The 72,089-nt window shown below is 38.4% G+C and overlaps 2 protein-coding genes across 6 annotated transcripts; one reads left to right on the plus strand and one right to left on the minus strand.

Annotated features, from left to right (window-relative positions):
* Positions 1-10,773: 10,773 nt before the first annotated feature.
* LOC145164986 (ATP synthase subunit O, mitochondrial-like) lies at positions 10,774-13,615 on the plus strand. Of its 2 annotated transcripts, none has more exons than XM_079083629.1 (6): positions 10,774-11,011; positions 12,000-12,050; positions 12,134-12,377; positions 12,452-12,564; positions 12,732-12,818; positions 13,248-13,615. In XM_079083629.1, exons 1-6 carry the CDS (start codon positions 10,883-10,885, stop codon positions 13,371-13,373), a joined length of 750 nt encoding a protein of 249 aa, XP_078939755.1. In that variant the 5' UTR covers positions 10,774-10,882; the 3' UTR covers positions 13,374-13,615. The 2 variants fall into 2 exon arrangements, with proteins under 2 accessions (XP_078939755.1, XP_078939758.1); XM_079083632.1 differs by having other exon boundaries at positions 12,003-12,050.
* Positions 13,616-44,005: 30,390 nt separating this feature from the next.
* Positions 44,006-46,630, minus strand: LOC145164995 (ATP synthase subunit O, mitochondrial-like). Of its 4 annotated transcripts, none has more exons than XM_079083643.1 (6): positions 46,342-46,630; positions 45,814-45,861; positions 45,487-45,730; positions 45,300-45,412; positions 45,046-45,132; positions 44,006-44,465 (listed from the first exon to the last, which is right to left on the minus strand). In XM_079083643.1, exons 1-6 carry the CDS (start codon positions 46,468-46,470, stop codon positions 44,340-44,342), a joined length of 747 nt encoding a protein of 248 aa, XP_078939769.1. In that variant the 5' UTR covers positions 46,471-46,630; the 3' UTR covers positions 44,006-44,339. The 4 variants fall into 4 exon arrangements, with proteins under 4 accessions (XP_078939769.1, XP_078939765.1, XP_078939762.1 ...); XM_079083639.1 differs by having other exon boundaries at positions 45,814-45,864; XM_079083636.1 differs by having other exon boundaries at positions 46,336-46,630.
* Positions 46,631-72,089: the final 25,459 nt, after the last annotated feature.

The following is a 72,089-nucleotide window of genomic DNA, read 5'->3' on the forward strand; positions in this document are numbered from 1 at the left end:
TTATATCCTTACCAGCATAACACTTATGCTCCCACTAGCTTTGACATGTATTCAGAAATCAGTTGGACTTCTATAAATCAATACTTATTCACTTTCTTACCAAAGTTCACATTTCTGATACGTGATGCTTCGATAAGACTTTATCTAAGCTCATACACCTTTTATTAGAAAGCTCATATGTGTGTCTAAACTATTTCAGAACTTATATCAATAAGTCCCAAATGTTCAGACTAATTACCAAATCTCACAATTCAAACTATGAAGAGGGATGTCGTAATCATAATCGATTTGAGAATGCAATTTACACAATCGCTATCTCCTTAAAATCTTCCTAGTGAAAGCGTTTCCTCACAATCATTTTCATGAATTGGAGAGAAACATTGTCACTTTGATTTTATGGTGTATATGTTCCTATCCACATGAATTTTTCATAACCATAATCATAAGGTTGTGACAAATCCAAAACCATATGGACCGAACTTGTCCAATCTTAATTTCTTGCCACCTGGCAGCACAAGGGCTTACCATGTCTTCCAAGTAGTCAAGCAGCTCACCCATATAGATCAATGAACTTTCACCAATCAAGGTGATATGCCTTATGCAATCAATTGACAACTCTTAGGACTCACATGCATAGTTAACTTAACTGGAATGGCACAGAAACAAGAATATGTCAACACAATATGTTATAAACCTCAAGTCGTGTGCTAATGATAGACAATAGGTTTATTCTTGATTAGTTCCTGAAGCTATTTAAGACCATTAAGACTCCCACTGACTTCTTGACATATAAGATTCCCATGTCAAGAAACATTCCTCGAGAAACAAATATTCAAGAATTAGTGCAGATTCTTATCAAGACTAACACTTCACACTATTGGTCATGGTTGGTCTTTGTCTTATCCAAGACATCACAACTTACCAATTTCAAATGTGCAAGAGTAAGAAACACATTTTTTTCTATTCCATATTTGATGAGTGTTATAAACCTTCTTAAGTTATGTCACTCAAGTCACAATCTTGGAGTATGACTCTAAGACTCGATTTTGGAACGAAGTATGATTCACCCTTTGATTTAACCATTTCAACAATTCCCGATTTCTCTTCTTAGCCATACTAGTGCACTAAGGTGTCCTTAGAGGATCAATCCTGATATGGTTTCATAATCATTAAGACGATCATAAAACATGATACTCAAGTACTCTCCCTTCTTTTCAGATTGGAGAAACTTTTATCTTTCTGCCTAATTGATTCTTCTTATCCGTTCTGCTATACATTGAAACTTTTACAAATGATTCAGAATTACACTTAATCTTGTAAGTATAACCATGTTTACTAAACTTTTAGCAAATCATGACGAATATTCTTATCGTTCTTTGTGGTGGACTTGACCAGTGCACAACAATGCGTACTAGAACCTTTAGTCCTTCACTTAACTCACACACTTATGTGAACAAGGAATTAGTCTTAATTTCCCAAATATGAAGGTTCCCATTCATCACACAATGCAAGTTGTATGATTCCAAGTTTCTGTCCAATTGAAACTTGGGTGATGAGAATCATTCCTTATTTGGTAAATTTTCGACACTACCACAAATAACATAACTAAGAATCACATCATGTTCAATATTGCTAACAATAGAAACATACAAACATCAATTTTTCACAAAAGTCATTGCAAGGATATATATAAATAAGACAAAAATCAAAATTTATTTTATTTATAAAAACGTGGAAAAACTTGTCCTTACAACGCAATTACAAATGAAAACTATGTTACTAAATATTCCTAAGAAATCTATCATAACTCCTAAGTAGCAGCTCAAAAATATGATCATCGAACCATGCGATCGAAATCCATCTCCTCGCGATCAGACTCAGCATACTTTTCCTTTAATCTTCCTTTCTTTTCTTCGATCCTACAAAACATCAAAATGCAATCTTATCATATTATGTATTAAGAATCTACAAATAGGAACTTAATAGAGTTAGATAGTGGAAGCAGAGTCATACATCTTGACTCTCCCATCCTTGTGATCTTTCAGGTAGATACGGCAACTTCGTAACCAATGCCCCTTCTCTTGGCAGTAGAAGCAAACAGACTCCTTTGGAATAGCACATGGGACAATCTCAGATTCAGCCTTTCTCTTTACCATCCGGTCAAATGGTTTGACCATGCCCAATCCCTTTCCATTGGGAAGAGTAAGTTTTTTTGGACTTCCAATGTTTCCATTTTCAATGTCCATGGAAGTTTGGGAGGTTGATCTACCAGTCAAATTTGCTTGACCAATGTGCCAAATCATTGACGATTCAGCAGCAATAAGCAAATAGGTGAGATCAATGAGGGTCACGTCGTGGTTCATCGTATAGTAATCTTTAATGAACTCATTATATGATTCAGGAAGTGATTGAAGAACCAAGTCAACAGCCAGCTTCCTTGAGACATCCACACCCAACATTCCCAGCTTGTCAATGTGTGACTTCATCTCCAAGATGTGTTCATACACAGACCTTCCATCTTCATGTCTGCTTGCCAATAGGGCTTGAGTGACCTTGAACTTTTCAAGTCTTCGAATATGTGGGTCAGGGAGAATTATTGGAGGAGGTGGAGGAAGTGAAGCATGATTTCCATTTCCACGATCCAATCGTGGAACATCATCTTCATGTGGAAAGCTTTTCCCAAAAGATTCGGGAAGACCATAGTTGTAAGAATTTGACATCTACAAAACGGGAGAAATTCAAGTTAGTTGATTTAGGTCCTTAATATATCACCCAAATGAAAATATCAAGGCTAGGACTCACCACAATATTCTACAACTCGGAAGAGGGATGTCGTAATCCAGTTGCAAAATATTTAAAGGTAGGTAAATGACGATTTACCACTTTCCACCATGAAAAACAAAAAAGAAAATTAGGTTTTAAATGAATTGAAATTCCTAGATCTTTTGAGATTCATTAAACTTTTCAATGGCAATGTTTAATCTCGATTATGCCCTTTAAGTTTGTGACTGGGATACCGAGGATCACAAACAAGGTGTGAATAACCATGCAAATTAGCTTGGTACTCTCGAAGACGTTTCTTACCTAATCAATGTGCCGGTTAACCACACATGCTCCATTGATCTATGATAATCTACGAGCTACTCATTGCCATCCTTCATTAGTCCCATATTAGTGTGTTGGTTAACCACACACGCTCCACTAACGACCAACAAGGTGAAATGTGCAATTTCATGGATTAGCACCAAATTCACATTTTTCCTAAAGTAACTAAGATTTGGGAATTTATAAAAGTGTTTAGTTACTTCGTATTTCATTATACTTATAATGGAAGGTTGTGTCCTATCATACCCGTTCGGCTAACGACCCTCCACTAGTCAAGGGCGCGGTGGGTAAGAGTGGATACCCAATGGCGGTCATTTTACAAGCCGCTTCCTTAAACACCCCTTATAGACCAACTTCGTGAATGAGGCCTACTAACGGTAAGACTGACCTTTTACTTATACATATAATATATTAACCTTTTAATTTTATATAGTATAAGGGTATATTTTATACATTTAAAATACTAAGTGATTTAATCTATTATAAATTATACTTTTAATTTAACTAAACTTAAACCATAATATTATGGACTTATTAATTCTCTCTTTTAGTTAAACACTTAATTAATTTAATAAAATCCATAAGGGTGTAATTTGAACTTTTCAAAATATTAGGGTTTTAGAATTTAATATTTCAAAATTAATACCTTTCAATTAAATTTTAAATTCCAAAACTTTAGGACAAATTTTGAAACCTTTCAAAATATTAGGGTTTAACTATTTAAATTTCAAAAACTAAACTTTTAATTTCGAATTTAAACTATAAAACCTAAAGGGTGTAATTTAAAACTTTTTTCAAAATTACTAGGTTAAATATTTGAATCAAAATAATCTGATATTATCCATATTTAACCAAATTCATCAATTTTGATAAGGATATCTCCTACCAATCATAAAAATCGATTTTAGGCAAGAAAAACGAGTTTTGGTAATTACCCTAATCAAAAACTGGTCAAAAAATCGAAAATCCTGGCAACAGACCTCTGGACTCGTCGAGTCCAGTATGGAACTCGTCGATTTCATGCAACTCGTCGAGTCCATACATGGACTTGTCTAGTAGACCTATCAGACAGCAAAATTTTTGACTTTTTGATCTTTTGGCAGTTCACTTTTGCATCTATTCAATAGAAAAACAACTTAGGCTCTGATACCACTGTTGGGTTATGAGCATAACATCATTCCTATGGTGTACATGCAACCCTAATTTCTTTGGATCTAGGTTTTTCTAATTTGAACATACAACTATGAATACCAAAGCCATAACCCTATGACTAGCATACATATATCGAAAATCACATATGATTAGGGTTAGAATCTTTACCTCTCTTGTTATGTAGCAATAAAAAGTTTAATCCTTCTTGATCTTGACTTCTGAAAGCCTAGTGCCCCAAGTGTTGCACCTCTAATGGAGTCACAAACACCCAATGCAAGGAGGATGACTTAGGATAGAAGGATTTCGGCTAGGGTTTCTTTCTTGAAAGCTTAGCCGAAAATCCCCTTGTATAGGGTCCTATATATAGTTTTGGCTGCTAGGGTTTTCAGGTGGAAACCCTAATACCTAACTTAGGCAACAAGTAGCCCATGAACTCCTTCCTTAGAGCCCATAGACGAAATCTATAGGGCTTCCCTATAGGATTTCGTCCATTCCACTCTATGGAGTCCATCAGCCCATTTATGCAACTATCAATGATTTGCATAACAGTCCTCCAATTATTTAATCAGTCTCTTTTGACCACTAAATTAATTCCAAATTAATTTCTGATCAATACTAATTAAATAATATGATTTCCAAATAATATATTAATAAAACCATTTTGAGTACCAATTTATTATTCATATAATAAATTCTACTCTTTCTCCTTTTGTCATCCTATCAAGTTGCATGAGTGAAGGCAGCCCAAAAGGATCATGCTCATAATCAAATCAAGTACATACCAAAAATAGTTATGGAATTAGACACCTAATCCAACAAAGGTATCACCTTGGAAAGGTGTCATCCGGTTCCGGAAGCGGGGCAAGCTGGGCCCCAGGTACATTGGCCCTTTCAGGGTTGTAGCCCGGGTGGGCAAGGTAGCATATCGATTGGATCTACCAGCAGAGCTCAGTCAGATCCACAGCACTTTCCATGTTTCCCCGTTGCGGAAGTGCTTGGTGGATGATTCAACAATTGTGTCCTTGGAGGATATAGAGGTTGACGACATCCTGAATTATATAGAGAGACCGATGGCAATTCTGGATCGCAAGACGGAGACCTTGAGGAATAAGGATGTTTAGTTAGTGAAGGTGTAGTGGCAGCGCCGCAAGGGGTCAGAGTGGACGTGGGAGCCCGAGGAGGAAATGAGGGAGCACTACCTAGAGTTATTCGAGACAGCAGACTTCGAGGATGAAGTCTAAGACAAGCGGGGGAGAAATGTAACGCCTAGATCCCTGGTATGCATTAAATATTTATTTACTCATTTTTACAAGGCAACTCGACGAGTTGGTAGCCGCAAACTCGTCGAATAAAGATCGAGAGGGACGCGGGTTTTGATGTTTACTCGCCGAGTTGGGAAGCCCCGACTCGACGAGTAGGACTGCTAAAATGAAACCCAAATTTTAAGGGTTTGGCCCCCTATTTAAAGAACATAACACCCCTTGTGGCCTCCCTCATCGTCCTCCATTTTCCATAAAACCCTAATCAGTGAGCTTGAGCTTTGTGTGAGTGTGTGAACCATTTTTGAGTGTTTTAGTGTGATTTGAAGCTTGTGAGAAGAAGAAGAAGCTAAAGGACTCCAAGAGAAGGTTGTAGATCCAGGAACAACATCACTTTTCCTTCACTTTCTGGTAATCAAGTCTATACCTTGGCCATTTGTTTTCTAGATCTTCTTATGGGGTAGTTTAAGGCTTTTTGGAGTGCATTTTGGAACCATTCATGGATGCAAGCGTGATTTGGTGTATCAACTGCAGATCTAGAGTCTTTGAGGGACTCCATGGCATAAAGGTGCCAACTTTATAGCCATGGGAGTCCCATGCACCTTATGAGCCACCTTTTTGGACCTTGTGAACTAAAAACCCCATATATGCACGTAAAGTTGGAAACTTTACGTGACATAAGGACCTTAGGCGTCCAGATCTATGTTTTGGAGGCAATGAACCCAACTGAAATCGACTGAATAGATTAAGATCATGGGGGACTCGAAGAGTTGTTCATGCAACTCGGCGAGTCGGGTCATGGTTCCCCAACTCTTTTGTTAATCAGTGAACTCGTTGAGTCTAGGAGATGACTCGGTGAGCTGGACATAGTTTTGGATTTGAGGGTTTAGGAACTCGACGAGTCTAAGGAGGAACTCGACGAGTTAAGTAGGGTTGTCCCGATTTTATGACAAACAGAACTCGACGAGTTTGTGAAGGGAATCGTCGAGTTGACTCGGTTGACCACAAGTCTGAGTAGTACAGGAACTCGCCGAGTTGGTAGATAACTCGACGAGTTGAGTTGAGTGGGAGTCGACCTTGACTTTGACTTTGACCAGGACGTTGACTTTGACCAGGGGTAAAATGGTCATTATACCCTAAGAAGAGTTAGCAGATTTTGATTAAGTGTTGTTGTGAAATTGATAGTCTGGGAGTCGTTGGAGCATCCATCAGAGATTCCTCACACGAGATTTCAGCAGTCAGCCTTGCGAAGAGAGTTTCCTTCAGTAGGAACGGATCTACGGCACCAAGGCCGACCCGTAGTATGATATGTTAGTAGCTGAGTGTGGGCGGGGCCCGTATCTCATAGCTTAGTTTGATTATGGATATATGCCTGATTGATAGAATTAGTTATACTTGTTGTCTGTGTGATACTTGTATGTATGTTTAGTAGCTGAGTGTGGGCGGGGCCCATATCTCATAGTAGCCGAGTGTGGGCGGGGCCCGTATCTCGTAGTAGCTGAGTGTAGGCGGGGCCCGTATCTCAGAGTCAACGGAGTGTGGGAGGGGCATGTATCTCCTAGTTTCATGTTATGTGTGTGGTATGTGGTAGTTTGGGGAGACTTACTAAGCTTCGTGCTTACAGTTTTCAGTTTTGGTTTCAGGTACTTCCGGTAGCAAGGGGAAGGGCTCAAGATGATTGCAGTGCACACACCATTTCTTCAGCCTGGGATGTTTATACTCTGATGTTTGATATACATTGATAGGATGTTTGGGATATTATGACATGTGTTTTTGATAACTATGGTTTTATTAATAATTAAAAACGAAAATTTTGGTCTGTATTTTTAGGATGTTTCACTATTCTTCAAACCTAGATACATGTGGAGTTTTGCTCTATGATTCTGTTATCCATTGGTCTACTCTAACGTTATCCGTAACTGGTAGTTATAAAGGGTATGTCCATGTGTGACATGATGAAGTAGACAAAACTATGTAGTCGAAGTTTATTGTTCCTTCTACCTTAACATGAGAAGCGATATATATATGGGCCCCTCGATGATTTGGTGCTGACATCTAAAGTGCTTGGCCGAGCCCTGACAAAAATTGATGTGTTGAATTTAGTAGTCAGATGCAGTCATCACAAATATATATTGGGAAACATAATCTTGAATTCTAAGATTGACCATTATCTATATCTCGAGTCCATCCAGATATCATAGAACGAAGGAATATATGATCACTTCTCTAAGGGTTGAATCTTGATTAGATCAAGAGTTCGGTAGTTGCATTGGATGGCTAACTCTTTGTTGATTATTGGAGAAGTATTGGTCCTCGTATAGTTGATGACTTGTCCAAGTGGGAGACTGTGTGGAAATAGTGTCAAAGGTCATTAACTATTGGTAATATTTCTAATAATAACATGGTCCTTTTGGGTTGCCCTCAAGACCCAAATTGAGTAGAATAAATAAATGAGAAATTGGTTTATTAATTATTATGGTTAATAATTAATTAGAAACTAATTAGAAATATATTTTGGGAATTAATTAACAGTTTAATTAATTAAAGGGTTGAATATTCATTAATCGATAGTTGGTTAATCAGGAATGTTCCAGAACCCTTATGGAATTAGGGTTGGACGAAAATCACTCCATCCCACATGGGAAAAGGAGTGAATTTCGTGGTTTGGCTCCTATCCCACATGGGAATGAGTACAAAACCTAGGAAGACATCCAAGGTTATAAATAGGTCCTTAGGGATTTCATTATTCCTTGCACCTTGGCTTGAAGTTTCGCCAACCTTTCTTCCGCCCCCTCTTAGGGACGATTTCTAACCCTCTTAGGGTTTGTGAAATTGACCCTTCTCCTAGTTATTTTTATTCCACTATTTGGTGTCATTGGGTGTGATACCATTAGAGGGATTCTGGTTTGGGTCCTCTCGTCCAAGCAACTTCATGGAGGATCAAGATCTCAAGCATGGAGATCAAGGGCTACGTAAGAGGTATGTTTTTCTTCTTTATGTTTTGTTTTCTAGGGTAAATCGTAGTTTCATTTTTTCTGCTACCTAGTTTAGAGTGTATTTGATGCGTAGAAAACCCAACACAAACATCAAACAAACATCTGATAAGATTCCAACCACCAACACCATCCGATCACCAGCCACCTAAAGACAGTAGTCGAACGGAGAAGATGAAGGGTTTATAGATCTGAGAACATGAAGACTGTAGTCGAATGGAGAACATGAACGGTTTACAGATCTGAGAAGAAGAGGTGCATACCTGAGAAAAAAAGGTGCAGATCAGAGACGTTGTCCGTTTAGTGGTGATACCGAAGACGATGGTGTAGATTTGAGATTTTTTTTTCCGGAGTGTAGATCTACATCGATGGTGGTGCACATGTGGGAAGCTTGGAGTAAGAGAGAGATTGCGACGATGGTGTGACGAGGACGGTGTGCAGGTAATGATAGAGGTGGCGACGCCCCTCTATCTCTCTATATTTAGCTCCGACGGTCGGAAAAGAGAAGGAAGAGGAAAGCTGGTGATCTAGGTTAGCGGGTTTGGTGTTGAATCGCGATGTGGAGAAAGATAACGATGGCAGAGGACGGTGGTTTCCGGGAGAAGGGGTGGCAGCCGGCTGATGCAGTTGTTTTCCGACAGAAGTGGTGGCACTGGTGATCTCGCCGAGGATGGAGAAGATGTTATGAGTGAGTGACTGTACCTGGAAGACTTATAGGTCATTTCATTTTCTAAAATACTTATAATTAATAAAAAAAATTAATATATAAATTATAAACAAATTAAAAATAAAAGAAAAAGAAACAGAAAAAGGTATTATACTCATTTTATGTTTGGTAGGAACAAAACGCACAACTTTTAACGATATACGAGAAAATCCGAGTTAATTTTTGAAAATATAGACTAAAGTTATGATTTGAACTCTACAATGGACGAATCATGTAATTTACTCCTTTTTTTTAAGGGAAATCTCCAGAATAGCCCTAAAATTTTAGTCTAATTTATGAAAAAGTCTCAAAGTAAATTTTGTTTACAGAAAAGCACAAAATACCGGTTAAAACTTCGAAAAAACTCTTTTCGGCCGGTTTCACAGATTTTGCCGGTATTCTGTCCTTTTTCGTTAGTATAACTAAAATTTTGGGACTTTTCCAAAAATTACATAATAACCAAAATATTTGGACATTTTTGAAAATTACCATGAAATTAAAGGATATTATTATTAATAAATCATTTATAAACATAAAAAATATTTTTATTATAAAAAAGGAAATACATTTGTTGTTAATTTCTAGGAATAAATTGGTAGTCTAAGTACTTATCTATTGCTTCCTGACCACTCAAACTCTCTACGTTCTTCCTATGCATTGTTGTGGGTATGATGGTGAGATGTACTTAGTTAGCATTCTTCTAATGTTGGTGTTCCTCTTATGTTGTTTAACCTAACTACCAACCAACATTCATACCTCACATGTTAACAACCATCGGCTAACACACATCTATAAAATGTGAAAAGTGAACCGTGAATGATAATTTATATTGAAACAAGTGAATGGTGATTATCTATTTAAATTGTCGTTCAAATTTTACTTTTCACTCTCGATAGATGTGTGTAATTTTATGGTTGTTATCAGGTAATGTTTGGAGGTTAGGTGGTAGTTAGGTTAAAGAACATAATGAAAGATCTATATGTTCGTGTAATGATATTTTCTAATAACATGTAATCATAGTGCATCATGCCTAATAGTAAGTAGACACGTGTATTAATAAATATTATCAACTATTGTATTGGTCACGCCTAACAGAGTATTTCTCACTATGACACCCACAATGATACATAGGAAGAACAAAGAGACTTTGAAGTGGTCAACAAACAATAGAGAAGTACATAGTCGACCATTCTATTCCTAAAAATTAGCAACAAATGTATTTCCTTTGTTTATAATAAAAAATATTTTTTATGTTTATAAATGATTTGTTAATAATAATATCCATTAATTTCATAGTAATTTTCAAAAAAGTCCCAATATTTTGGTTATCGGGTAATTTTCAGAAAAGTCATAATATTTTGAGCAAACTAACGAAAAAGGACAAAATACCGGCTAAATCTACGAAACCGGCCAAAAAGGATTTTTTCGAAGTTTTAACCGGTATTCTGTGTTTTTCTGTAAACAAAAATAAGTTCGGGACTTTTTCATAAATTAAACTAAAATTTTAGGACTTTTAACGGTGTAAAATTGTCAACGGTACGCCGTGAAAGCCCTTTTGCCCGAAACACAAACCCTCCGCTTCTTCGATAAACGACCCCCACAGTTTCAATTCCCCATCTCCTTCTCTTTTCTTCTCTCTGTGTGGATTCGTTTAGGCCTCGATCCAAATGGCAATGGCTGGGAGAATCAGATCAAGCGTCCCTCGCCTTACTAAGGCTCTGATGTCCGATTCTGTATCAACTCAGAGATTGAATGTCGAACGAGCTTTGATCTGCCCTAATTTCACCGATCCCCAGGTGGTGATAATTTATTTCACTATCTTGAAATTTAGAATTAGTAAATGTTCTTTTCTTCTTGGTTTCTTTTCAAGATAGGCTTTTGCTTTGTTATTAGATTCTTTTGTTTAAGATGTATGTAGCTGATTTACTAACTTTTCTAATGAATAAGTATTGGTAAAATGGGACGAGGGTGGTAGTTTGTATAACGCGGATTATTTTATTTTAGAAACAGACTACTGTATGGATATAAAGAAATGATTCAAATTCATTTCGTTTTTCATAGAACACAAAAAGAACACAATTACTTGAATATGTAACATGGGTAGTGTTTGAATCCATTGACTCATTGAGTGCTGTGTAATGTTGATTGTTTTCATGTAAATTACCTTGTTGTTGCCTCTCTCCCTTGCCATCACATCTTTTTACCACCCTATTAATGTTGTTCTATCTTATTCTTACGTCTTAATGTCTTATTGCTATAACTATCTGTCATTTATCCCAACTTAAATCAATGCGTTTTCTTCAAGTATAATACTTAAATTACAATCTCATCCATCTTTGAGCCCGAATCAACCTATCCTTGATCAATCTCCATACATTTAATTGTTGGGCATTACGATCTTGTTCAGCTAATATATATTACTAAAGATAAAGATGTTTAATTTAGCACTGATTATACTAGTTAGGAATTATATATTACTAAACATGTAATACTTCTTCACTTCCAAAACCATACAAATGCAATGTTTTTTGTCGCTCAATAATCTCAATTCAAATGTCCTATTTGCCCATTAGTAGTTATTATAAAATTTTAGTGATATTGATCTAAGAAATTATTTTGTATTTGTCTTGGTAAAGGGCATTTCTTTTAGAAAGCCCAAGGAGGCCCAAACCAAATCATATATACTTTTCATTGAAGTCACAAAGTTTACACAATGCCATTGCACAATGTAACTGCAATGATTGAAATGCAAGTTTGCTAATTTAGGGATCGTTTTATTTGCAGCAGTCAAGGAACTTCGCCTCTGCTTCTTCAACAAAGGAACCAAAGATTAAGGTAATTGTGTTATTGTGTACTACTTTATTTAAATAGTTTTTTGTTAATTGTAAGTAAGTAAACATATAATGTAAGTGGTTCAGGTTCCAGTGGCTATGTTTGGTGGGTCTGGAAACTATGCATCTGCATTATATATTGCAGCTGCAAAAGCCAAAACATTGGAAAAGGTTGAAGCAGAGCTTCTTGATCTTGTGGCTGCTTCTCAGAAATCTCCAACTTTCTCACAGTTCATGAAGGATTTGGCAGTGCCAGCAGATACCCGAGTCAAGGCTATGACTCAGATCTGTGATCAAGCTAAATTTTCAGAAATCACAAAGAACTTTTTAGGTATCATGTCATGCAAAATATACCAACATTCATTTCTTGAATTTTGTTGTGATTTCTAAATTCTAATCCATCAGTGGTTCTGGCTGATAACGGGAGGCTCCGCCATGTGGACACCATTGCAAAGAGATTTTCAGACTTGACCATGGCACACAGGGGAGAAGTCAAAGCCATTGTTACCACTGTCATTGTAAGCTGCTTACTTTTCAAACATCATTCAAAATAACAAAATACATTTATAGCAGAGAAAATTGGACAACATTGGTTTAATTGGGTAGATTTTTTTATTTTTTTTTTTAAAATTTAGAATGCCATAATAAGAAATACTTAGTTTGGTCTTCAATTGATTTCATTCAGCCACTTCCTGCTGAAGAGGAGAAAGAACTGAAAGACACTTTACAGGAAATTCTTGGGAAAGGAAAGAAGGTTAAGCTTGAACAGAAGGTAATAATGTCATGTCCTACGCTTTTGAGTTTTAAGGGTCCAACGGGTCATTTCAAGATGTGAAAAATCTATAGAAAGGGTAAATTACTAATTTGGTCCCTATGCTTTACACAAAATTGTAACTTCTATCCAAACTTTGCAATTGCCCCAATGTCGTATTTTGTTGCGGATATGGTTCCTGTGTTTCACTCCAAATTGCAAGTTTACTCCAATTTTTGAAGTCATTTTATATACACAAGGACTATATCCGCTACAAAATGCAAATTGAAAGACAACATTGGGATGATCTCAAATTTTGGACTGAACTTGTGATTTTTATTAAAGCTTAGGGACCAAAGTTGTAGTTTACTCAAGAATAATTAATTGGGGAAAAATTGTAATAAGGTTAGCACATAATGAGACGCTGACTCATCTTCTTATATCAATCAGATTGATCCAAGTATTCTTGGTGGGCTTGTGGTGGAATTTGGTCAGAAGGTGTTTGACATGTCTATAAAGACACGTGCCAAACAAATGGAGAGGTTCTTGCGAGACCCCATCAACTTTGATGCCTAAACAACTTGTGTTTGTTGTTCTTTAATCATTTACACTCCAGGCTTTTTGAAATTACCATCTTGCCCTCATGACAGCTTTTTTTTTTCATTTCTTTTCCCCATGTTTTTTTTTTGCAAATAAGAAAAACCGTTGAGGTATTGTTAATGTATACATGATTAAATGCTGGGGGGTATTTTTCATGATAAAGATGATGGTATGCATGTCTTCTGCACAAAGGAGAGAATGAAAGCGAGTTTATGTTCTATATTGTTCCAAGTTTTTAGGTGTGTTTGTCAAAAATAGCTACTAATTAGAAGCTTAGAGCTATAACTTTCGTTAATGTAGAAATGTTTAGCTAAATAGCCGTAAACCTTTGAAATATGTTGATATATATAAAACATAAAAGTTAAAAGCTAAAATATTTCAAACACTTTCTGAAGCTATTTCAGGAAGCTTGAGGTAAGAATTATTTGTTCTAAAGTAAAAGTTTACTGTTGGTATTTCTAAATGAACTTTTTTCTTTATTTCAAAATTTTCTTTTCAAAAATTAGTAAAGCTAAAATTTTCTAAATGTGTCATTTCCGAACACGCTTGTAACCTAAAGTATATCATAGTATGTTCAAACATGACAACTACTTTTTTTAGAACATTGTCAATTACCTTTTCGAGGGATAGGTGATGATGTATGCTCCTTCTATAATGGTTATAAAGATAATGATGTATGCCTTGCAGTAGCCACCATGGTAAGCCTATGAGGCTGGCAAAATAACGGTTGGAATTGAATAGAACCGAACCAAAATGGATTGAGAACCGAATATATAAATTCGGTTTGGCTCTCAGTTCCGAAACCGAGTTACCCCTCGTAGCTACGGTGCAATGTGATAAACATCTTCCTTAAATTTCTATATGTAACACTTGCTATTCATTTCACACCCACAAATTCTTGAGGGCCGTGGAAGGGCAATTTTGAAAGCTTTTTAGCTAAGATTGAAGTTAAATCCAAAGGAGTTCCATGGGAATCAAACATTCAACTCCATAACTTGGATTATAGTTAATCCCATCAAGCTTATTGGTGTTTTCATGGTGGATGTGGAAAGGTGATGAAACCCTAGTTCTTGTATGACTTTAATGGAAGGAGAATCTTAGTGATGGTGTTGTAGTAAGCTTGATAATCATGTTTTCATGTGTTATATCGCAAAATCATGAATTATTACTTGAAATGGGAAAGATGATCATAAATCCTAGTTTGGATGATTTGATAGATAAGTGAAATTAAACCTATATCTTAATGGGATTAAGATATATAAACGAGTTATTTGTGAAGTATAATCAGTTTTAACCATGGGTCAAGTCCTACGAACATGATGTATGTGTTGAATTAAGTTTATGCAAAAATGGTTTTACCGTGGAGTGTGGCATTCAAGTTAATATATTGATTTGATAGTTTCTAAAATGAAAATAGATACGAGGCTTCAAGAGCTAGAATCTCATACAAGATTGTCAAGATCGGGATCTTACGTAGGATTGTTTTAAAGTTTGCAAGATCGGAATCAGAATCCTAAGATCCCACAAAAAATGATATAAAAAGGTAATTGATTGTATATAAAACATTTTTCCTCATTTCATGGTTAAAACTTAAATAGCTCAAAAAGATAACATATAATGTAGTAGTTAATGACATGGTTAAATAGCTTATAAGAGTATTAAGATTGGCCATTTAACATACAATAGTAGCAACTCGCAACCTTCATGTTATTTCCTTTAAATCTTTAATACATTATTTGCTTTAACTACAAGGAATAAATTGGTAACAACTTTAACTTTTGAAGCTCAATTAAAAACTGCAATTCTCAAGCTTCCAAGGAAAAGGGCTTGAGCAGTAAAAGAAAAGAATCTGGAAAAAGACCCACCTCTAGTGTTAAGCTTGAATTGTTGAATGAATAAATTAATAACAATTTGAAGCTAAATCTCAAATTCTACCATCAATGAGGGTAAAACGTAAATGGAGAAAGGGAATTATTGGGTTGCTGGTCATTTACGATTCACAAAACAGTACAAGAATGAGGCTATTCTCAATTAACCTTTGTGTAAGGAGTCCAGGTCAACCAGTAAATGAGTAAAGATAATAAAAAAACATTTTACAATTTGATAATTTTCATGGAGTAGTAGGATCGGATCCCGATCTTACGATCCCGATCCCTACGATCTTCTCTGCGATCTTACATACAAAACAATCCTATTTCGCTTCAGCAAGGTTTTCATAGGTATGATAATAGGATCTTACAATCCTACGATCAAAAGTCCGATCTTGACAACCTTGATTCTATATGCATAAAACATCTCAAGGTGAATAACCATACTTTCCTTCTAGATAATTAATATCTAGGTATGTTGTTATTATTATATACTGTAAAAGACATTGTTATTAATAAATATTGAGTAATGTAGTATGTGACTATGTGTACATAGCTGGTTATTGATGATGTTAGTGCAAGGAAGTGACCCTCAACAACTAAGTGTTTATGGTGAAGTGAAGAAGGTTTACGATGTTGTTTTGGATGATGTCCGAAGTTATCCACTAACCGAAGATGGTGATTAACTCAAACCACTTTACACCACAATAAAGTACTTGTTTTGTTATTATAATAGATAAGATCTTTTGTTTAGATTTGGTCAATAAGACATGTTAAGTATGGCCATCTATCCGTCATACTTAAGCATGGTCCAATTTGTTTCATGTACTTTATGAGTCTATAGATAGAGGAGTTAAGAGTTAGTGAAAAGTGTGTCTTCAACTATATTAAGAAACATCTTATAATCCTTATTAGTAATAAAAGTTTCAGTTTATTCTTGTTCATCATTTATCAACGTTAATTCTTGTATTCAAGCTTGGTTAAGATTCAACTAAGCTATTTTTCCTTCTTTTATATTCAATGTTTATCTGTTGTTCTTATAATTCTAGTAAATTAGTTATTTCACAGTCAAACTATTGTTGAGCTATTAAAGATCCTTTGATTAAACTTAAATATTTTTATAAATTAAATAATCAAAAGTTTTTTCAACAATTGGTATCAGAGCTATAATGACTGCTCTTAAATCTTTCTGAAAACATTGTTCATACTTTTTAGAAAAATATCTAATAAAAGAAGCTTTATATACCACGTAACTCATTTTCTCAAAAGTCACAAAATTATGGCACAACATTACTCAAGGGCGATTTGGAAGAATCTAAAATTTTAAGATATGCAATTTTAAGAGGTCTGAATTTTTTTTTACTAAGTTATAAATTTTTTGGTCAATCGATAGTGCATCCGAACAAACGTTCAGTGAACTCAAACCATTTTGGTTTGCATTTGCACATCATCCACACAAAAAAAGAGTCTTTGTTCTAGAAGCGTTTGTACTTATACATCTTTTTCCTCCTTCCACTTATGTGGCTATATGATGACTTAAACCCAATAAAGAATTTATCTAATTCATAGTATCATTTTAGTGATTAATTTTTCATTCATCCTAATTTGTTTTTGGAAGTATAATATACCAAAACGAAAGTATCAAAGGAGAACACAAATGTATGACCGTTCGTCCATTTTAATAAAGTTTAGGGTTCGAAATTTATATTCAAAAAATAACAAACCCTCATTTTTTAAAACGGTCAATACAAAATTTTCCAACAAGTTATTGCTAAGAAATATTTATGTTTTTTTATTGACGATTCACTCCCTGTTAATAAACAAAATGTATTACTTTCTCGAATACAAGTTGAAGGAATCCAAAAATCGATAAGTTTATTGTTAAAGGATTTACCTATAATTGTTAGTAATTTAATATAAAAATTTCCTTTCGTTATAATTCAAACTAATGGATTTGTTAGTATTATATAGGACTGTCAAAATTGTACCACGGAAAACCAACCAACATTCTTGTTGGTAGTCCCGTACCAGTTAAAAAATTTTGGTATGGTAATGGTACAAAAGTTTGAATACCATGGTAATATCGTACCAACCAATTCATATCATATCATATCATATATATATATATATATATATATATATATATATATATATATATATATATATATATATATATATATATATATCTATACACGAAATTGTATATTTCAACTGTTAATTGTGTTTAGTCTTTACAGTTTTAAGATTATTATATAAGTTATTTGGTCGCATTAGTCAATAGTTATTACCATATTAAAACACAAAATTAAAACGTTACTTCAATAGAATTCTTTTGTAAATTAAAAGAACTGCGCAACTAATTTCTTTACTAAAAATCAAAATTACTCGATGATTTGCTTATTTTAAAATCTTACAATAGAAAATTAAAAGAAGTCGGTATATATCATTACCAATTTGTACCAACCAAACTTGTTGGTAGCCAAATATATTGATACCGAGTATACCTGGTACGGTACCGGTAAGAAAATTTTTATACCAATTATAGTTAGTACGGTACACGGTTTAAGGAAAAACGAATTGGTACCGTACCAATTCCCCCTAGTATTATATATTATCGACCTTCCATGGATTCTAAAAAAATCAACTCAAAGTTGAACCAAATGTTTCAAAATGATACGGATTCGGATAATCGTTACCTTTCATATTACATGACATAATTAAAACAATCATCCGTACACACTAATATCTATTACTTTATCGGATTAATAAAAATAAGCTTCGAGCATTAGACCAAAACTTTGATTATTAAAATATAAATTTGAATAAAACTCTAATGAAAATCCATAATTGACAAATTTTAGGTTTTAATGTAAGTACTGTTTTCTTCAAACAATAACTACAAGTCTTTCATATGTTTATTTAAAAGACATAGCATGTAGTCTTTGATTAGCTGTGTTAATTGTCAATTGCATGAATTTATTAAATGATCAAAATTATATATATATATATATATATATATATATATATATATATATATATATATATATATATATATATATATATATATATATATATATATATATATATATATATATATATATATATATATTTGATAGGTGTAACCACCTTATCTTATGGTTCCAGATTCAATAAAGTTATTGGGTGGTTTTTTATTTTAATATAATATGATATCATTACCGGTACCATTGGTTTTCGGGTAAATACCAAACCAAATTGGATTGTAAATATTTTTCCGTAACAATTATTAATCTATATACTCTCCTATTAAAAAATCATTAGACCCCAATATATATATATATATATATATATATATATATATATATATATATATATATATTGTAACATCCCGTTTATTAAATAAATAAATAGATAGGTTAATAAATGAATAGTAGTCCTAAAATCCATAATATTTAGCGGGGTGTTGGTTTTGGGGAGCCAAATGATATATATATTTTGATTTTCGGGGGTTAAAGTGTAATTTCGGGATTTATTTTGTAAAGATTTTCAGTCAGAAGTCAGGGGGTGTTTGGTAAATATTGGACCTAAATTGAAATGAGTTTGGAATGTTGAGGGCCGAATTGGTAAATGTTGGATTTAATTTGAAAGAAAAAGGAGAAGGAGGGACTGAAAATGTCAATATGGATCAATGTTTGAAATTGGACGGGACTTATACACCTGTCACAACCTTGTATTCAAACCCTAACCCTACTTCTAAAACATCAGCCGCCACCCCCTTATGTCTCTCTTCACCTCCGGTCACCGCCACCCCTGTTGGAGCCGGAAAACCACCGAGTCAAGTACTCCTTGTCGCCGTCAGAGAACCACCAGTCGAGTGTCGTTGTCGCCGTTCGGCTACCGGAGAAGAAGATGAGTCGCAATCCCGACGTGGGTCAGTCGAGGTGATCGGAGCTTCATGGTTCGTGGATGTTGTTGTGTTCGTTGTGGTTCTGCTCGTTCCCTTCCCCCGTTCTCCTGTTGCTACGTTTCAGCCACGACCGCCGCCACCTTTCTTCTGCAATTACATCGTCGCCGCCATGTGGATGCTCAGTATCGCCGATGCTCTCTGCCGCTGCACGCCACCAGGTGGGTGGTTTCGCTCGTATTAGCATTTGTAGGCATATTTGTTGCTGTTTTTCAGATTGTGTATGTTGAGAGTATGCGATGGGTGGCCGGAAAACCGAAGAAAAGCCATCACCACCACCGTGAGGTGGTGGCTGTCACCTCAAACCACCGCCTGCCGCCACAAGGGTGGCTGAGAGCGTGTGTGTGTTATTTTGTGTGTGTTCATTTGGATATTGTTGTATAATTGTATTTAGTGGCCGGAATAATCAAGGAAATTCATAACCACCACCGTGAGGTGGTGGCTGCCGCCTTCTGCCACCACCAGCCGACGTGTTGGGTGGCGGTGCGCATTGTGAGATTGGATTGCTAGTTTATATGCTTAGACATGAATTGGATTAGAATCATAACCACCGCCACGAGGTGGTGGTTGCCGCCGTGAGCCGCCGTTGACCACCACTACCCGAGGTGGTAGTGGGTGGTGCCTAACTTAATTAACATTAATTAAACTAAAAACTTGATGAATGGACTAATTGGAATGTGATTGCGTTGGAAACCCTAATTAGGGTTTAGAAAACCCTAATTTTGGATATGTTGATTTGCAATTGCCGGGACCCACATGTTTGGACCATTGGATTAGAATTATGGATTAATCCCGACCACATTGTATGGTTGACCGAGTAGAGTGATGAACTTAATGGATTAAGTCCTTAATGGGTTAAGCGAGAACACTTAACCCTAATCGTCATTTTATGTGAAAACCCTAATTTTGTTTGGGCCATGAGTTGGGCCTTTCTGTTGGGCTTTGGTGATTGGGCTATTGATGGGCCATCCAAGAACAAGTATATGGACTAGAATATCTAGATAGGCTTTAGGGTAAGGCCCATGTGAGGGGTTTGGCTCAATTTGGAAAATTGGGCCATAGATGGGCCATAACTAGGCCTTGATGACTATGAGATATTGGACCATCGGAATGCCAAATGTTTGGACTAGAATAAATGGTTGGGCCTTAAGGTAAGACCATGTAGATGTCTGGGCCCAATTTGGAAAATTGGGCCACATGTTGAGCCTTGGGCTTGAATCAAGCTAGGTTGGGGGTAAAGTAGTCTTTTACCCTAAGCATGGACTTATGTTATGTATTGGATCCCAATTATCAATTGGGTGTTGTTTTGATGTTGATAGTTCGGGAATCTGTCATCCAACAGCTAGAGTTTTGTTTGCGGGACTTACACAGTGTGAGGCGAGTTACCTTGCCGGTAGGAGTGGGTCTAAGGCACCAAGGTCGGCCCACTAGTAGGAGATTGTAGTTAGATGATTGTCTTTGTGATAATTGCTGGTATGCCACTATCTGTTATGATTTATGTGTTAGTATGCTATGATATTATGTGATAGTGGTAGGAGGGGTGTGACAGACCCCGTAACCGGTTGAGATAAACCTGAGGGTAGGTCGGGCACCCAGATATGCCTGACGGAATGTTTATGTATGTTATGTGATAGTGGTAGGGGGTGAAATAGTCTCCGTAACCGGTTGAAATAAACCGGAGGGTAGGTCGGGCACCCAGATATGCCTGGCAAGTATGGTTATGATATGTTATTATGTGGTAGTGGTAGGGGTGAAATAGTCCCCGTAACCGGTTGAGATAAACCGGAGGGTAGGTCGGGCACCCAGATAAACCTGACAAGGGTAGGTCGGGCACCCCGGTATGCCTGACAGGGGTAGATCGGACACCCCGGTATGTCTGACAGGGGTAGGTTGGGCACCCCGATATGCCTAACATGGGTAGGTTGAGCACCCAGGTATGCTCAGCAGGGTAGGTCGGGCACCCAGATATGCCTGACAGGGTAGTCCGGGCACCCATATATGCCTAGTAGTATGTGTTTATGTGGTATGATGGGGGAACCTACTAAGCTTCGTGCTTACGGTTTTCAGTTTTGGTTTCAGGTACTTTTTCTTCAAAAGGAAAGGAGCCGACACGATCGTAGTGCATCACACTATGATTTTCTGCGCGCGAGATCTTTGGGAGTTGTATTCTGATAACATTTTTCTATGACATGTTTTAGTTATTTTAAATACTGGTTTTGATTATGAAATGAGTTGACACTATGGATGTTTCAGACTAATGGTTTTATCTTATTTAAATTAAAAATGGAATTTTTAGCCTTGAATTTTGGGATGTTACAAGTTGGTATCAGAGCCTTGGTTTGAGGGATTCAGACATACTTTCGGGGGTGTCTTAACTCAAATCGAGGGGTTGAAAGGTTTTTACAAGAAAATAAATTTTCAAAAAATTTAAAATTTAAAGGTTTTGAGAAAGAACAAGGAGTGTGATGCGTGCAATCGGCCGAGCTCAAGTACGTTTTCCCCAAGATACCCATACATGTTGTTATGATTATATGATATGATTCGCATGCTAGATTAGAGCTACATATCTAGGAGAGATGCCTTTGTATGCTTTTATGAGCTTGTAGATTTGCATGCTAGAACTGATCAGTCAGTGATAGGATAGCCTGTTTAGGTTATGCCTGATTGTATGAGCCTTAGAATCTCATGCCAGTATAGATTCCTGATAATAGGATAGAATAGTTTGATTGGAGTATGTTGGTTAGATTTTTCCATCGTCCAAATGTTGCTTGCTTTGTGCTTTGTGGGGCTCTTAGCAATGTGAGTTAGCTACTAAGTGAATATGCTAAGTCGCATGTGGCACATGCTGAATAATCTCAGAGTGATGGACTTGACCCCATTGCGCAGATCTTGTAGAGTCCAACCGTTCTAGGATTGGGTCTTTTACTCGAAGGATTATCTGATCTCTGTTGTATGTGGCTATATTCATGAGGTATTTAGTTGACATTAATGGGAATCCTTCAGCAGCTGAGGACTGGGTCAGTTCGGTAACCTAGGAAAACCTAGGATATGCTTCAGTGGGTTAGTATTGCGGTTTAGTGAGTTTCAGGTGCATCAGGTTGAGGAAGTGACTTAGAGGATTCGGGAGGATTGCTGAGGAAAGTATGGATAGGTGTGGAAGGTAGTATTGGTATGTACTACTGAAAGCACAGGATCCATACTCGAATCGGTGAGAGTCTTGGAGAATATGAGAGGCTTCGAGGAGGAGAATCCTTGAGTATGTTTGGATCAGTGGTTTTGTGGGTTTTCAGTTTGGAGATGAGCACACAGGGAGGCAGTTCTGGTTCAGGAATAGGTCTCGGCTCAGGTGGTGAGCCAGTCGAGGGAAGGACTGCCAAGATTTTAAGTTCGCGTTGGATTAAGGAGATGGGAAGTGTTTTCCGCACTAGTTCCTACCCCTTAGTAGCTAGGGTTCGGTTTGCCTTGGATCTCTTGTATCGGGCGGCAATGATTGATTGTGCGACCTATTGCGCTTACGAGATTGGAGACTATATCTTGGGAGTAGTTTGTAGCCCGATTTAGGGCAGAGGTTGCTTCAGCTACTGCAGTTCATGATGGGTTTTGAGCATAACATCAATCCTATGGTGTTCATGCAACCCTAATTGCTTGGATCTAGTTTTTCTACTTTGAACATGCAATAAACTTCCAAGACTTATAAACCCTAGATATAGCACACAATTAATCAAATTAACATATAAACTAGGGTTCAGATCTTGCCTTGATTGTTATGTAGCAATAACAATCAATTCCTTGGCTTCAGAAAGCTTAGTGCCTCAAGTCTTGCACCTCTAATGGAGTCACAAACACCACTAAGCAACTTGGATGAAGAGGGAGGAGAGAGGAGACACCAAAAACGGCTGGAAACCCTAAAGAAAGACTTAGCCACGTTTTTGGGTCTCAAGGGTTCTTTAAATAGGTAGGCAATTAGGGTTATCTAACAAGGAAACCCTAATTTGACCGCTTAAGCCCTAAGCAACCCATGGATCCCTTCTGGAACATGCCTTGGACGATTTCTAATGGGCTTCCCCATAGAATTCGTCCAACCTATTATTCCAAGGTGATCCATAGCCCAATTGCAATTATCCTATAATTACAATTTCATTCCCCCAAGTTTAATTAATCTCTTTTAGCCACAAAATTAATTCTTGACTAATATTAATTAACCAATATGATTTCTCCTTTAATATATTATTCTCATAATATATTAATAAATCATAATTAAACCTTTCTCTCCTTAATTCATCCTACATATTGCTATGGTGAAGGCAAACCAAAAGGACCATGCTCATAATCGGGTCAAGTACATACCAAAATAGTTATGGACTTAGACACTAATCCAACAGTCTCCCACTTGGATAAGTCTAATAACTATTTTGTATAACTTCAGAACCTGATCAGCAATCGTAGCTTTCAAAAGCCGTTGTCAACTCTGATCTTATCAGATACGCGTGTCCTTTAGATAAGGGATTATATATTCCTCCATTCTCAAGATATCGTATAGACACAAAACATGAATTTCAATCATTCTCTCTATACTGTTTCCCGACTTCCGATTTATGACGACTGACAACAGACTACAATTGAACACATCAACTTAGTCCCGGCTTGGCCAAGCGCTTAGGGTGTCATCACTAAATCATCGAGGGGCCCACATATATCGCTTTTATCCCACTTTGGGTAAAAGGAATGGATAAACTTCGACTCAAATGCTCGCTTGCATTTACTGATCGAATCACACACAACAATAAGTTTTATAACACCAAGTTACTGGTGCGTTTTCTTATTATCAATGCGCAACCTACCAACAAATAACAACTTACACGTCTCGGTTTCAAGAATATACAATGTTATCGTCTCACAATTACTCATGATAAAAACCATGAAGTGATTCAAGTGAGCGTGGGTTTGATCCAATACTCTAATCTTATCAAAGCACTCATGAACTCTGCAGCAAACTTGTGCTATGTCTAAACACTTAGACAATCTACAGACAGATTCATGACAGTCTTCCTTCATACCTACTTCCAACGTATGACCGACTGTGGAGGTTCGAATAACCCAGTTATTCTGGAAGTCAAAACATGCAAAATGAAACACAACGATAATACTTAATCCTATATGGCCCCAAAACTTTTGAGCGTAAATAAAACACTTTTATTTAAACACCATATTGATTACTCATTATTCATTGCTTACTGTTTCAGAAAATGAACTTATTACTCGAATTATAACCACAATTGTCCCATGCTCCAAGCATGCACACTTTGGTTTCCTATGGTCCATACTTTGTGAAATAGATCAATTGAAAAACTTTTCTAATGAAACTCATTTCACAATCCCCAATCCTTATTATTAGTATAAGAATACCAAATTCTTACCACTTTTAGAATATGTCAGATTCTAACACTTTATGCAACGATCCTTTCGTAAAGTCATAGCACAAAAGTCACCAAGACCCGGCTAATGAAATTACAAGGTATTCTATCGGAAATTGTTACAAGACAATTCCATAGACGTGAAGTCTCACATTCAAAGTACATTCCTTTGGACATCCTTCTCGCATAAAAGTTTCTAATCTAGACATATTTCCTAATATCCAACTCCCATTAATGGAAACATTTCCATATTTTCCATATGACAACTTACTCTTAATAGAATCTTATCTATTTATAATAATGTCAATATAGTCCATTCAGTACTATACTTCCAACTACTCACAAGCGACAAATCCTCAGTGAACCTCAGATGGTCCTTTGATAGTTGTTTAATTATTTTAGGCAAAACCGATTCTAGTCCCTTTTTCTCTCTTAATGCCCTAGGCATTTGGAAAATTTTAGAACGGTCAAATATTATAGCATATGCAATCGATCCTATACCTGAAGCGTATGGACACGATGCATAATGTCTCACATAAAGACGTGATACTTTATCATCCTTCTGCCATAATATTTTATGTGTCATGTTCCCACAATTCGAACTATGAAGAGGGATGTCGTAATCATAATCGAATTTTGAGAATGCACTATGTATCCTTGACTAAATTTATTAACGTTTCTCGATCTAAGCTTTAGAATTTTGAAACGAAGTATAATATTCTCTCCCTTAATTATAGCAAAACAACTTTTCAACCCTTGCAACTTTGCAAAGTGAATCTTTGTTTTCTATAATTAATATTGCTAACTTGCAATACTTACCATAATAATCATGCTCCCACTAACATGATGATTATTTTCTTACCAGCATAACACTTATGCTGCCACTAGCTTTGACATGTATTCAGAAAACAATTGAACTTCTAGAAAACAATGCTTATTGAATTCCTTAAGTTCATATTTCTAATACCTAATGCTTTGATAAGCCTTTATCTAAGCTTTTTAAGCTCATACACCTTTGCCTTAGATAGCTCACATGTGTGTCTAAAGAAATTCAGAACTTATGTTACTAAGTCCCAAATGTTCAGACTAATTGCCAAATCTCACAATTCGAACTATGAAGAGGGATGCCGTAATCATAATCGAATTTGAGAATACAATTTTCACAATTGTAATCTTCTTAAAATCTCTCTTAGTGAAAGCATTTCCTTACAATCATTTTCATGAAGGAGGGAAACCTCATGACACTTAGATTTTAAAGTGTATGTGTTCCTATCCATGTGAATTTGTCAAAACCAAAGTTTGCGACAAATCCAAACTCATATGGACCGAACGTGCTCAATCTCGATTTCTTGCCTCATGGTAACATGAATGCCCACCATGTCTTCCAAGAAACTCACCCTTTCATATCAATTTACTTTCCATTGATCAAGGTGCTTTGTCTTTATGCATTCAAATGAGAACTCATAGAACTCACATGCATAATTAACTCAACTGGAATGACACAGAAAAAGAGTATGTCATCCACGATAGGTTACAAACCTCAAGTCGTGCGCTAGTGATGATCAATTAGGTTTATTCTTGATTTATTCTTGAAACTTTTCAAGACCATTAAGACTCCCACTGACTCCTTGACATATAAGGTTCTCTTGTCAAGAAACATTTCTTGACAAACAAATATTCAAGAGTTAGTGTAGCTTCTTATCAAGCTTAACACTTCACACAATTGGTCTTAGTTGGTCTTTTTCTTATCCAAGACATCACAACTTACCAATCTCAAATGTGCAGGAATAAGAAGACTTTTTCCAATTCCACATTTGTTGAGTGTTATAAACCTACTAATAACGAGTCACTCAATTTGCAATCTTGGAGTATGACTCTAAGATTCGATATTGGAACGAAGTATGATTGACTTCTTGATTTAACCATTTCCACAATTCCCGATTCCTCTTCTTAGACATACAAATGTACTAAGACTCACTTAGAGGATCAATTGAGACATGGTTCTTAATCATTAATACTTTATCATAAAACACAATAAAAGGTACTCTCCCTTCTTCTTAGAACAGAGAAACTTTTATCTTTCCGCCTTCTTGATTCTTCTTATTCGTTCTGCCATTTATTGAAACCTTTTCAATCAACTCAGAATTACACTTAGTCTTATAAGTATAATCATATTTACTAAACTTTAGTAAATCATGACGAATATCTTTATCACTCTTGTGGTGGACTTGATCAGCGCACAACCAAGTGTACCGGATCCCTAGCCCTTCACTTGACTCTTTGTCAAGGAATTAGTCTAATTTCCAAAATATGAAGTTTCTCATTCATCACGCAATGCATGTTGCATGATTCCAAGTTTCTGTCCAATTGAAACTTGGGCGATGAGAAACTCTCCCTATTTGGTAAATTCTCGACATTTCACAAATAACATAATCAAGAATCACATCCAATTCAACATTGCTAAAATTAGAAATACATAAACATCCATTTTCACATATGCTATTGCAAGGATAAATAAATAGGACGAAATCAAAATTCATTTTATTGCGGAAAATCTTGTCCTTACAATGCAATTCAAATGAAAACTATGCTATTTCAATTTCTAAGCAATCTATTCTAACTCTAAAGTAGTAGCTCAAAAATCCGATCTTCAAGCAATGCGATCGAAATCCATTTCTTCACGATCAGATTCAGCTTACTTCTTCCCTTAATTTTCCTCTCCTTTCTTCAATCCTACAAAACATCAAAATGTAATCTTATCACATCATGTATTGAAAATCAAAGAATAGGAACTTATAGAGTTAGTTATTGGATTTTACCTGAAGTAGAGCCATACGTCTGGACTCTCCCATCTCTTAGATCTCTCAGGTAGTTTGGGCAGCTTCGTCTCCAATGCCCCTTCTCTTGGCAATAAAAGCAAATGGACTCCTTTGGAACATAGCAAGGGACAATCTCAGTCTTTTCCAATGTAGCCAGTGTCCAATGAAGTATGGGAGTTTGATCGACCAATCAAGTTTGCTTGACCAGTGCGCCAAATCATCGCTGATTCAGCAGCAATAAGCAAATAGGTCAAATCATTTAGGGTCACGTCATGGATCATCATATAGTACAAACTCACTATATGATTCAGGAAGCGACTGAAGAACCCAGTCAACAGCCAACTCACCTGAAATCTCGACACCCAACATCCTTAACCTGTCAATGTGTGACTTTATCTCCAAGACGTGTGCACACACAGGTTTCCCATTTTCGTGTTTACTTGCCAATAGGGCTTGAGTGAGCTTGAACTTTTCAAGCCTTTAAACTTGTGGGTTAGGGAGAATAATTGGAGGAGGTGGAGGAAGTGAAGCATGACTCTCATTTCCTTGATCGTATCGTGGAACGTCATCTTCATTTGGAAAGCTTGTTCCAAGGGACTTGGGAAGACCATTGTAAGATTTCGACATCTACAAAACGGGAGAAATTCAAGTCAAGTTGATTAGAATCCTTGATGTAACACCCAAACAAAACATCAAGGCTAGGATCCAACACAATACTCTACAACCTAGAAGAGGGATGCCGTAATCTAGTTGCAGAATATTTGAAGGTAGGTAAATGACGATTTACCAATTTCCACCATGAAAAACGAAAAATAAATTTAAGTTTTAAATGAATTGAAACTCCTAGATCTTTTGAGATTCATTGAACTTTTCAATGACATGTTTAAATCTCGATTATGCCCTTCAAGTTTGCGACTGGGATGCCGAGGATCACAAACAAGGTGTGAATAACCATGCGAATCACATGGTGCACCCAATGCTACTACCACCTAATCAATGTGCTGGTTAGCCACACACACTCCATTGATCTATGATAAAAATCGAGCCACCCTTCGCCACCAATGCCAAACCCAAATTAGTGTGTCGGCTAACCACACACGCTCCACTAACGTTTCGACAAGGGTACAAAGTGTAATTCCATGGATTAGCATACAATTCCACATTTTTGCCTAAAGTAACTAGAATTTGAGAATTTGTAAAGCATGTAGTTACTTTGTACTTCATTATACTTATAATGGAAGGTTTCGTCCTATCCTACCTGTTCGGCTAACGACCCTCCACTAGTCAAGAGTGCGGTGGGTAAGAGTGGATACCCATTCAATCGCCATTTTATAGGCAATTTCCTTAAACACCCCTTATAGACCAGCTTCGTGAATGAGGCCTACTAACGGTAAGACTGATTCTTTACTCATATATATATATATATATATATATATATATATATATATATATATATATATATATATAATATTAGACTTTTAATGTTACATATATATAGTATAGGGTGTATTTTACACTTTTAAAATACTAGGTGGTCTAATTTAATAAATTATACTTTTAATTTTGATTAAATGTAAACCAAAACTTTATGGATTTATTAACTCTCTTTTAATTATACACTTTAATTAATTAACAAAACCATAAGGGTGTAATTTGAACTTTTCAAAATGCGAGGGTTTTAGAATTTAACATTTCAAAATCAAACTTTTAATCAACTTTTAAATTCCAAAACTTGAGGGCAAGTTTTGAAACTTTTCAAAACATTTGGGATTAGAATTTAAATATTTCAAAATTAACTTTTAATCAAAAATTTAAATTCCAAAACTTGAGGGCAAGTTTTGAAACTTTTCAAAACATTAGGGTTTAACTATTTAAATTTCAAAAACAAAACTATTAAGTCCAAATTTAAACTATAAAACCTAAAGGGTGTAAATTGAAACTTTTCAAACTTACTAGGTCAAATATTTATCTTATAATAATCCTATCTTATCCATATTTAACCAAATCCATCAATTTTGATAAGGATAATCATTCCAAACATAAAAAATCGATTTTAGGCAATAAAAACGAGTTTTGGTAATTATCCACATCAAAATCTGACCAAAAATTCAAAAAACCCGGCAACTGAACAGCCAACTCGTCAAGTCCTCTTTGGAACTCATCGAGTTCAAGCTACTCGTCGAGTTCTAAGAGCAACTCGGCGAGTTCATCAGGCAGACAGCAAGAAATTTCGATTTTCAGGTCTTTGGAAGTTCAATTATGCATCTATTCAATAGAAAACGACCTAGGCTCTGATACCACTGATGGGTTTTGAGCATAACATCAATCCTATGGTGTTCATGCAACCCTAATTGCTTGGATCTCGTTTTTCTACTTTGAACATGCAATAAACTTCCAAGACTTATAAACCCTAGATCTAGCACACAATTAATCAAATTAACATATAAACTACGGTTCAGGTCTTACCTTGATTGTTATGTAGCAATAACAATCAATTCCTTGGCTTCAGAAAGCTTAGTGCCTCAAGTGTTGCACCTCTAATGGAGTCACAAACACCACTAAGCAACTTGGATGAAGAGGGAGGAGAGAGGAGACACCAAAAATGGCTGGAAACCCTAAAGAAAGACTTAGCCACGTTTTTGGGTCTCAAGGGTTCTTTAAATAGGTAGGCAATTAGGGTTATCTAACAACGAAACCCTAATTTGACTGCTTAATCCCTAAGCAGCCCATGGATCCCTTCTGGAACATGCCTTGGACGATTTCTAATGGGCTTCCCCATAGAATTCGTCCAACCTATTATTCCAAGGTGATCCATAGCCCAATTGCAATTATCCTATAATTACAATTCCAGTTCCCCAAGTTTAATTAATCTCATTTAGCCACAGAATTAATTCTTTATTAATTCTTGACTAATATTAATTAACCAATATGATTTCTCCTTTAATATATTATTCTCATAATATATTAATAAATCATAATTAAACCTTTCTCTCCTTAATTCATCCTACATATTGCTATGGTGAAGGCAACCCAAAAGGACCATGCTCATAATCGGGTCAAGTACATACCAAAATAGTTATGGACTTACACACTAATCCAACAGTTCAGCCATGGGCGATTGAGTCGGTAAGTGTGTCAGGGTGCGAGACCCTGAATGATATGATTTTTAGAGCCCGGGAGCGGGAGACTGCATTGGAGCACTTAAGAATGGGGTCCAGATTCTGGCTCCAGCTTAGGAGCAGGACCTGGGCCAATCGATGAGCGACCGCAGGAGTTCATCTCATCGGAGATTACTCACAGAGTTTTGGAATGGACCTCGGTAGTCTTTTGTTTTTCCAAGGAAGGGATTTTTGGGAGCTCTCGATAGTCGTTTCGGGGCCTTTAGAGCCGGAATTATCGCGGGGCAGTTAGGGGCTCATCTGGAGCCCAAAGCCTGTGGATCCCTAGAATCCTTCAGGAAAGAGGATGCTACTGTTAGTTCCTGTCATTGGGAATCGGAAGGGATTTTTGCACCGTGTCCCCAGGATGATCGAAGTAAGTCAGGAGGAGGTGGCCATGATTTCTTCTGATGTTTGCGGGTGTGTTATCCTCTGCTACTTCAAGGTGGACACCAGGAAATTGTACACTTAGGGTTTTTGATTGTGTTCGAATAAGTTAGATCTCGTGTCGGTTCTCTACTATCGTCTGGGTTATCAAGGATTGTCATATGCCATTCTGCATGCCGAAAAGTCTTTGAGGAACCTACAGATGGACGTATCTAGCGGAGTGGGTTCCGCGTGTACCAATACCAATATGGATCTTTGTCGGGATCGGTTCAGGAGTATTATTTGGAGGATCTTTGGTCAGGAATTGGCGGGGTAGTTCTCTAGTGAAGCCAGGGTTCAGTGGTTCTATCATCTGTTCGGGTACGAACGACATCGGCCTAAGAGAGAACTTTGGAATTCATGGCACTATCGTTGCTAGGGAAGGACTGGTAGCATGAAGATGGTGGTGTCAGTTGCGGGAGTTATTTATTCATTGGATATTCAAGAGAATTATATTTTCGCATGGGTTGTGTTCGGTTAGAATTCAGCGGTGCTGCGAGGATGGAAGTGGGAACGAGGATTCGTCAGCCAGGGTAAAGATTAAGGCCTCCAGTCGCCAGCATGGGAGGTGGATTGAGGTGTCGGACTGGACCAGATTTCAAGAGTACTCCTCAAGATTTCAGAGGCTGGGCGATCTTAGGGTTTGACTGGTAATTGATCGCTAGCATTGGTAAGCATAGGTTGTCAATAGTCGATTATTAGAAAGCAAGAAGGATTGGGAATCCTTCAATTCTCACGTGTCGTGAAGACTTAGTCGAATCTAAGTGGGGGAGAATTGATCAGGTATTCAGAAGCAGAAATAGGTGTGAAAATAGGATGAGTTTCGCATTCCCGCCAGGGAAGGAGGCGGTCGAGTGGCAGTCTTGGTTGAGGATTGGGTGAGTTGGGAGTTCAGAAAACGTTCCAACATTTGGTTCACGTTTTTCCTTGGCATCGGATAGAAGGTTTCGTGGACCAGGTTAGAGGTCCAGTTACGACTCAAGTTCAGATGAGTGTTAGGTCGAGTGCGTGTTCGACCCAGGATGGTATAGTTGGATTGGTGGTAGGACCAAGGTTGGCAGATAGTGCTCGAGTGTTGTAAGTATGTGGGTGTAGCCGTAGAATTCACGAGGTTGGCAGATAGTGCTAGAGTGTTGTAAGTTTGCGGGTGTAGCCGTAGCATTCACGAGGTTGGCAGATAGTGCTAGAGTGTTGTAAGTCTGCGGGTGTAGCCGTAGTATTCACGAGGTTGGCAGATAGTGCTAGAGTGTTGTAAGTCTGCGGGTGTAGCCGTAGCATTCACGAGGTTGGCAGATAATGCTAGAGTGTTGTAAGTCTGCGGGTGTAACCGTAGCATTCACAAGGTTGGCAGATAGTGCTAGAGTGTTGTAAGTCTGCGGGTGTAGCCGTAGCATTCACGAGGTTGGCAGATAGTGCTAGAGTGTTGTAAGTCTATGGTTGTTAGCCGTAGCATTCACGAGGTTGGCAGATAGTGCTAGAGTGTTGTAAGTCTGCGGGTGTAGTCGTAGCATTCACAAGGTTGGGTGTAGCCGTAGCATTCACGAGGTTGGCATATAGTGCTAGAGTGTTGTAAGTCTGCGGGTGTAGCCGTAGCATTCACAAGGTTGGCAAATAGTTCTAGAGTTTTGTAAGTCTGGGGGTGTAGCCGTAACATTCACATGGTTGGCAGATAATGCTAGAGTGTTGTGAGACTGAGGGTGTAGCTGTAGCATTCACTAGGTTGGTAGATAGCATGAGCGTGTTGTTAGATCGCGGAACGAACAGTACTACCCACCAGTTCGGGTGTAGCAGTGAGGGCGTGGAAAATCCACAGATTGGTATACGGATTTCCCCAGATGAATTAGACCTGGTTGAGCCAGTGATACTACCGTAGGAACACCACTACAGTTATGGGATCAAGGAAGCAATGGACCGTATAAGGTCGTTTGTGGTACAAGACTACCTTTTAGTCATGTAGCAATCACTTTTAGCCTTGGATTTAGTGACACCAGGACTCAACGTATGGACCCGATCAGTTAGATCAGAAGGTCGTTAGAGCCACAATGGCAAGATAACTAGTGGCAATTATTGACAGAAAAGGATTTCGTTCGGAAGTCGTGTGGGGCGACTACGTGGGAGTCCTTTGGCTCTGCAACCGGGCCGGAACCCGATATTTCAGATGACTGGAAAACGAATTGAGACCAGGAAGGTCTCGGTGGATTTTGGAAAGCAGCCATGTGGCAGCATGCTGTTTCGGGCAATTTTAGTGTTTCGGGCAGTATTAGTGTTTTAGGGTTTCATGTATGAATGGACTAACTGATCGCTTAGGTTATGCTAAGTCACTCACAAAGGGATTAAATAATCTCAGAGTAATTGGGTTGACCATGTTGTGCAGCTCTCGTTTGAGTCTAACCGTTGTAGGGATGGATCTTCTACTCGAAGGATTATCTGAGTCTTCTGTGAAGTATAAGTGCTCTACAGTTGATTATGGTCAGTGATTTTGTTTCTAATGGTAGTATCGAGATAATCAAGGCTGGAAGTGTGCATTTGGTCGGTCATTCGAGGAAGATTAAGCTTGGTAAAGCTCAGCATGGGTGGTCTGTTAGGGAGTCAGACCATCTTGAGACTGCAGATTTCAGATTGAGTAAATGCGATTGTTGCAAGGAATTCGTTCATCTGCGGATTGTAGGGCCCTGCGAAGGTTGGTTTCGGTTGCCTTGGGAAGGCTAGGGTGTGCTCGGGATTGTGGCCAGGTCACTTGAGTGGTTTGGTGTGACAGGAATGGTAAGGAATGATTTCGAGGACGAAATCTAATTTAAGTGGGAGAGAATTGTAACATCCCATTTATTAAATAAATAAATAGTGATATGGGCATATTTAGTTATAAAAATCATGCATGATCTTAATACTTTATGTTAATTTTATCTCAAATAATGAACCAAAGGTGCTTAATTAGCTTAAATATTTCATTTTCAGCAACAAATACATGCTCGAAAGGAAAATGAAGCGGAATTGGCGATTGGAAGCTTGGATATTGGATTTTGAAGAAAGAAGGATGTTGCTGGACAGCTTGACCCCTAGTCAGTGTTTTGGCCATATCTCATGAATCGTAACTCTGATTGACGAGATTCAAAATGTTCTGAAAACTAGACACAATTTCGGACGACTTTCATGTTTTGAGAAAATGTTGATTCCAAATGGACTCGACGAGTAGGCCATCAACTCGACGAGTTGGTCAGAAGTTTCGTGATTCTTGACTTTGCCTTGCCGTACACGGGATTTTAAGTGATGGACTCGTCGAGTAGGTCACTGGACTCACCGAGTAGCCCCTGTTTTTAGAATATATATATATATATATATATATATATATATATATATATATATATATATATATATATATATATATATATATATATATATATATATATAGAAACGCTTCTCATTCGAACCCGAACGAATGGGGGAACCCTTGGGGGTTAATTTGCGACTGGAGGTACAGCTAGATGCCCTGGAACTCGTGGAACAACCCTAGCTTTCAATTTTGAGAAGATAAAAGGCAATTTAGGTTTACTCTTTACTTAATCTTTTGTTTGAACTATGTGTAAACTATTAGATTTCGTTTTTGATAAACTTTCTGCTGTAATCATGAGCTAAAACTCATATCTTCTGTTTAGTGTAGATGAATTTATGACTATGTGTTGATTTTTGTGGTTGGATTAATTGAAATTGGTGAATTTGTTTTGTTAAGCTTGTTAAAGATCCTCATGTGTTAACAACAACTATTTTCTGTTAATTAGCTAAGTAATTAATCTGCATGAACATCTCTTAACTGCTTATCTCATGTGATTTATGTGAACACATTGTTATGTGCCTAGGAATAATGAATGTGAAACTAGGGTTAACTAGAAAATAAGTAAAATTAATGTGTGAGCCTTGTGTGACGAACCATCAACAAGAGGTTAATTGAATTAGTAATTTGATTAGCTAATTACAAGTCTTACTTAACCCGAATCAATAGTCTAGGAAACTCATTAGTTTAACCAATTGGCCAATGTTTGAATTAATTTGTTTTCTAAGGATTAGTAATAGCGAACGTAAACCTAATCACACTAATCGGTAGCCAATAACGAATAATCCATTGCACTTGCCATAAAATCAACCATAGAAGTAAATGAATCGAACCTACACATAAGTCTTCTCCATTATTGAATTTAGTTGATTGTTTATTTGCTTTAGCTGTTAGTTGCTTAGTTTGAGTTTTATTTCATTGTTAAGTTTCTAGTCTTGCAAAACTAGAGAAACCCCCCTTTCTATTACTTGTTTTATTTAGATAATATTAGCATTTATTTTAATTGTTTACCGTTCCCTGTGTTCGATACCCTACTTGCTTGAACTATATTACTAATCGATAGGTACACTGCCTTTCGTGTGTTTATTTTGTGTTTAAGTTAGTAGGATTAAAACTAGTTCGTTTCACACACATCAAGTTTTTGGCGCCGTTGCCGGGGATCGAACCCGGGTCGTTGTAGTATAGTGGTAAGTATTCCCGCCTGTCACGCGGGTGACCCGAGTTCGATCCCCGGCAACGGCGCCAAAAACTTGATGTGTGTAAACTCAACTAGTTTTAATCCTACTTTTAATTATAAAATTGACACACAAAGGCAGTGGACCTATCAATTGTGGTGTAGTTAAATAAATAGGGTATCGAACTCAGGGAACGGAAAATTAAAACTAAAAACTAGAATTAACTAAAAACAAGTAATAGCAAATAGGGGTTTCTCTAGTTTTGCAAGACTAGAAACTTAACTAAAACTTAACTACTCAATTAAAAGCTGAAAACACGTAAAAACACACGAAATTCAATGATCAAAAAGGGTTTCTGTTTAGGTTCAACTTATTTACTCATATGGTTAATTTTTATGATAATATAATAGATTAATTGTTATTGGTTACCGACTCTGGTGATTAGATTCGCATTCGCTATTACTAATCCTTAGAAAACATACCAATTCAAGCAATGGCCAGTTGATTAAACTAATAGATTTCCTAGGTTAATTATTCGGGTTAAATAAGACTTGTAGCTAGCTAATTAAATTTGGTGATTCAATTAACCTCTTGTTGATGGTATATCATACAAGCTCACACATTAATTTACCCATTCTCTAATTAATCCTAGTTTCATTTTCATTATTCCTAGGCATATAGTATTGTGTTCACATAAATTATATGAGATAAGCAATTAAGAGATGTTCATGCAGCTTAATCACTTAGCAATTAACAGAAAATAGTTATGGTTAATGCATAAGGGTCTTTAACAAGCTTAATTTAACAATATCACCAACTAACAATTAATCAAAAGAGTAAATTAAACCATAGGAGCAAAATTGTCTTCCCCAAACAGAAACTAACGAAATTAGTTCATGATTTCAGTGTATGAAAGCTTAAAAACGAATTCAAATAAAACTAACATAATTCTATTCAAAGGTAAAGTGGAAAATTAAACCTAAAGTGCCTTAATCTCTTAAGAATGAAGGATTAGGGTTCTTCAAACGTTCTTTTGATCTCCAACAAGTTCCTTAGTCGCCAAGTAAGTTCTCCAAAAAGCCAGAGAGTCCTCAATTCGGGTTTGTGAATTCTATTTATAGTTTTCTCAAAACAGGGGCTACTCGTCGAGTAGACAACTGACTCGACGAGTCCCTTTGTTGAATCCGTATGCGGCAAGGACTTCTCGTATTTCTTCGCGAACCTTCGTGTCTACTCGTCGAGTAGACGACCCTACTCGCCGAGTAGCTTCAGAATTAAGCCTTTTTCTTCTTTATTCCATTCTCGAGCTTTCGATCGTGACTCCTGCTTCCTTTTGCTTCCGAGCACGACTTCTGGACTGAAAATATAATTCAAACATTATTAAGTACCTTTTGTCCATAATATGCGATTAATTAGCCAATAAATGATAAAAATCCAACATAAAAATATAGCTAAATATGCCAATATCAAATAGATAAATTAATAAATGAATAGTAGTCCTAAAATCCATAATATTTAGTGAGGTGTTGGTTTTGGGGAGCCAAATGATATAATTTTGATTTCTGAGGGTTAAAGTGTAATTTCGGGATTTATTTTGTAAAGATTTTCAGAATTCAGGGGGTGTTTGGTAAATATTGGACCTAAATTGAAATGAGTTTGGAATGCGGAGGGCTGAATTGGTAAATGTTGGATTTAATTTGAAAGAAAAAGGAGAAGGAGGGACTGAAAGTGTCAATATGGATCAATGTTTGAAATTGGACGGGACTTATATACCCGTCACCACCTTGTATTCAAACCCTATCCCTACTTCTAAAACATCAGTCGCCACCCCCTTATGCCCCCCTTCACCTCCGGTCGCCGCCATCGATGTTGGAGCCGGAAAACCACCGAGTCAAGTACTCCTTGTCGTCGTCGGAGAACCACCAGTCGAGTGTCGTTGTCACTGTTCGGCTACCGGAGGAGAAGATGAGTCGCAATCCCGACGTGGGTCAGTCGAGGTGATCGGAGCTTCATGGTTCGTGGATGCTGCTGTGTTCGTTGTGGTTCTGCTCGTTCCCTTCCCCCGTTCTCATGTTGCTACGTTTCAGCCACGACCGCCGCCACCTTTCTTCTACAGTTACATCGTCGCCGCCATGCGGCTACTCAGTATTGTCGGTGTTCTCCGGCCGCTGCATGCCACCAGGTGGGTGGTTTCGCTCATATTAGCATTTGTAGGCGTATTTGTTGCTGTTTTTCAGATTGTGTATGTTGAGAGTATGCGATGGGTGGCCAAAAAACCGAAGAAAAGCCATCACCACCACCGTGAGGTGGTGGCTATCACCTCCAACCACCGCCTGCTGCCACAAGGGTGGCTGAGTGCGTGTGTGTGTTCATTTGGATATTGTTATATAATTTTATTTAGTGGCTGAAATAATCAAGGAAATTCGTAACCACCACCGTGAGGTGGTGGCTGCCGCCTTCGGCCGCCACCAGCCCCTGTGTTGGGTGGCGGTGCGCATTGTGAGATTGGATTGCTAGCTTAGATGCTTAGACATGAATTGGATTAGAATCATAACCACCACCACGAGGTGGTGGCTGCCACCGTGAGCCGATGTTGACCACCACTACCCGAGGTGGTAGTGGGTGGTGCCCGACTTAATTAACATTAATTAACCTAAAAACTTGACAAATGGACTATTTGGAATGCTATTGGGTTGGAAACCCTAATTAGGGTTTAGAAAACCCTAATTTTGGATATGTTAATTTGGAATTGTCGGGACCCGCATGTTTGGACCATTGGATTGGAATTATGGATTAATCCAGACGACATTGTATGGTTGACCTAGTAGAGTGATGGACTTAATGGATTAAGTCCTTAATGGGTTAAGCAAGAACACTTAACCCTAATCGTCGTTTTATGTGAAAACCCTAATTTTGTTTGGGCCTTGAGTTGGGCCTTTCTGTTGGGCTTTGGTGATTGGGCTATTTATGGGCCATCCAAGAACAAGTATATGTACTAGAATATATGGATGGGCTTTAGGGTAAGGCCCATGTGAGGGGTTTGGGCCCAATTTGGAAAATTGGGTCATAATTGGACCATAACCGGGCCTTGATGACTATGAGATATTAGACCATCGGAATGCCAAATGTTTGGACTAGAATAAATGGTTGGGCCTTAAGGTAAGACCATGTAGAAATCTGGGCCCAATTTGGAAAATTGGGCCATACGTTGGGCCTTGGTTCATTGTTTAACTTTTGGGCCTTTGGAGTGTGAGTTTAGGCCTTGGGCTTGAATCAAGCTAGGTTGGGGGTAAAGTGGTCTTTTACCCCAAGCATGGACTTATGGTTATGTATTGGATCCCAATTATTAATTGGGTGTTGTTTTGATGTTGAAAGTTCGTGAATCTGTCATCCAGCAGCTAGAGTTTTGTCCGCGGGACTTATACAGTGTGAGGTGAGTTACCTTCCAGGTAGCAGTGGGTCTAAGGCAGCAAGGCCGGCCCACTAGTAGGAGATTGTAGTTAGATGATTGTCTTTGTGATAATTGTCTGGTATGCCATTATGTGTTATGATTTATGTGTTAGTATGCTATGATATTATGTGATAGTGGTAGGAGGGGTGTGATAGACCCCGTAGCCGGTTGAGATAAACCGGAGGGTAGGTCGGGCACCCAGATATGCTTGACGATATGTTTATGTATGTTATGTGATAGTGGTAGGGGTGAAATAGTCCTCGTAACCTGTTGAAATAAACCGGAGGGTAGGTCGGGCACCCAGATATGCTTGGCAAGTATGGTTATGATATGTTATTATGTGGTAGTGGTAGGGGTGAAATATTCCCTGTAACCGGTTGAGATAAACCGGAGGGTAGGTCGGGCACCTAGATATACCTGACAGGGGTAGGTCGGGCACCCCGGTATGCCTGACAGGGGTAGATCGGACACCCTAGTATGTCTGACAGGGGTAGGCTGGGCACCCCGATATGCCTAACATGGGTAGGTTGAGCACCCAGGTATTCTCAGCAGGGTAGGTCGGGTACCCAGATATGCCTGACAGGGTAGGCCGGGCACCCAGATATGCCTGGCGGTATGTGTTTATGTGGAATGATGAGGAAGCTCACTAAGCTTCGTGCTTACGGTTTTCCGTTTGGTTTCAGGTACTTTTTCTTCAAAAGGAAAGGTGTCGGCATGATCGCAGCGCATCACACTATGATTTTCCGCACATGAGATCTTTGGGAGTTGTACTCTGATAACACTTTTCTATGACATGTTTGAGTTATTTGAAATACTGGTTTTGATTATGAAATGATTTGACACTATGAATGTTTCAGACTAATGGTTTTATCATATTTAAATTAAAAATGAAATTTTTAGCCTTGAATTTTAGGATGTTATAGATGTGGATGGAGAAGGTAGAGAGCAAGAGACAGAAGTGTGCAAAGGTAGAAAGATTCTTGAGGATTGGAGAGGGAGGATAAGAGTCGTCGATGAGTAGAAAAGAAAAAAAAAGTCTTCCGTGTTTAAGTAAACGTAGGGCACCGATGTCTTTTTTTTTTTTTGAAAATTCAAATATACCTTCACATCTGAAATTTTAAGAGAGTTTTAAAAAATTAGGAGGCTGCCAAACACCTCATATCTGAAAAATGAAGAGTTTGGCTCTTAATTTTTCAAATAAGAGGAAACTATATCTAACAGTGTTGGTGGTTTGAATCAAGCTCAAATACATTCTACAAGTGAATATCACCACTAGTGTCAAAGGATGAAGATATGTTTTAAAAGATAGGTGTTGTTTGTTTTTTGTCTGAAGATCTTCTTGGCCTCTTTTGTCTGCGCCGTGCAGACCACGCGTAGACATTAGCCTTTGCAGATTGTTTGTTTTTTTGAAGACTGCAGACCTAAAAATGTATGCGCACCCTCTTCTTGGCGCAGATGTGGACTAGAGTCTTTTAACATCTTCAGACATCTTCTAGCCTAAAAAAACACATATATCTTTATTTTTTTTAATTTATATTTGCTCCAACTTTATTAATGATAAACAATTTGGAAAAAAAAGTTACAATACTTTAAAAAAAAGGTTCGACGACACAAATAATACATAAAAGTTGATCTAAATTTGTTAATTATTTAATTCGTACCATTTTATTTTCAGTTTTTTATATAATAAAACATAAAAGTTGGTCTAGATTTGTTAATTATTTATAACAAAATCATAAAAATATTAAAAAAATCACCTTGAAGTTTAAAAAAATCAGTTTATTTAGATTTTAATTTATTTTAGTAGTATGCAGATGTTAAAAAAACAAACAGTCTTCTTTTTTCAGATTGCAGACGTTTGGTCCACCTCTTCAACTGCAGAGGTCTACAATGTGGTCCGCAGATTGCAAATATTTTGCCATAGAAAAAACAAACAGCACCTAAGTAAAGACATTTGGAGATCTGTTGCAGAAGGACCTCATATTCATGTTCTGACTCCCATCACTGATGAAACCGCCATAATACTTAAGACTTGGTGGAGATGTCACCATGTCCAAATCAACAACCAGTGATATATCCAAAATGGAAAATCATGGAATAGCATTTCATGAGATGTCTTGTGGCGTCCCACCTAAAATCTATGATCTTATCATCAACTGTCAATCTGCAAAAGAGATATGGATGACTTTTCAAAAACATGTTCGAGGGAACAAAACAAGCGTAAGACAATGCTAACTACAACACTGAGGTGCTGTTTGTTTTTTCGAAGTCAAAACGTCTGCAGTCTGCGGACCACATATGCAACCCTCTGTGGCAGAAGAGGTGGATCAAACGTCTGCAGTCTGCAAGAAGAAGACTGTTTGTTTTTTAACATCTGCAGCTTGCTAAAATAATTTGATTTTATAACCTTAAAATAATTTTTCAACACCAAAATTTAAATAATTCTAATCCTACAATACTAAAATAAAATTCATACAACCACACAATAATTTTTGTTTTACAATAAAATGAATGGAATTATATTTTTTTAAACGATAAAATAACTATTTTATCTTAATGTTTAAAAATAAACAAATGACTTTTTTTATAACAAGTGGTTAAAAGTTAACTTAAATACATGATCTTATCGAACACCATATAATATATTAGAGCTTGATTATTCTTTATAATAGAGAAATAAAGGATAATTAAAATATTAGGTATGAAAAATTAGAAATGTTGATAATGCATGACAAGGAAAAAATAATAAAAAAAATAAAAAGTGAATCTTGATATGAAGAAAAGTAGCGACAGAAAAAGAAAAAAAAATGGTTGCTACACACAAAAAATGACAGCATCTAGTATAAGCCCTCAAATCTATTGTTTTATTTATTAAGGGACGAACAAAGGAAATTGTGGGTTGCATAATGTGTTTTTCTTTAAGTGGGTGAGAAGAGGTTAGAAGACACATGTCCATGTCTGCACCACGAAGAGGGCGCACAAATATTTTTAGGTCTGCAGTCTTCTAAAAAACAAACGGTCTGCAAGAGCATATGTCTACGCGCTATCTGCGCGGCGCAGACATAAGAGGTTAAGAAGAGGTTTTTGAAAAAAAACAAACACTCCCTGAATGATTTCAAAGACTTCAAAGCCGTTTCTAGAGAAAGTCTTGATGATTCTTTCAAAAGATTTAACTTGATCATCACTAGACTTTCAAATGTAGGTACTACTCGTAGTAATAATGAAACTAATCTTCAGTTTCTTAATAGTTTAGGAAGACAATGGACGATAACTAAGATGATTATTCATGAAGACTATTAAAATCAAAACTCTTTCATTGTACAAGTTGTTTGGTGAACTTCAAGCTCAAGAATCCATTGTGCTAAAATATTGCATAGATCTTGGAGGACCAGTGGCAATGGTTTCTCATACACCACAATCTGTAAGTAAACCACCACAGTCACCTCAAACCAACAAATCCCCATATCAAGTTCAATATGAAAGCTTCCAATAGTCATAAGAATAAAGTATGAAAATAGATGAAGAGAAATCTTTTCAACAGGTTACCCTAGGTTTTAATAAGAATCAACAATACACTCGCCCTCCTTACAGTAGGACTTACAATCCTTAGAACAATCCACCTCATTACTTCACCCAACCCACTAGATACCTTAGAAATCCACCATATCAACCACAATCTCTGATGGTGACAAATTCAACCAACATTGATACATCAAAATATGAAAAACCTCCTGAAAATTATACCACCATAGAAGAAGAGAAAGATAGTGTTCTCATTTGTCACAAGTGCCACAAAGAAAATCACTTTGTTCGAGATTGCAAAGCGAATGTTGTGAAAGACAAGACATTTTATTTTAGGATGGCACAAGAAGTGGATGATAACAAAAAGGAAAAAGTTGTCTACTCTCTCTCTCTCTCTCTCTCTCTCTCTCTCTCTCTCTCTCTCTCTCTCTCTCTCTCTCTCTCTCTCTCTCTCTCTCTCTCTCTCTCTCTCTCTCTCTCTCTCTCTCTCTCTCTCTCTCTCTCTCTCTCTCTCTCTCTCTCTCTCTCTCTCTCTCTGTAGGTTAGTGATTTGCAATTTTAACCTCTCAAAAGGGTTCTTCCTTATTACCTTTTGGAGTTTTGGGTCTAACTACATTAGATGGATTATCCATTGGGTCTTTCATCCATTGCAATAGCTACAATTACGAGGTCTCAATCAAAGCAACAAGAGGTTATTATCCTTGTTTAGTTTGTTTTTAAAGTAGGTTGCTAATACTAGTAAAAACCTAGATCCTAGGGTGCATATAAACATATGTATTCTGTTTTGTTTCCGTTGTTATGATCGTGTGTATAGATACATAGAAAACCCAATAGGACGACCCATAGGTCCGCATTATGTGAGGTCATACATTGTATAGCTAGTATTTGTTTAAAAATTTATTAAAGTAAAGCATTTTATCAAATGTTTGATAATACTCTTGTGTCTAAAACTTATGTAACTCACGATACAATTTTATATTACATATGTTTAGTTTAGATGTCATGTATCTCAAGTGCATTCATAGTCTAAATCTTATGTAACTCACGATACAATTTTATATAACATATGTTTAGTTTAGATGTCATGTATCTCAAGTTCATCTATGAATGGTTAGAAGACTTTGACTTTAGTAGTAGTCTTTTGAAAGATATAACAAAATAAAAGTTGGATATGGTTTAGAATGTATATATTTACTATTTTACTATGGTTTTGTTGTAACGCTTCATGTTGTCTTTTGAAACAAATACAATCTATTTTGTTTTTAGGGGACAATGTTTTGATAAATACAATTTTAAGTCATAAAATGTTTTAAAAAAAAACATATATCATTTAACAGTTAATAAAAAAACAAAATACGTGTTATGTTTTTATCTTTTAACTTTTATGTAAATTTGAATACTTGGAAATTTTATGAATTTTTAGCAAACAATTCTACTTTAATAGAGTAAAAGTTACACCTTCCTGCTTCTAATTACCAACTATATCTATTAATTACCAACTATATTTGTCAAACACGCCCTAGATTAAATCAAATGTTAATGGGAGAAAAATAACAAATTTTTGTCATGTCTAAAAACTTGGAACATAGGACAGAAACCAGCTTTCGGTCTATCCTTTGTACAAAATAACATAAATATCCTTCTCGATCTTTATCATGAAAGATATCCCCCAGTATTTAATCATGTATACCAAGAGAATACAATACCTCAACGGTTTCTTATTTGCACAAACAAACCCATGGGGAAAGAAATGAAAAACGAAGGCTATCATGAGGGCAAGAAAGTAATTTCAAAAAGCCTGGAGTGTAAATGATTAAAGAACAACAAACACAAGCGGTTTAGGCATCAAAGTTGATGGGGTCTCGCAAGAACCTCTCCATTTGCTTGGCACGTGTCTTTATGGACATGTCAAACACCTTCTGACCAAATTCCACCACAAGCCCACCAAGAATACTTGGATCAATCTGATATAAAAAGATGAATCAGCGTCTGATTATGTGCTAACCTATTACAATTTTGTCCTGAATTGTTTGTCTCGAGTAAACTACAACTTTGGTCCCTATACTCTACTAAAACTCACAAGTTCAGTCCAAATTTTGAGATCGTCCAAAATGTTGTCCTTAGATTTGCATTGTGTTGTGGCTATATAATAATGACTTCAATTTTTGGAGTAAACTTGCAATTTGGAGTTAAACACAGGAACCATATCCGCAACAAAATAGGACATTATTGGGACAATTTCAATGTTTGGATTGAACTTGCAGTTTTGTGTAAACCATTGGGACTAAATTAGTAATTTACTCTTTTTTCTTTTTCTATTTCCTCCGGGATGCCCTCGTTTTCTCAAATACGTTTTTTTTTTTAAATATGAATTTTTCAGACCACTTGATATCTTTTAAATTATCATTTGTCTTTTACTAGCTCCCAAGATTTTAGAAGGTTATCAATTTGTTTTCTACAATTATAACGTTTTTTAATGATTTTTCACATCTTGAAATAACCCGTTTGACCCTTAAAACTCAAAAGGGTAGGACATGACATTACCTTCTGTTCAAGCTTAACCTTCTTTCCTTTCCCAAGAATTTCCTGTAAAGTGTCTTTCAGTTCTTTCTCCTCTTCAGCAGGAAGTGGCTGAATGAAATCAATTGAAGACCAAACTAAGTATTTCTTATTATGGCATTCTAAATTTTAAAAAAAAAAATAAAAAAATCTACCCAATTAAACCAATGTTGTCCAATTTTCTCTGCTATAAATGTATTTTGTTATTTTGAATGATGTTTGAAAAGTAAGCAGCTTACAATGACAGTGGTAACAATGGCTTTGACTTCTCCCCTGTGTGCCATGGTCAAGTCTGAAAATCTCTTTGCAATGGTGTCCACATGGCGGAGCCTCCCGTTATCAGCCAGAACCACTGATGGATTAGAATTTAGAAATCACAACAAAATTCAAGAAATGAATGTTGGTATATTTTGCATGACATGATACCTAAAAAGTTCTTTGTGATTTCTGAAAATTTAGCTTGATCACAGATCTGAGTCATAGCCTTGACTCGGGTATCTGCTGGCACTGCCAAATCCTTCATGAACTGTGAGAAAGTTGGAGATTTCTGAGAAGCAGCCACAAGATCAAGAAGCTCTGCTTCAACCTTTTCCAATGTTTTGGCTTTTGCAGCTGCAATATATAATGCAGATGCATAGTTTCCAGACCCCCCAAACATAGCCACTGGAACCTGAACCACTTACATTATATGTTTACTTACTTACAATTAACAAAAAACTATTTAAATAAAGTAGTACACAATAACACAATTACCTTAATCTTTGGTTCCTTTGTTGAAGAAGCAGAGGCGAAGTTCCTTGACTGCTGCAAATAAAATGATCCCTAAATTAGCAAACTTGCATTTCAAGGTAATTTACATGAAAACAATCAACATTACACAGCACTCAATGAGTCAATGAATTCAAACACTACAAATTCATTTCAGACCATAAGTTTTTTCATAACTATAGCTTCTTCTGCAACCCCATGTTTGCATATTCAAGTAATTGTGTTCTTTTCTGTTTTCTATGAAAAACGAAATGAATTCGAATCATTTCTTTCTATCCATACAGTAGTCTGTTTCTAAAATAAAATAATCCGCGTTATACAAACTACCACCCTCGTCCCATTTCACTAATACTTATTCATTAGAAAAGTCAGTAAATCAGCTACATATACCTTAAACAAAAGAATCTCATAACAAAGCAAAAACCGCATATAACCAGTATCTTGAAAACAAAGCAAGAAGAAAAAACATTTACTGATTCTAAATTTCAAGATAGTGAAATAAATTACCACCACCTGGGGATCGGTGAAATTAGGGCAGATCAAAGCTCGCTCGACATTCAATCTCTGAGTTGATACAGAATCGGACATCAGAGCCTTAGTAAGGCGAGGGACGCTTGATCTGATTCTCCCAGCCATTGCCATTTGGATCAAGGCCTAAACGAATCCACACAGAGAGAAGAAAAGAGAAGGAGATGGAGAATTGAAACTGTGGGGGGACGTTTGTCGAATAAGGTGAAGTAGCGGAGGGTTTGCGTTTGGGCAAAAGGGCTTCGATGGCGTGACTGTTAGACAATTTTACCCTCGCACTCATAGGGATTATGTCATTATATGGCAACTAAATTCTGATTTTGGCTTTAAATCGTCCAATCATTTAATTTTTAAGCACTACAAGTATATAAACTTTTAAATTTTCTGTTAATATGGGAATGGTCTCGGTTAATAAGTTGAGCAGGTGACATGGCTGTTGAGAATGAATAGTGGTTCTCATCCCATATTGTTAGAAGGATGAAAGTTTGGAACGTCTCCCCGTATATTCTTGTGTCAAGTTATTGTTCTCTATTATTGTTATTGGGAGGTTGTTGGGAACCTTGAGGTCGATTTCCCAACAAGTGGTATCAGAGCTCTACGATTTGGAGGAGGTCACAGTTTTAGAGATCCGTATTATGCTATGTGGTTGCAGCTTTGTCTGATCTTCCTGTGACATCCCCAAATTCACGGTCATTTAAAAAAAAAATATATTTATGTTTATTTAAAAATCAGAGTATTCATTTTAAAGAATAATATTGCGGAATTTGTTCCCAGAAAACATGATAAATATATTGTAACATCCCAATATTTGTCATTTATAGTCCCTGGGGATAGAAGGATAAAGCCATGTAAGTCTAAGGGCTAAATTGCAAATATTGGGGTCAGGAGGAGTACGCTGCGCGTACATGATGGTACGTTGAGCGTACTAGGCGCGCCCTAGTACGCTGGGCGTACACTTGTGTACGCTGGGCGTACTCGTGGAAGAAGGAAACCCTAATATTTAGGGTTTGGGGACTATATAAGCAACAATATGAGCACAAGACCCTCCCTTACCCCAGCCTCCACTGCTTAGAGTCGTTTTCCCCAAATCCTAACCATTTCCTTGAGTGTTTGAGCTTTTTGAGTGTTTCTTAAGTGTTTTAAGAAGAAGGTGTTGCATCAAGGAGTTGGAGAAGAAGATCAAGCTTGTAGATCTGAAGTTGGTTTGTGCCCTAGAAGCTCCAGAAGGTAAAAAGCTTGGATCTTTATACTTGTATGAGATAGATCTAGTGATTTTAGCTTTATGGAAGCATTCTTGTCCCAAAAGTCCCAAAATGGTGCATGTTATGATTTGGACGAAATGAGCTGTCCTTTCAGACCTTAGAGGAGGTCCTAAGTGATAAAAATGGTGTCTTAATAGCTAGATTTGTCTCATGCATGAAGTAGGAAGGTCTTAATAGATTAAGACCATGTGTTAAGAACTTTATGGACGTCCAAAGTGATAAAGTTCGAGACTTTATAGTCCTATGGCACATTTGGTCGATGGATCTGGAGTTTGGACTTAAGTGCTTAAGCCATTAAGCACTTATTAGGGTTTTGGTGAAACCCCGCGTACGCCCACCGTAAATCCAGTACACCCAGTGTACTGGGTCAACCACCCCGATGGTGTTCAACATCTGGACGAGTACGCCCTGCGTACGTCCTCTGTTGGGCCTTTGACAATTGGGCTTCGGGTTTTGGGCTGTTTATGGACTAATTGGATTTGGGCCTTTGCTGGACTTTATGAATATAATGTTTTGGGCCAAGTTTTGATAATGGATCTTGGATTGAGGCCCAATTAGGGAGCTGGGCCCAATTTGGTAAATTAGGCCAATATTGGGCTTTGCATAAGGACTTTCAAGGTTATGGACTTGGCATTGGGCCTTGGCCCAATAAAGAGAATGAACATGATGGATTGTGTAGACCCTAGTCAAGTTTGTTATGTTGTGTAATGACTTGGTATTTATTTGGACAATCCGGGATTTTGGTGAGACAGCGTTTTGGGAGTTCGATTCTTCAGTTCAGCTCGGCATTGCGAGGTGAGTTATCCTCATTATATCAACAGGGTCTAAGGCACAAAGGTCGACCCTTTATATGATTTATATCCGGGTATTTTCTTGATATGTTTATTGATCTGCTAGATATGCATCCTGGTAGTTAGGATGGTATTATGTTTAGTGACCTGGTTTAGGTCGGTATCCTGGTATATAGGATTATGATATGTTAGTGATCGGTTAGATCGGTATCCTGGTTATAGGATGGTTGCTATGTTAGTGATCGGTTAGATCGATATCCTGGTTATAGGATGGTTGCTATGTTAGTGATCGGTTAGATCGGTATCCTGGTTATAGGATGGCTGCTATGTTAGTGATCTGTTAGATCTGTATGACTACCTATACATGCTAGCTAGCTTATGATATTTATGTGCACATGATTGTTTGATTGGGAGGGGGGGTTGGGTTGAGGCGGTTCTGCTTTGTGCTGAAGGCCAACATACCCAGGGCGGACAGGATAGACTGTAGGCCCAGGAGGGCACATAGTCAGGCCGAAGGCCCAACGAGCGGTCCGGATAGGATGAAGGCCTTACGAGGCGGTCCAGACGTGCCGAAGGCTCGGAGAGCGGTCCAGATAGACTGAAGGCCTGCGAGGCGGTCCAGTCAGGCTGAAGGCTCATTATGCATGTTGCTCTATATTTGTTGATATGATATGATTATGGTTATATGGTGTTGGTATTTTGGGGGTAACTCACTAGGCCTTCGAGCTTACAGTTTCAGTTTATTGTTTCAGGTTCAACGGATGACCGCGGGATGGCGAAGGCGTGACCGTACACTTCCTGAATTTATGATTATGATTTATGGGAACTCTGATGTTTAAACTATTTTGAAAACAAATTGTAATAACTGAATGGTTTTATATAATTTAAAAAGTTTTAAATTGGCTCGAATTTTATGGATGTTACAAGTTGGTATCAGAGCCTTGGTTTGAGTGAATTGGAGGAACACTCATGTGAATCCAGTCTCAAACTAAGGAAAATGTTTTCAAAATAATTTTCAAATGGTTTTTAAAATAATAAAGGAGGATGCAAGTGTACGATCAGCCGGAGCCAGTAAGTAGACCCCAAAATACCATTCAGTTATTTGATCATGTGATATGTTAGAACAACATGCTAGTACTAGGCTAGGGATCTTCAGGAATTGCATGATAGAATTGCCTGATTACACGATGCCTGCTAGCCTAGGGTTTTCCTTATATGATATTGACATCATTACTGTAGCTGCTTGTGTATGTATCACAGTTGTACATAACTAAGATCTTATAGCCTGAGAATGTTTGATTTGTCCTTATGTTCTGTTCTTGTTGATTAGGGGCTTAGGGTAGGATCAGATATTCGAAAGTCTATACAACTGAAAGCACAGGACAAATATAGGTAGGTGTGGAAGGTAGTATGGGCTCGTACAACTGAAAGCACAGGACCCATACACGTAGCAAGGAAGTTACAACCCCTAGGGTTGGGTTGGGAATTGGTCCCCTGTCATTATTGTTGGGTTTTGAGCATTCTAACACTTCCTAAGTGTACATGCAACCCTATTAAACCTTGGATCTATGTTTGTCTAAGATACATGCAAAATATTATTTTCCAAGGTTTATAACCTATCTAGCATGGCATGGGGTACTTTTAACCATAAAAGAACTAGATGAATTACATACCTTTTGTTGATTGTTGATTCCTTGGAGTTTGAGAGCCAAGCACCAATAATGTGAATGCCTCAAATGGAAATCACAAATCACCACAAACTTGGAAAATGTATGAGAGAGTATACTAACTCTTGATTTTGGCCACCACACTTACACACACATTAGTGTTTTTTCATGCAACATAAGCTTGTTTATATAGTGTACATGGTTAGGGTGAAACCCTAATAACCCATGTCTTTTCCTCTTCCAAGGATCCATGGGTAAAAGCTCCATGGATCATCCATGGACTTCCATATAAGCTTAGCCCATTCCCAAATGAGTGTTAGCCCACACTATATAAATATAATAGCCCATGATTTAATTAGTCTTCCTTTTAATCACTAAATTAATTCATAATTAATTCAAGATTAAAATTAATTAAGTAACATGACTTTATATTAATATATTATAACTTATAATATATTAATAAATCGTAAGTATACAACTCTCATAAAATTATCCATAACTAGTTTGGGTGAAGTGCAACCCAAATGGACCATGCCGGGTCAGGTCAAGTATATACCAAATAAGTTATGGACTTAGACACCTTATCCAACAGACTCCCACTTGGATAAGTCTAATAACTGTATTTGGCTATATTACTTCAGGAACCAACCGGCAATCGTAGCTCTCGAAAACTCTTGTGAACTATGAAGCGCCATTTTAGATAAGTGATCATATAATCCTCTGCTCTCATGATATCAGCCGGACAAATACATGGAACAATGTCTTACTTATTGTCTAGCAGTTGTTTCTCGATTTCCGATTTGTTTGACAAAGAACTTAACTGAACACATCAATTTAGTTTTGACCGGGCCCGATACATGGGTCAACACAAAATCATCGAGGGGCCCAGATATCGCTTCTATTTCTAGAAGGAACAGATAAACTTCGACTCATATGCTTGTTCTACTACTTATTGAATTGCACACAAAGGCACGTTTTATAACATCAAGTTACTGATGCGTTTACGTGCAATCAATGCACAACCAACTCATAGGTAACAACTCATATCTCTAGGTTTGAAGACTTATATGATATTACCGTCTCACGATCACTCGAGATAAATTCCATGAAGTGATACAAGTGAGCGTGGGTTTATTCCAATACTCATAACTTATGAGTACTCATGAATGTTGTAGCAACCATTGCTATGGCTAAACACCTTTAGTCATCTACAATCCCAATTCATGACAGTCTTGATTCATACCTACTTCCGACATATGACCGACTGTGGAGAGTTTGAATAAATTAATTATTCTGGAAGTCAAAACATGCAAAACTGAAACAATAGTAAATAATTGACAATGATAGCAACACTTTGCTCATAAATAAATCACAAATTTTATTCATCATCAAACGTCGATTACATTTTACAAGTTTCAGAAAAAGGCTATCTAATCTATAAAACTAATATCGTCCCTCAGCCCGATGCGCCTCGCATGCTGTAAATGCTTCACCCTCATCAGTCCCTTCGTAAGGGGATCCGCAGGGTTCTCATCTGACGATACCCTCTTTGCCACGAGGAGTCCCTCTTCTATCTTGTGTCTTATGAAGTGATATTTTATGTCAATGTGTCGGGATCTGCCATGATCTCTCGGTTCCTTGGCTAAGGCAACCGCACTATTGCTGTCAAAGAAAATCTCCATAGGCTCCTTAATAGCTGGTACAACTCCAAGGTCTCCGATGAAGTTCCTCAGCCATATCGCCTCCTTTGCCGCTTCACTCGCTGCTATATACTCTGATTCACAAGTCGAATCAGCTACAGTCTCCTGTTTGGAACTCTTCCAAGTGATTGCCCCTCCGTTTAAGGTAAAGACCCAGCCCGACTGAGAGCGGAAGTTATCTCTATCAGTCTGAAAGCTAGCATCACTATACCCTACTACTCTCAAGTCATCACTCCCACCAAGGGTAAGGATCCAATCCTTAGTCCTCCGCAGGTACTTGAGAATATTCTTTACCGCAGTCCAATGAGCCTTGTCAGGGTTCCCCTGATATCTGCTGACCATGCTCAAAGCGAAGGCCACATCAGGACGAGTACAAGTCATAGCATACATGATCGAACCAACAGCGGAAGCATAAGGTAATCGACTCATCTCAGCTATCTCATCTTCTGTACTCGGGCTCTGAGCCTTGCTCAGTTTGGCATTGCTTTGGATCGGTAATTCTCCTTTGTTGGAATTCTGCATGTTGAACCTTTCAACACCTTATCCAAGTAGATACTCTGACTAAGTCCAATTAGTCTTTTACTCCTTTCTCTTAATATCCTTATCCCTAGGATATAGGTAGCTTCTCCAAGGTCCTTCATAGCAAAGCACTTCCCAAGCCAGGACTTAACCTCCTGCAAGGTTGGGATGTCATTTCCTATGAGTAGTATGTCATCCACATACAGTACCAAAAAACTAACTATACTCCCACTAGCTCTGACATACACGCAGGACTCATCTTCACTTCTTGAGAAACCAAACTCTTTGACCTTCTCATCGAAACAAAGATTCCAACTTCGAGATGCTTGTTTCAATCCATAAATGGATTTCTCAAGCTTGCACACTCTATTGGGGTACTCTGCACTGACAAAACCTTCTGGCTGATTCATGTAAACATCCTCAGCCAACTTTCCGTTAAGGAAAGCGGTTTTGACATCCATTTGCCATATTTCATAATCATGAAATGCAGCAATGGCTAGCATAACCCTAATAGACTTAATATTTGCTACTGGTGAAAAGGTTTCATCATAATCAATACCCTGAGTCTGAGTAAACCCCTTCGCAACCAGTCGAGCCTTATAAGTGTGCACCTTCCCATCCATGTCGTTCTTCCTCTTGAAGACCCATTTGCACCCGACTGTCTTACGGCCTGGTACATTGTCAACCAAGTTCCAAACTTGATTGTCATACATGGACTGTATCTCGCTGTCCATAGCCTCCTTCCATTTAGCAGACTCTGGGCCTGCCATGGCTTCCTTAACACTGTTAGGTTCATCCAGATTTACCAGTGTATTGTCACTGATAAATGTATCACCTTCCGTAGTAATATGAAATCCATAATAAAACTCAGGTGTGTTCCTAACCCTTGTGGAACGCCTCGGAAGTACAGACTCGTCAGCTGGATCAACAGGAATTTCCTCCTCAAGTTGATTGCTAGTGTTTGAGGTTCCTTCACCAATTGAGTCTTGAATTTCTTCAAGGTCAATTTGCCTCCCACTGTCTCCTTGGCTTATAAATTCTCTCTCTCGAAAGACTCCTCTCCTAGCCACAAAGACCACATTCTCACTGGGTCTGTAGAAGAGGTAACCAAAGGATTTTTGTGGGTAGCCGATGAAAATACACCTTTCACTTCGAGGTTCGAGCTTGTCATGAGTTTCGCGCCTCACGAAAGCCTCGCAACCCCAAATCTTGATATGGTCTAGATTGGGAACTTTCCCAGTCCACATTTCATGAGGTGTTTTGGCAACCTTCTTTGTAGGGACTAGATTAAGGATGTGGGCGACAGTCTCTAAGGCATACCCCCAAAAAGAGATTGGTAGCGAAGCTCGACTCATCATAGAGCGAACCATGTCCAACAAAGTTCGATTGCGCCTCTCAGCTACACCATTCAGCTGTGGTGTCCTGGGAGGTGTCAATTGTGAGACAATCCCACACTCCTTAAGATAGTCGAGGAACTCAGTACTAAGATACTCACCACCTCGATCGGATCGAAGCATCTTAATGTTCCTGCCCAATTGATTTTCTACTTCCTGTTTAAACTCTTTAAACCTTTCAAAAGTTTCTGACTTATGTTTGATTAAGTAGACATAACCGTATCTACTAAAATCATCAATAAAAGTCACATAATAGCGATTAGCATCCCTTGTGGCGGTTTTGAATGGTCCACATACATCAGTATGTATAAGGTCCAACAAACCCTCACCCCTTGCACAAGTACCAATGAAGGGTGATTTTGTCATTTTTCCAAGTAGACAAGACTCACAACTATCATCCGACTTGAGGTCGAACGACTCCAAGACTCCATCCTTTTGGAGCTGGCCTATGCGTTTCTTGCTTACATGTCCAAGACGACAATGCCACAAAGATGCTTTATCCAAGCTAGTAGAAGAATCAATACACAATACATTATTCCCTAAATTATCTACAACCGATACAGCTTCATACACACCATCACAAGGTAATGCTTTAAAATAAAGAATATTATTAAAGAAAGCATTAATACTACCAACTTCATTATCAAAAGAAAAGGTAAAACCTTGTTTGTACAAAGCATGAAAGGAAATAATATTCGTCGCCATTTCAGACGAGTACACACATTTATTCAAATCTAACTTTAACCCACTATCTAGCAACAAAGTATAAACTCCAATCTTGGTAACAGGTGCAACCTTCTTGTTCCCCATGATTAAGTTTATCTTTCCGTGCTCCACATCCTCACTTCTTCTTAGGCCCTGCAAGTCACAACAGATGTGAATACCACAACCTGTATCAAGAACCCAAGAATTAGAATATGGTGAGTTATTAGACAATATAGTGTAAATACCTGCATGGGATGGTTTCACTTTCCCATCCTTGACATCCTGCAAGTACTTTGGGCAGTTTCGCTTTCAGTGCCCCTTATTTTGACAGTAGAAGCATTCAGCATCCTTAGGGATGGCAGAAGGAGTGATAGAACCACCTTTGGTTCCAGATGGGGAGCCTTCAAGGGACTTTCCCTTGGTACCCTTCGAAGAGTGCTTCCTCTTTTTCCCTTTGCCTTGCCCGATAGCCAAAACAGGGGTAGTAGTAGGAGTAGGAGTAGTAGCTGACTTACTCTTAAGACCACTTTCGGCAGTCTTCAGAAGTCCTTGAAGCTTACTGAGTGTGACTTCCTCCTTGTTCATGTGGTATGTCATACGAAATTGATCATAACACGATGGCAAGGAGTGCAAAATGATATCAATTGCCAACTCCTCAGGGAAGTTCACATTCAGTTTCATTAGACGGTCCACATACCTTTGCATTTTCTGCATGTGGCTCGTGATTGGTTCGCTATCCTTCATACGGGTAGTGATCATGGAGGAGATTATTTCATACCGCTCTTGACGAGCACTCTGATGGTACCTTTCCATCAGATCCTGATGCATCTCAAAAGGGTAATAATCCTCATAGGACTTTTGGAGTTCAACTGTCATGGTGGCCATCATGATGCATGCCACCTTGGTGGCATCTCTTTCATGTGCCTGATACTCAGCGACCTCCTCAGGAGTAGCAGTGGACTCATCAAGCTCCTTTAGCTCCTTATCGAGGATATATTCCTTGTCCTCGTAACGAGTAACCATCCTGATGTTCCGGATCCAATCCATGAAGTTGGAACCATCAAAGATGACCCTCCCACAAAGGTTCATGAGGGAAAAGGAGCCAGTAGGGTTAGAGCCCGAAGCTTTGTTGTTGGAAGACATCTGAAAAGAAGAAAACAAGTTTAGATTAGATATATCGAATCCTTAATAATACACCCAAATGTAATATTAAGGCTAGGATCCAACACAATATATTATAACTTAGAAGAGGGATGCCGTAATCTAAGCTATAATATATTTGAAGGTAGGTGAATGACGATTCACCAATTTCCACCATGAAAACGAAATGAATTATTAGGTTTAATTGGTTTTGAAATTCCTAGATTCCTTTGAGATTCATTGAACTTTTCAATGGCATGTTTCAATCTCGATTGTGCCCTTCAAGTTTTGTGACTGGGATGCCGAGGAACAAAAAACAAGGTGTGAATAACCATGCAAATTCACTTGGTACCCTTAATATTATCACCTAATCAATGTGCCGGTTAACCACACACGCTCCACCGATCTATGATAAACATTAAGTCACCCTTCGTGATCCTTACTAGTCCAAGTTAGTGTGCCGGTTAACCACACACGCTCCACCAACGACTTGGTAAGGTACAAAGTGTGAATTTCATGGGTTAGCACCATATTCACATTTTCCTAAAGTAACTAAGATTGGGAATTTATAAAAGGTTTAGTTACTTTATAATATTCATCATACTTTTAATGAGAATTTATAAGTCCTTGTCCTACCCGTTCGGCTAACGACCCTCCACCAGTCAAGCAAGCGGTGGGTGAGAGTGGACACCCATTAAGTTGCCATTTTATAGGCAACAACCTTATACCCACCTTATAGACTGACTTCGTGAATGAGGCGTACTAGCGGTAAGACGACTTTGATCTTATACATATATAATAATTAACCATTAATGTTATAAATAGTATAAGGGTTGAATTTTAACTTTTAAAACTCTAAGGGTTTGGAATTAAAGTATATTAAAGTGTGTGTAACTTTACAAATTCCAAAACTTGAGGACAAGTTTTGAAACTATTCAAAACTTTTCATTTCATAACTTATGAATTAAAGGTTCATAAAAATGAAGACTCTTCATTTCCATGTAACTTATGTGTTTTAAGTGTGTGTTTAAAAGAAGTGACCTTTGGATATCCATAACTTGAGGACAAATTATGGACTCCATTAAAACACATAAATGATCAAGAATTAATCCTAAACAATTCAGTAAATAATTCCTATCATCTTCTAAATTCATAAGAACATGAACATGATCATCAAAGTTTCAAGAATTATATGAACACATACAAAGCATGAAATTTTGATATAAGCTATTGTAAATGGATTAGAACAACCATTACACCAACTAAAACAAGTTTTAAAACACCAAAACAGTTTAGGGTAATGTTTCTAGTCCATTTCAAGCAGCAAAAGTCGAAGATCTGCATTCTGAGGCTCCTACTCGCCGAGTGCACGAACCTACTCGGCGAGTAGGATGAGTTTACACATGAACTCGGCGAGTCCCCCCATGGACTCGGCGATTTCATTAGTCAGACAGCAAAAAATCGACTTTTTATCACTATTTTGCATCAAGTATCAAACAAACAAGCCTAGGCTCTGATACCACTGTTGGGTTTTGAGCATTCTAACACTTCCTAAGTGTACATGCAACCCTATTAAACCTTGGATCTATGTTTGTCTAAGATACATGCAAAATATTATTTTCCAAGGTTTATAACCTATCTAGCATGGCATGGGGTACTTTTAACCATAAAAGAACTAGATGAATTACATACCTTTTGTTGATTGTTGATTCCTTGGAGTTTGAGAGCCAAGCACCAATAATGTGAATGCCTCAAATGGAAATCACAAATCACCACAAACTTGGAAAATGTATGAGAGAGTATACTAACTCTTGATTTTGGCCACCACACTTACACACATTAGTGTTTTTTCATACAACATAAGCTTGTTTATATAGTGTACATGGTTAGGGTGAAACCCTAATAACCCATGTCTTTTCCTCTTCCAAGGATCCATGGGTAAAAGCTCCATGGATCATCCATGGACTTCCATATAAGCTTAGCCCATTCCCAAATGAGTGTTAGCCCCCACTATATAAATATAATAGCCCATGATTTAATTAGTCTTCCTTTTAATCACTAAATTAATTCATAATTAATTCAAGATTAAAACTAATTAAGTAACATGACTTTATATTAATATATTATAACTTATAATATATTAATAAATCGTAAGTATACAACTCTCATAAAATTATCCATAACTAGTTTGGGTGAAGTGCAACCCAAATGGACCATGCCGGGTCGGGTCAAGTATATACCGAATAAGTTATGGACTTAGACATCTTATCCAATAATTATATGGATTATCAGAGATATTTCTGGTGTCTTACCAGAATGGTAGTTACGAGACGTCTTGAAACTAGATCTAGGATAGGATTGGGAGCTGGCAGCCAGGATAGGCCATGTAACCTCCCAAAAATACGGTCCGAAAATTTCATTTTAAATCATTAGTGAAAGCCATAATTATTAACCATTTTATTCATAAACAAAACCGTTATATCAAATCAGAGTATAATCTCAAAACATATTCTTGTTATATCAGAGTAAAACATTCCAGGCTAAACAAACAATGGTGTGTGCCATGCGATTCCCCAACCTACCACATACCATACATATCCACATACTGCAAACACTGGGCCCCGCCCGCTACATCGGGCCCGGCCCAACCCCAGGCCCCGCCTGGCTTCGAGCCCCGCTCGGCATACAGATCTGTTTCTCTTAAGCCCCGCCTGACTATGGGCCTTGCCCGCAAAACACATACCAACATATAACATATCACATAACAAATAGCTAATCATACTCTACTTTACTCCTGATCTAAGGCCCCGCCTAACTTGGGCCTCGCCCCTGTCCTGTTACTGATGAGTCATGGAACCCCTTCCACGCTCCTGCTGATAGTGAGATACGGGCCCCCGCCCACACTCACCTCCCTCCTAACTCGGGCCTCGCCCCTGCTTTGCTACTAATGAGATACGGAACCCCGTCCATACACGGATAGTGATGAGATACGGGACCTCGCCCACACTCACCTCCCTACCAGGCACATACAAGTATCACACAGACAACAAGTATAACTACATTACTAACATTCCTCGGGCCTCTCCCGGCATCGGATCGTAATCCGAACATATATCATAATAATGCCTAGGCTGACCCCCGGGTCTTCTTACTATATACAAACATAATGGGCCGACATTGTGGCCGTAGACCCATGCACACAGTGAGGAGACTCACCTTGCACTGCTGTAGTCCTGCTAAAATCCCTTGGCTGCGAGCTGGCAAATCCCCGGCCTGCTGATCCTTCGGCTCCTCGAGCTACCAATACCACAATACACTTAGTCCAATCCAATAATACTTTATAGGGTAGAATGACCATTCTACCCCTAGGCCAACTTGGTCCATAACTAAGGCCCAACACTAAGTAAGCTTCCCAAGCCCACTAGTGACCCACTAATGGCCCAATTTGCTAAACTGGGCCCAATCCCTCTAATGGGCCTCAACCTAAGCCTAACATATTCTTGGCCCATATTATCTGATTTCTAATGGCCCCCTAAGGCCCAATTACTCAAACATGCCCCAAACCGCAGCTCAATAACACATGGCCCATACAGACAAATTACGCGGGGCGTACATCTGCGTACGCTAAGCGTACAGGCATAATGGTGAGTACGTTGGGCGTCCTGCACGTACGCTCAGCGTAATCCTCTTGTTAAGTCCTTTTTCCATTACGTGATTATTCCTCCACTCCAGAGGCTACAAACTCAGATCCAGGTCCTTTTCCACGTCTTAATCCATAAAGTCATTGACTTGATAACTTTACTTGGTCCAAACCAACCCAAACTCCAAAAAATGATATTCTACTTCCATAAGAGAGCTAGATCTCATGCATGAACACAAATGGACCATCAAGATGACAACTTTACTACTTATGGGACACTTTTAGCTCCGAGGGTGGCAATCCCAAGCTCAAGGACGAAGTTTTACCATAAAGGCCCAATCTTTAGACCTAAAAAGGTCCAAAGCTCCATAAACCTAGATCTAAGCTTCTATGAGGAAAGTTGGAAGCTTTTTACCTTTAGAGTGTCTTAAATGATGATGCTATCCCAGATCTATAAGCTCCAGCCACCCAAATCCTTCCTTGCCAACTTCTTCTTTCTTCTTCCAAGCTCTTCTTTGCCAAACTAAGCTTCACAAGGTCAAACACCCACAACAATGGAGGAAGGACGGCTATCTAGGGTTTCTCTAGGGTTGAGGGACAGATAAGGAGGCTAGGGTTTGGGCCATTATGTTCCTTATATAGTGGCATGCCCTAAAATTAGGGTTTTGAGGCTCTGAGCGTACGTTGGGCGTACGCCTCTCCGCATCCGCGACCAATCCTCCTTATACGTTGGGCGTAACCCACTTACGCTGGGCGTACCCAGCCAAACACGTGCATGCATCCCTTGCATGCATAGGACTCACTTGCAAAATATTTCCTTTTAGGGACCATTTATGTCAATAACTTCAAAGTGCTATGACTCCTTCATTCTAAGTCTGTTTCCGACGAACCTCATATCCACGAAAAGGTGGCAAGAAGCCCTACGCTTCTAGCAACACCTCCCGGCCCGAAACCTTCTCGCCTAAAACTCAAAGCCCACAAAAGACCGAAACGCCCTTAACCTCGGGCTCTGAAATCCAAAAACGAATACTTTCAGAACAGGGCGTTACAACTCTCCCCCACTTAAACTATACTCCATCCTTGAATTCCGCTACAACCAACTATCCTGCACTCTGCTCACCAATTCCTTCTCGAAGCATGCATCACCTGCTGGGTTCGATCCCAGAAGGACCACTTCCCTTGACCTTCCGCCCGGTCATCCTGACAGAACTAATCCTTACCGATAACACCTCGAGAGCACTCTAATCACCAACCATCCTGAGAACATGGCTCTTATCCAACCGACCTTCCTTTCGGTACTCCCTGAGTACCCATGCTGGACATCCTAGGGGTTCACCCCTTTTCCTTGCGCGTCTACTGGCCTTCCCAAGGCAACTTTCCCTAACAACTACCTTCTCTATCTCTGTGAAGGACTTACCTTTGCTGTAACTACACCTCCAGCCATTCCTAGTGCTGGTTACTTCACTGACACCCACTGAATGCTTCCTCTTACTATGTTTTGGTGCTGACATCCTATCCCAGCGAATGGATCAGATAATCCTTCGAGTAAAAGATTCATCCCTGCAACGGTTAGACTCATACAAGAGCTACGCAACAGGGTCAAACCCTTCCCTCTGAGATTATTTAACCCTACTGTGAGAGGCGTAGCACTTCTCGGTCAACTAGCTGTCCCACGACAACTTCTCTTATCATTACTGCCCCTGACTGAAGGCTCTGCTGTCTCTTATCCGCCTTCCGGATGAACCGAGACCACCCTGGTCCCCAACTATTCTACCATTAACTGTGTTACTGGACTCCCACCTGTTACTGAACCCAAGCTCAATCGCTCAGTCGCTCTCAGCAACTCTCGAAGGAAACTTCGGCTATCTAAACTGTTCCATCTAACCTGCCACTCTGGCTCTACAAGTCCTGGGATCCTCGATCCCCTATCTTGACCCTAAGATCTCTACCAGGTCCCACCTGCACTGCTACCAACATACGAGCCTCGCCCACGGGTCTCACCCACTATATCTTGGAGCGGCCTCTCCTAAGGTCTCACCTCTCTAGGGCTATGTATGCCAAATCCATACTAAATCTCAACGAGCTACCCTTTCCTGATTTCTATCCTGCTAACTAGGAGACACGGGCCTCGCCCAAACTACGCTAACTAGGAGATACGGGCCCTCGCCCACACTTCTGCGACTTAGGAGATATGAGCCTTCGCCTATACTCCTCTAACTGGCTACTAACAAATGTTGTGGCTATCCCACAGTCTTACCACACTCTCCATGCTGTCTCTGCCACTGACTACTAATCCGGAAGCATCCCATGTCGGACGTTCGCATAATCTATAGCCCGACTCACTCGAGTCCTGCTGGCGATCCTCCGACCTAGTTTCCCCAAACCAGCCGTCAACTAACATGATTATATAAACTCAACGTTAGGAAGTTTTCCAAACTCCCAACTCATGCACTCCTCTACCTACACAGCCCCTCAGACTGTTTTCCCTTCCTTCTCGAAGGTTACTAACTCCTTCAGATTTAGGATGCTACTGCTCCTGAATACTTGGAGGGTTCTCCCCCACTTTGATCCTGCTACATCCTTACAGCTCACAGCTTGGAAAGGATTCCCGATCCTTCCTATTATCCCATGACAAATCTTCTAATAATCCAACGCTTACTGCTGCTAGTGATCCAAAACTCACTAGTATCAAATCCGAACCACTCTTGAAGACTAACAGAACACTTCCCAAACCCCACTCACACCTGCTACAGTGACTGCATCCTGAGAACCGGTTCAAAGGGGTACCACTATGATCTATTGCCCGAAAATCCATGGTATGCAGATGACATATGATCCGAACACGAATAGAAATAAAATTCCAACATACATTCATTAATATAGATGCAGTACCATAACAATATACTCATTAATAAAAATTGACATGAAATCAAAAGATACGCACCTGCAACGTCCGGTGCTGCTCGCATCTCCACTGTAGACAACTGGAACGCCATGCTCTGTGCCGTAGGCGCCCTTGCCTAGCCCTGACGACCGCCGATGAATCTCAAAGTTACAGGGGCAGGAGCTCTCGCCTGTCCTGCTGGAATCAAACTCGGACATTGGGCCTTCTTGTGGCCCTGCTGACCGCAATGGAAGCATACCATGTCTGATCCCTGGGAGATGCTAATAGTACAATCTATGCTAAAATGACTGATCCGTTCGCACGTGAAACAACCCAAATCACCACCATTGCTGCTCCTACACGCACCCTCGTACGTTCTACCGCGCTTGCCTTCGAGACTGCGGCTCTGAAAGTCTCTCGATCTCGAATCCGGCCTTTTGGGTATCTTACACAAACCTGTGGACAACTGAACGTCCTCAGGTTTCCTCTTCCTCTCTGACTCCAGGTTAATCTCTTGCTCCTGAGTTATCCCGTCTGTCCCATCAACTGCCTGAACAGTCGCTATCTGACCCTGAAACCTAGCGGATACTCTGCCAATAACACGCTCAATAATGTCGGGTAACTCCTCTCGTACGGCTCGCAAAACCTCCCCAACGATCCGATCGCATAGTGGACTCTCCTGGAGACAAGGTACGTAACCCACCTCCAATCCCTGGTGACAAGAGCTGACAACGGGACCCTCCCTGCTGAGGGATCCCAGAGATCCATAAACATTGGGTCTTAGAAGAACCCCTAACTGCCCTGCAGCGATCTCCGCCCGAAGGATCTCGAGGCGATTATCCAAAAGCTCCACAATCCCCTCATTGACTGTACCGAAGATCAAAGGAGTCTGGTCCAGAATACTGCGCGAAAACTCAACTGAAATCAACTCTCTCATCCGCTCCTCGAGCTGCTCAGCTCCTGAACCTGAGCCTGATCCCTCTCTGGTGCCTGATCCGCCCACTGGTCTCTCACACAAAGTCACCATGCTGAAAACATGCCATAACAACCAACAGAATACACATCACTACTGACGACCACACACGTACTACAAGTTCCCTGGTTTTATCTCAACCCTTCTTGAATCGAGTACAGATCCTCTGCTTTCAGTAGTATGGGCCCCTACTACCTTCCACATCTATCCGTGCTTTCCTCAAGAGTTGCCTCGACTACACCAAGTCCCTTTCACTACTACTAACACTGCTCCCAACACTACTCTCATCCTAGGCTCGCCCTAGGGTAACCTCCAACCCGAACCTAGTCCTCAGCTACTGAAGGTATCTTCATAATGCCAATTAGCCACTACCTGAATACCATCACATATGACGAGGCTCGGATAATCCTTCGAGTAAAGGACTCATCCCTACAACGGTTAGACTCAAACGAGAGCTGCCAAATCCAGCACTCTAAGTTTATTCAACCCTGATCACATGTGACATGATGTATTCACCTAATGGCTAACTCCCATCACTAACAGTCCCACAACCATAATGGGTCGGCATTGTGGTCGTAGACCCATGCACACAGTGAGGAGACTCACCTTGCACTGCTGTAGTCCTGCTAAAATCCCTTGGCTGCTAGGTGGAAAATCCCCGGCCTGCTGATCCTTTGGCTCCCCGAGCTACAAATACCACAATACACTTAGTCCAATCTAATAATACTTCATAGGGTAGAATGAACATTCTACCCCTAGGCCAACTTGGTCCATAACTAAGGCCCAACACTAAGTAAGCTTCCCAAGCCCACTAGTGACCCACTAATGGCCCAATTTGCTAAACTGGGCCCAATCCCTCTAATGGGCCTCACCCTAAGCCTAACATATTCTTGGCCCATATTATCTTATTTCTAATGGCCCCCTAAGGCCCAATTACTCAAACATGCCCCAAACCGCAGCTCAATAACACATGGCCCATGCAGACAGATTATGCGGGGCGTACATCTGTGTACGCTAAGCGTACATGCATAATGGTGAGTACGCTGGGCGTACCTGCACGTACGCTCAGCGTAATCAACATGTTAAGTCCTTTTTCCAATAAGTGCTTATTCCTCTACTCCAGAGGCTACAAACTCAGATCCAGGTCCTTTTCCACGTCTTAATCCATAAAGTCCTTGACTTGATAACTTTACTTGGTCCAAACCAACCCAAACTCCAAAAAATGATATTCTACTTCCATAAGAGAGCTAGATCTCATGCATGAACACAAATGGACCATCAAGATGACAACTTTACTACTTATGGGACACTTTTAGCTCTGAGGGTGGCAATCCCAAGCTCAAGGACGAAGTTTTACCATAAAGGCCCAATCTTTGGACCTAAAAAGGTCGAAAGCTCCATAAACCTAGATCTAAGCTTCTATGAGGAAAGTTGGAAGCTTTTTACCTTCAGAGTCTCTCAAATGATGATGCTTTCCCAGATCTATAAGCTCCAGCCACCCAAATCCTTCCTTGCCAACTTCTTCTTTCTTCTTCCAAGCTCTTCTTTGCCAAACACCCAGAACAATGGAGGAAGGACGGCTATCTAGGGTTTCTATGGGGTTGAGGGACAGATAAGGAGGCTAGGGCTTGGGCCATTATGTTCCTTATATAGTGGCATGCCCTAAAATTAGGGTTTTGAGGCTCTGAGCTTACGCTGGGCGTACGCCTCTCCGCATCCGTGACCAATCCTCCTTATACGCTGGGCGTAACCCACTTACGCTGGGCGTACCCAGCCAAACACGTGCATGCATCCCTTGCATGCATGGGACTCACTTGCCAAATATTTCCTTTTAGGGACCATTTATGTCAATAACTTCAAAGTGCTATAACTCCTTCATTCTAAGTTCGTTTCCGACGAACCTAATATCCACGAAAAGGTGGCGAGAAGCCCTACGCTTCTAGCAACACCTCCCGGGCCGAAACCTTCTCGCCTAAAACTCAAAGCCCACAAAAGACCGAAACGCCCTTAACCTCAGGCTCTGAAATCCATAAACGAATACTTTCAGAACAGGGCGTTACAGGCCAGCGTTTTCAGAGGACCGTGTCAGTGAGATCATCCAGGAGGAGGTGATCGGGGTTGTCAAAGGGCAGTTTCCGGAGATGTTTGGGTCTATTAAGACCGCCATGGTGGAGTATTTCATCGAGCGCTATACAGCCATTGCCTACATGGTTGCCGAGGCAGCTATAGCAGCTGTAACAACGGCAAGGGGAGGGGCTGGTCGAGCTTTCCAGTACTGGGGCATATTCTGATGAGCAGAGGACTGCAGTTACTTGAGATTAGGGAGATGTTCTGTACTCGTTGCATTCCGCGGGTTGAGCGGGAGAGGCTTGCATGAGTTTCTAGATTTGAGGCTCGGGGGTTTGCTCGAGGCTTGAATGCGAGTCGCGGGGACTCCGGAAAGGAGTGATTATTATGTTCAGCTGGAGTTTTGCAACTGGAAGTAGAATGGTTAATTGAAGGATCGGACTATCGTTTTATTAGGCAAGGATTGTGTCCTTTTAGTTTTCGAGCTCGAAGGAGTGAGCAGGCTTGTGACCCTAGGATCAGGTTGTATTTCAGCTCGGGTTCAGTTGGTTGCAGGTATTGGCGACATTATTTCAGCGCCAGTGAGCATAGGTGGGTCGAGGTGGCATAAGTATTTTGTGAGGTCCGGTTTTCCTTAGATCTCTTGTATCGGGCGGTAAGGACTGATTGTGCGATCTATTGCACTTTTGGGATTGTAGACTATGTCTTGGGAGTAGTTTGTAGCCCGGTTTAGGGCAAAGATTGCTTCAGCTGCTGCAGTTCAGCTATGGACGGTTGAGCGGGTAAGTGAGTCAGGGTGCGAACCCTGAATAGAATGATTTCTAGAGCCTGAGAGCGGGAAACTTGTTTGGAACACCTTTGGAAAAGGGGTATTATGTGGGAGGTCTGCGGATAGGGTCCCACAGAAGGGTTATTCAGCATTGTCAGGATTCAGTGGTTTAGCAACCGTTTGTGATTGACGAACGAAAGCGCCAAGGGAAGTAGTTCATCGCCGAGGAAGTGTTCATCCAGTTCTTAAGAAGTGTGTGATCATTGGGATTGGATAGTAACGGAGCACTAGTTGGGTAGAGATGGTTGTCATTGGATGGATCGTCGGAAAGTGAGAAGGGTCGGGAATTCTCCAATTTATCATGTATTGTGAAGACTTAGTCTAAGCTAAGTGGGGGAGAATCTGATGGGATTTAGTATAATACAACATCCTATGGTGCACATACAACCCTAAATACCTTGGATCTATGTTTTCACTAATTATACATGCAAATGGTTTCCAAGGCATTAAACCTATAACTAGCATGCATTTGACATAAACCATATAAGATACTAGTTAGAGTAACATACCTTTTATGTAGCTTGAAGTCTTGATGTATTTGGCCTTAAGAGCGTAGCCCCAATAGTGTGGAAGCCTCAAATGAAGTCACAACACATCATGGACAAAGGATGAAACTTGAGAGAGAATTCATACACACCAAAAACGTCCATATTCTCCAAGAATACATTAGTGGTGATTTTGGCTATGAAGTAACATATTTATAAGTGGAATTCGAAAGGTCATGGGTTAACCCAAACCCATACCCATGAGTTTATGATCCATGGTTCATGTGGCCCAACTCTTTATGTATCCATACATAAACTTGGTCCAACATGGATCATAAGCCCAACACATATAAATATAACTAATTACCATAATTAGTCCCCATAGATTTAATTAGTCTCTTTTGATCACTAAATTAATTCCAAATTAATTCTTGATCAATACTAATTAAAACATATGATTTCATATTAATATATTATAACTTATAATATATTAATAAATCATATATAAATCCTTCTCTCAAGAGTCTATCCTAACAAATTGTCCTGATGATATGCAACCCAAATGGACCATGCTACTCTCGGGTCAAGTACATACCAATAATAGTTATGGGCTTAGACATATAATCCAACAATCTCCCACTTGGATAAGTCTAAAACTATTATTTAAAGTATGACTCCAAAACCCGACTAGCAATCGTAGCTCTTAAAAATCGTTGTCGAACTCTGACCTAGTCAAATGACGTGTCCATTAGATAAGGGATCATATATTACTCCATTCTAGATATCATATGGACCGAGACATGGATTATAATCATACTCTCTGTCCATCTGTTGTTTCCCGATTTCCGATTTATGACGACCGACTAATTGAACAAATCAAATCAGTCCAGGCCCGGCCGAGCACTTACGTTTGTCATCACTAAATCATCGAGGGGCCCACAGATATCGCTTTTATCCCTCCAAGGGTAAAAGGAATGGATAAACATCGACTCATATGCTTCTACTAACCACTTGTTGAATCATACACAAAGGCACGTTTTATAACATCAAGTTACTGATGCGTTTTCGTACAATCAATGTATAACCAACTCATAGTCAACAAATCATATCTCTAGGTTTGAAGAATATAAGATATTATCGTCTCATGACCACTCGTGATAAAATCCATGAAGTGATTCAAATGAGCGTGGGTTTAATCCAATACTCGAATCTCATTCCAGGAGCACTCATGAATGTTGCAGCAACTTTGCTATGTCTAAACACTTTAGACATCTACAAGCCCAATTCATGACAGTCTTGATTCATACTTACTTCCAAAGTATGATTGACTATGGAGAGTTTGAATAACCTAATTATTCAGGAAGTCAAAACATGCAAAGTGAAACACAAGAATAATAATAATCCTATATGGCCCCAAGCACCTTTGAGAGTAAATAAAACACCTTTTATTTAAACACCATATTGATTACTCATTATTCATTGTATAATGTTTCGAATAATCAACTTAATACTTGACCTGAAACAATAGTCATGCCATGCTCCAAGCATGCACACTATGTTTGCCCAAACAACAGTTATGCCATACTCCAAGTATGCACACTATGTTTGTCTATGATCCTTACTTTGTGAAATAGACCAATTGAACATGATTCCAATGATGCTCATTTCACAATCCCAAATCCTTACCGTAAATGTAAGAATACCAAATTCTTGTCATTTACGGTAATCTGTTAGATTTTAAACTTATATGCAATTATCCTCTTGTAAAGACTATGCACAAAAGTCACAGAGACTCGGCAACAAACATTACAAAGTATTCCAATGGAGAGCAATTCCATGGAAACTAAGTCTCAAATTCAAAGTACATTCCTTTGAACATCCTTCTTGCATTAAGTTTTCTAATCTTACACAGATTTAATGAATAACTTCCACCTATGGAAAAATTTCCACATTCCCATTTCGACTATCACTTCTGAACAAGAGTTGCCTCCTTTCAGAATATGTCAATATGGCCCTTCCAAAAAATTTCACCATACTTCTAACTGTCCATGAGCAACCAATCTTTGGTAAACCTTAGATTGTCTTTGATAATTGCTTAATCATTTTAGTCATATCCAATTCTAGACATTTTCCCCTCTTAATGCCCTAGGCATTTGGAAAATTTAGAAAGGATAAATATTATAGCACATGTAATCGATCCTATACCCGAAGAATATGGGATACGATTCATGATGTCTCACATAAAGACATGATCCTACACCAGTCTTTTGCTGCAATATTTTTTATTTGCCATGTTTTCATAATTCGACTATGAAGAGGGATGCCATAATCATAATCGAATTTTGAGAACGCAATATATATAATTTCCTTATGTTGAACCATTCCAACATAAAATTCATATATATATCCTTGACTAAAGATGATTAAAATCTCAATCTAAGCTTTTAGAATTGAAATGAAGTATAATTTCCTCTCCCTTAATTATAGAAAAACAACTTTTCCCAATTGAAACTTTTTGTTTTCTATAATTAACATTGCTAACTTGCAACACTTATCATAATTGATTATGCTCCCACTAGCATAATAATTACTAGCATAACAATTATGCTCCCACTAGCTTTGACATGTATCCAGAAATCAGCTGGACTTGTAGAAATCAATACTTTATTGACTTTCTTACCAAAGTTTAGATTTCTGATACGAGATGCTTTGATAAGACTTTATTAATATCATACACCTTTCTTTAGATAGCTCATATGTGTGTCTAAACAATTTTTAGAACTATGAAAAGGGATGCCGTAATCATAGTCTCAATTGTTTAGACCTTTGCCATTTCTCACAAGTCCATGTTAGTGTGTCGGTTAACCACACACGCTCCACTAACGACTTTGAGAATGCAAATATCACAATTTTTATCTACTTAAAAACTATTTAGCGAAAGCGTTTCCTCACCATCATTTTCATGAATCAGAGAGAAACCTTATGACACTTAGATTTTATGGTGTATGTGTTCCTATCCATGTGAATTTGTCATAACCACAAGAGGAGGTTAGTGACAAATCCAAACTCATATGGACTGAATTTGTTAAATCTTAACTTCTTGCCACCTAGCAGCACAAGAGCCTACCTGTGACATCCCCATTTTCATGGCCAGAAAAGACCGATTTTGTTTATGCTTTATAAAAATCAGAGTACCACTTTTAGTGAAAATGTTGCGGAATTTGTTCCCAGTAAAACATGATAAATACGTTATCAAAGCATTTCCGAAGAAATGTATTTTTATTCATTTTAAAACATTTGGGATGTCATCGTCAATACAGAAACATAAGCATAAACAGAACTTACATTCATTTACACTAGTGATCTACATCTCTTAAATCTCTCAGTGTAATGTAACTTCGTATCGACACCTGTGATAAAAATAAGCTTGAGTGGGTCAGGTTGGGAAACCTGGTGAGTACATAGGGATTTCAATCCCACAATGTTATATCATATATATAATTTAGAGCTCACAAAATATACAATTTCACCATATATATATAAGCAACTCTTACCCCACCCCATTAATCCTTACAACGAGACTATCCATACTATCAGACCTTAAATTTTACCTCTTACTTAACCTATACTCTCGGATCTAATTCATGCTCTCGGATCAATAATTGTGCCCATTCCATACTCTCGGATCAGGGACAAGTGTCTATGTGTAAATCCATTCTCCCGGATTTACGACGAATGACTATGTCCTATCCATACTCCCGGACTGAGGACGACTGACTATGTCTTAATCCATACTCCCGGACTAAGGACAACTGACTATGTCTTAATTCATACTCCCGGACTAAGGACAACTGACTATGTCTTAATCCAAACTCCCGGATTAATGACAGTTGACTATGTCCAATCCATACTCTTGGACTAGGGACAATGATTATGTCTAATCCATGCTCCCGGATCAATGACATATACTAAAGTTCTATTCTCTGAGTATAACTCACTCGTACTTGTAAGAAAATACTACCCAATATTCCTCATAATTAATTTAGGTTTACTCTTTGTCCTAAATCATCATATATAATCAGGTATGTTCTTTAACACGTATTTCAGGCAACATCAATTAACTCGCACATAAACATATAATTAATACTTCAATCAATACTTGTATTAAAATCATGTTCATGAAAAGGACTATGCACTCACTTGATAAGGTGGTGACTCAGTACTCGGACATCGCTTCGTTTACTTTAAAATAATTTCCTTCGACGAAACCTAGTATTATTACCACTAAATTTTAGTCTAATATTTACCGTGACTAATTATTAGTCTTATTATTATTATTATTATATAAACGTTTAAACAATACTTTCCGACCACTATGTACAGACAGGGGCCAGACATAAAACACCGGAGGGCATGACCATTTTGGCATATAGCACTTCTGAAATCCAACAACCCTATGCGACCCTTGAAACCAGATTCCCCGTACCGCGAGTAGTTAAAAAGATATTATAACGACACTTATATAAGTCATAATAATAGCTCAAATATTTATTATAAGTTCATAATAACAAAACTAATTTTAAATATAAGCTATATTAAAATAGGTAAGCATAACTTACTTACAAGGGGGTTTTAGCTAGGAGTCGGGCTCTGCAGGGGCAAAACTCCGTCGCTGAATCTTTCTAAGAAAGATTCGTGCAGCGTTTCAGCGCTCACCTTACTATACTAAAACTACAGAAAGAGAATTCGAATTATGAGGGACCGAAATGCTCGGGGGATAAGAAGAGAAAGACACTTGAATCAAGAGAACGGTGCAAGAAATATGAGAGCCCAAGCCTCTTATTTTTATAGTAATTGAATTTACAAAAACTACCCTCCATAATTACTTAATGACCTTATAGTTATATAAACGACTAAACACCCATTCATAATACTATTTTATATACATTTAACGATATTTGTACTAAACTAATGTCGAAAGTACTCAACACTAGTCTTATAATAACCGCATCGTCGATACCTTTCTAATGATATATACATTTGTATATATATGTGTACGTATCTATGATTTATACTTTATTTTAATACGTAAATATGCTATTATAATTTGTAACTCGTTCATACGAACTCCACTTTTGACGTTCTTTATATCCACGCGTTGGTATTTATGAGTACTACAACTTTCATTTAGACGCCGTCAGCTAATTCTCATTCTATCTCAGATTTACAAAACTGTATCAAATTTATCGCGCTCGAAGAGTAGGGACCAAGTTTCGTCCATATCTTTAACATACGAGCTCTACTATTGACATTATTTATATCCACTTGTAGGTAAAAACAAGATCTAAAACTTTCATTTAGACACCGTCGGCTAATTCTCGACCGATCTTAAATTTAACAGTAGGAGGAGATTATACTGTTAAATGTCTGCGTAAATTTCATAACTTCTACATACGGACTCCGTTTTCGTCTGTCTTTTTACCATTGAGTTCCTATTAATGAGATCTTCAACTCTCATTTAGGTCGCGTAGGCCAAAAACCGCTCGAACTAAAATTCGAGTTTTGGGTTGTGCACTGCTATGCCAAATCTTAGAAAATTCATAACTTCCTCATACGAAGTCAGATTTGGGCGTTCTTTTTTTTTTGTATGTTCTCAGTTTAACGTATACTACAAATT

The sequence above is a fragment of the Lactuca virosa genome, chromosome 1 (assembly GCF_052849685.1).
Source record: "Lactuca virosa cultivar CGN04683 chromosome 1, Lactuca_virosa_CGN04683_v6, whole genome shotgun sequence".
NCBI lineage: Eukaryota > Viridiplantae > Streptophyta > Magnoliopsida > Asterales > Asteraceae > Lactuca > Lactuca virosa.

What these genes read in the sequence shown, in the direction of transcription:
- LOC145164995 (XM_079083634.1), bottom strand. Translation starts at nt 46,470, where the DNA reads ATGGCAATGGCTGGGAGAATCAGATCAAGCGTCCCTCGCCTTACTAAG. An exon ending in CAAAGGAACCAAAGATTAAG is followed by an intron (nt 45,731 to 45,813) that starts GTAATTGTGTTA and finishes TAAGTGGTTCAG; the next exon opens with GTTCCAGTGGCTATGTTTGG. An exon ending in AGGTTAAGCTTGAACAGAAG is followed by an intron (nt 44,466 to 45,045) that starts GTAATGTCATGT and finishes TTTTTATATCAG; the next exon opens with ATTGATCCAAGTATTCTTGG.
- LOC145164986 (XM_079083629.1), top strand. Translation starts at nt 10,883, where the DNA reads ATGGCAATGGCTGGGAGAATCAGATCAAGCGTCCCTCGCCTTACTAAG. An exon ending in CAAAGGAACCAAAGATTAAG is followed by an intron (nt 12,051 to 12,133) that starts GTAATTGTGTTA and finishes TAAGTGGTTCAG; the next exon opens with GTTCCAGTGGCTATGTTTGG. An exon ending in AGGTTAAGCTTGAACAGAAG is followed by an intron (nt 12,819 to 13,247) that starts GTAATAATGTCA and finishes TATATCAATCAG; the next exon opens with ATTGATCCAAGTATTCTTGG.